This window comes from Prosopis cineraria, unplaced genomic scaffold, assembly GCF_029017545.1.
Source record: "Prosopis cineraria cultivar Desert tree isolate PC_DT_omini unplaced genomic scaffold, ASM2901754v1 PC13, whole genome shotgun sequence".
Taxonomy (NCBI): domain Eukaryota; kingdom Viridiplantae; phylum Streptophyta; class Magnoliopsida; order Fabales; family Fabaceae; genus Prosopis; species Prosopis cineraria.
In genome coordinates, this window is record NW_026555344.1 from 2,048,583 (window position 1) to 2,120,671 (window position 72,089).

The 72,089-nt window shown below is 32.4% G+C and overlaps 5 protein-coding genes and 1 long non-coding RNA gene across 14 annotated transcripts; 2 read left to right on the forward strand and 4 right to left on the reverse strand.

Annotated features, from left to right (window-relative positions):
- Positions 1–3,237: 3,237 nt before the first annotated feature.
- Positions 3,238–4,545, forward strand: LOC129290182 (protein ALP1-like). Its single transcript, XM_054926891.1, has 2 exons — positions 3,238–4,017; positions 4,091–4,545. The coding sequence occupies exons 1-2, from the start codon at positions 3,828–3,830 to the stop codon at positions 4,543–4,545; spliced, it is 645 nt and encodes a 214-aa protein (XP_054782866.1). The 5' UTR covers positions 3,238–3,827.
- Positions 4,546–4,760: 215 nt separating this feature from the next.
- Positions 4,761–5,808, forward strand: LOC129290904 (uncharacterized protein At2g29880-like). Its single transcript, XM_054927972.1, has 2 exons — positions 4,761–5,105; positions 5,227–5,808. Exons 1-2 carry the CDS (start codon positions 4,761–4,763, stop codon positions 5,806–5,808), a joined length of 927 nt encoding a protein of 308 aa, XP_054783947.1.
- A 9,554-nt stretch (positions 5,809–15,362) lies between these two features.
- On the reverse strand, positions 15,363–16,291 carry LOC129291615 (uncharacterized). The gene is made up of 2 exons (XR_008588723.1): positions 16,085–16,291; positions 15,363–15,933 (listed from the first exon to the last, which is right to left on the reverse strand). It is a non-coding gene; the product is annotated as an uncharacterized LOC129291615 (long non-coding RNA).
- A 1,646-nt stretch (positions 16,292–17,937) lies between these two features.
- On the reverse strand, positions 17,938–21,209 carry LOC129290905 (CMP-sialic acid transporter 1-like). The gene is made up of 4 exons (XM_054927973.1): positions 21,066–21,209; positions 20,653–20,736; positions 18,871–18,926; positions 17,938–18,322 (listed from the first exon to the last, which is right to left on the reverse strand). Exons 1-4 carry the CDS (start codon positions 21,207–21,209, stop codon positions 17,965–17,967), a joined length of 642 nt encoding a protein of 213 aa, XP_054783948.1. The 3' UTR covers positions 17,938–17,964.
- Positions 21,054–35,669, reverse strand: LOC129291614 (protein SUPPRESSOR OF PHYA-105 1). 9 transcript variants are annotated; one of them, XR_008588721.1, is made up of 11 exons: positions 35,532–35,669; positions 33,539–34,978; positions 32,069–32,226; positions 30,766–31,612; positions 29,744–29,890; positions 29,227–29,544; positions 29,084–29,143; positions 27,795–28,435; positions 27,407–27,517; positions 25,491–25,871; positions 21,054–21,190 (listed from the first exon to the last, which is right to left on the reverse strand). XR_008588721.1 is itself a non-coding variant. In XM_054929072.1 (8 exons), the coding sequence occupies exons 2-8, from the start codon at positions 34,934–34,936 to the stop codon at positions 28,238–28,240; spliced, it is 3,126 nt and encodes a 1,041-aa protein (XP_054785047.1). In that variant the 5' UTR covers positions 34,937–34,978; positions 35,532–35,669; the 3' UTR covers positions 27,524–28,237. The 9 variants fall into 9 exon arrangements, 1 of the variants encoding a protein (XP_054785047.1); XR_008588720.1 differs by lacking the exon at positions 21,054–21,190 and having other exon boundaries at positions 25,352–25,871; XR_008588717.1 differs by lacking the exons at positions 21,054–21,190; positions 25,491–25,871 and adding an exon at positions 26,638–26,943 and having other exon boundaries at positions 27,822–28,435.
- A 4,984-nt stretch (positions 35,670–40,653) lies between these two features.
- LOC129291015 (mitochondrial adenine nucleotide transporter ADNT1) lies at positions 40,654–47,835 on the reverse strand. Its single transcript, XM_054928103.1, has 8 exons — positions 47,399–47,835; positions 45,663–45,711; positions 45,356–45,519; positions 44,426–44,463; positions 43,625–43,737; positions 43,306–43,419; positions 41,911–42,255; positions 40,654–41,229 (listed from the first exon to the last, which is right to left on the reverse strand). Exons 1-8 carry the CDS (start codon positions 47,554–47,556, stop codon positions 41,146–41,148), a joined length of 1,065 nt encoding a protein of 354 aa, XP_054784078.1. The 5' UTR covers positions 47,557–47,835; the 3' UTR covers positions 40,654–41,145.
- Between the last annotated feature and the right edge of the window lie 24,254 nt (positions 47,836–72,089).

A 72,089-nucleotide genomic window follows, 5' to 3' on the forward strand; every position in this document is an offset into this window, starting at 1 on the left:
CAATTAGAACCATGAGGGACAGACAGGATCCTCATGGCATGATATTTAAATCAGGTCATGAATCAAGAGGGACAGATATAATCCTCTTGGTCATATAAATACTTTTAATAAAAAGGATTAGAGTTTACATGCTTCACAAAGAAGATATGTCCTAAGTTGGCACAAGATACATTATATAATCCAAAATAAGAGGCAACGTAAAAGATGGTGTCTCATACACCATAGTTACACCTCTGGTGCTTTCTCGGCCGGACTCGCTCCTGTAAAAATGTTAACCACGGGGAATGAGACTTAAAAGTCCCAGTAACCAAAAATTAATATGTAATGATGCATGCGGATGTAACTAATCATGCGATTGCTAAGTGGGCACACAAAACATTTAACCGAACAATACTTTCAAACAAACCGAACAAGTATTTAATTTGCATAACTGCACCTTATATCCTCCTTTCGCCATGCTCGGACGCCAAATCACCAGGCCAAAGGTGAGTTGGACCAAGCGACACGCCACTCATTGGGTCTAATGAGGGCTTACCACGTGGTAATAATTAACCGAACAAAAATTCCCATTAACACCATACATTAAAATACCCTGACAAGTCATGCATCATTCAAATATCCAAACAGAAATATATCCGAACAATAATATCTCATCATGATAAACAAAAATAAATTTTTAACCCACTTGGCAATGATTTCACGGAAGTATATAACAGTATTTATTTTCAATAATTCATAATTTTTCCAAACAATAAAACAACACATAACAATTCACAAACACACCCATCACAACACATTAAATGTTGCATGATCCCATTGCCCTTGGCCACCTAAAAAGTTTGGTAGTCATTAGGCCACCGAGCCATTTAATTATATACAACAATAAAAATATAAGTAATAAACCAAGCTTATAACCATTTCTATATTATAACATAACGGTGTGTTGTTAACTTTTGAATAGAACTTATTATTTTATAAATGTTACTTGTTAATCTGACAAGGACAATTACAAATTAGGAGCTTTAAAACTTTACACATTTGACTTGTTAAAAGTTTGAATGGATTGTTGTGAATCATGAATAGGTTGCTGTCAAAAACTAAACGGATACTTATTGATGAATGACTAAGCCCTTCTTATTAGTTTTTTCTAACTTATTAAAATCAGAATAAATTGTTGTTAATTTAAAATGAATTGTTGCCAAAACCTAAGGCCATGTTTGGTAGGTTGGAATTGTGAAGATGGAAATGGAATTGGGATAGGAATCTGAATAAAGTGATGTTTGGTAGATATGAATTACAATTCCTGGGAATCCTAATTCTATGGAAAAAAGCTAATTTTGATTCCTTATGTAAATCTATGGAATTGGGAGCAATTCTATGGAATTGTAATATTTAAGACACTTTTGCCCTCATACAAATTTCAAAAAGACAAATTTGCCCTCAAAAAAAATAAAACCCTCACCTCACTCACACTCACGCTTGGTCACGGCAGAGCGAGAGAAAGCAAGATTTGTTGCAGACCGAGAGAAGGCGAGAGCTGTGGTGAGATCGAAGACGAGCCGGACGACGAACGACGCGGTCTGGACAAATATTTTGGATTTCGCGACCAAGGTATGGGTATCAATCGACTTCCCTCCTCCATTCTTTTTCATCTGTGATTTTATATCCTTCGGCCGCCTCCCCTGTTTAAGCTAGGTTCTTTTCTGGGTATCAATCGAAGCTATGAAGCTAGGTTTGAAACTTGAAAGTTGTTTTTCCACCCTGATATACATATAGTGACAAATAAATAGAATATTTTAAATATTAGTGGGACTTCAGGTTGTCATAGGCTTCGGTTTGATGCAGAGACATCGTCTTGATTATATTTAACATTAACTAGACTGCATTATTTGCCCTAAAAAGAAACACGTTGTAGATTGCATTATTGAGGGAACCCGTTATTGTACATAGATGTTTCAAGTGTGTATATTTTGGAGATCTCGCAAGCTTTTCACAAGCTGTACATTCTGAAGTCTGCCCAGACCTTTCTCTTCTCCTCTTTTGGGGGCTCTAGTCACGGATCCTTATCCTTTCATCCCTTCTTTCCCTTATTTTTTTGCTGAATTTTTGAATTTTGTTTCTTCTCTTGTGCCTTGCATCCTATAACTCATGTGTGAGTTGTCTTATCCTTTCATCCTTTGTAGATATTCCCGTTACAAATAAAAAAACAAATAGACTTGTCAATAGTTTGACCATAGATGCAACTATACTCTTCCCAAATAACCTGCTCTACACTGTACATCTGTTCTGCTCCTATTGGTACATTATCCTCAATGGTTATAGTTAATTAGAATTAAACAAATCAAATGCCACGAAATTACTTCCCAGTGGGTGAATTGTCTAGTTATTTATTCTTATTAGGCTACACATAATATAAATCAAACAGACTTGATCAATGAAGTCCAGAAGTACGTAAATGCTTTAATGATTCACTAGTATGGGTTTAACTCGAAGGAATATTGAGGGTAAGACCATAATGACAGCATGAAGGCTGAAAGAGCATTCATTAATTCCTTGTCTCATCGTGTCATCAAATTTCTGTAGATTCACAAAGTATGCATGCAGTATAGGCAAAAAGAATATTAAACTCTGAAATAAAGGACACTGGGGTCCATGTGCCCTGGTATGATACTCTTGAGCTGGGAACTTTGGGAGTCGATTAGCCATATACATTGCTGCTTCTAAGTATGACTCATTCCTTCTCGTTGTCCCTTCCTTTTCCAAAAACTGAATGGCCATAGTCTGCTATGCTTCCCAAGTTCCTCTGTTTTCGGTCTCCAGCTTCCATTTCTCAGATTGAAGCTGTACAAGGGCAGGAATCTCTGGCCATAGTCTGCTATAAACTCCATGGCTCTTAGTATGAACTCAAAATCCTCTTTGCTCATGTAATAAGGAAAACTGACTCTGGTCCATCCAGGTTTGACGCTAACATAACCCTATTCGTGGTATTCAACATTTTTCTTTACCAACAATGTGTGTTTAATTTAAAATGATTTACTAGAGTTTCATGATTTTCTAGTCTATTAAATATGGGCTTTATGCTAGAATTTTATACTGTTTTTGTTGCCTATAGAATTTTATACTGTTTCTAGTCTATTGAAGTGATATTTATTGGATGTTTTAGAATTTTTTATCCTGATATTTTAAAATTTATAACCTACAGTTATGGATCCAGAAATGAGAGATGTGATAGTTCATTTGATGATTTGGTGGATGCATGTTCTTCACTCTATGTATCAATGTTTCTTTGCCATTTGTACCACTATAGCCTTGCGTAGGAATCGCATTAGTCGAAGGCCATATACGGTAGACTTCTATGCTAATAGAGTCCACTTACGAAACTTGGTGTATAACAGTGACATTACTTGTTATAACCAGCTTAGAATGAATAGAGCCACATTCGACAAGCTATGTCTTATGCTTGATGTCATAGGAGGTTTGAAACCAACCAAAAACATGCTAGTTGATGAGCAAGTGGCAATGTTCTTACATATCCTTGCACATCATTTAAAAAATAGAGTTATACGATTTTATTTTGGGAGGTCTGGTGAAACTATTAGTAGGTATTTTAATTTGGTCTTAACTTCTATGATGAAACTGAATCGAGAGCTCCTAAAGAAACCTGAGCCAATTGCTGAGGATTCAATAGACGAAAAATGGAGGTGGTTTAAGGTAATCTCATATCTTAATTCATAACTTTTATTAATGATATAATTTATCTATTCTTTTAATTAATTATTTGTTATTTTCAGCATTGTTTAGGTGCTCTTGATGGAACCCATATTAAAATGAAGGTGCCTATGGCTGACAAAGCGAGATATAGAAATCGAAAGGGGGAAATAACTACTAATGTGTTGGGAGTTTGCTCTCCGGATGGACAATTCATATATGTCTTAACGGGTTGGGAAGGCTCAGCAGCTGATGGTAGAGTTTTGCGAGATGCTATTAGTCGTAGGAATGGTTTGAAAGTGCCTCAAGGTAATGTTAATTTATTTTTAAGTAATGATCAATGTAGTAATGAGCTTAAAGTTAATTTCTTTTATTCTTGTAGGCCAATATTACTTGGTTGATGCGGGGTATGCAAATTGTGAAGGATTTCTTGCCCCATTTCGAGGTCAGCGATACCACTTAAGTGAGTGGAGGGATGGACGGCAGCCTTTAACTCCACGTGAGTGCTTCAACATGAGGCATTCATCTGCGCGTAATGTTATTGAACGATGTTTTGGAATGTTGAAACTACGATGGGCTATTCTTAGGAGTCCTTCATTCTACCCTGCTCAAGTCCATAATCGGGTCATCATAGCGTGTTGTCTCCTTCATAATTTGATCCGTCGACAAGGAGATGATCCACTAGATATTGAGATAGAGGCATTGGAGACAACTACCAATGATATGGAGATACCTTATATTCAAACAATTGAGACATCAAATGCATGGGCTAACTTTCGTGATACCTTGGCAAATGAAATGTTTGTTGAACTTATGAGTCATAGGGGTAGTATGTGAGCATTAGAAGAGACACCTAAATCTAGATGTGACTTGAATTCTAGTTGAATATTTGTGGATGTATGTTTTGTGTAATGACAACATTATAAATGGTTTTATTAGGTGATGTTTTCCTTCTTTGCAATATTGTGATGTATGAGATTTTATCTTCATAGCAATTGATTGTGTTATGGTATGTTAAAACTAATGATAATTTTTGCTGTTTAAGTAAGATCATGACAGGTGGCGATTCCACAAAGTCAACCCATCATGTCTGGACACCTGAGGAAGACTCTCTTCTTGTGCAATCCTTGCTTCAGCTTCGTGATGATGGGACCTTGGTTGCAGATAATGGGTTTAAGGCTGGAGGTTTAAAGAAGTTGCAAAGAATGATAGAGGAGAAGTCACCTGGATGTGGGATACTAGCTGTACCTCACATTCAATCTCGTTTGAAGACCTTGAAGACTAGTTGGCAGGTCATATATGATATGTTATATGGCTCAAACACATCTGGATTTGGTTGGGACCCTGACAAACAATGTGTTACAGCAGACAAGGAAGTGTGGGATGAGTATGTTAAGGTAAAACTTTACTAGAAAAATATTTTTTACTTCAGCTTTATACTTATAATAAATATTGATGCAGATTTGAATTTGTAAGCTTACTAGCTATTGATATTTTTATGTGATTTTATGTTTGTAGAGCCATAAAAAAGCTGCTCATTTCAAGAACAAACCCTTTCCTCTCTTTGATGCACTATGCTCTATATTTGGAAAAGATAGAGCTGTAGGAAAAGGGTCACTTTCAAGCAATGATGTGCATGAGGTTGAAGCTTATACAGAGTTTGATACAATAGCTGCTAATGTTGATGAAGATACTGTGGATATTGGACTAGAGATGGATCCATCAATTACATTCTCTGACCATCCATCAGAAAACACAAATGTTGGCACTTCTAAGTCTAAGAAAAGGAAAAGAACTAGTCAAGATCGTGATGAGTTTTTGACTGAGGCACTTAAAGAGATGTTAGCAGCTACTTCCCAAGACATCAAGGATTCCTCTGCCCAATTAGGAGCTCGTTTAGACAAGTTGGCTCGAGAAGCAATGTTAGATGCACGAAGAGAGGCTCTATATGATGAGTTGTTGAAGGTTGAAGATCTTACTGACAATGAGCGCACTGATGCATATCTTAAAATGATAGGTGATGATAAAATTCTTGTTGGATTTCCTAACCTACCAGATAAGGCTAAGGCAGCTGTGGTTCGCAAAATACTTTATGCATAAATGTGTTATGTATGCTGCTTCTTTTTGGGTATTATAGTGTAGCTAAGTCTACATTGTAAACCATGATGGATATATTTTTTTGGCTCTGTCATGGTTGGTAGCCTTTTTGATTACATAGTTGTGGCTGCCTTATATATAGGAAGTCTGATTGTAAAGTGCTCAAGTCTACTTCTTTAGTTCATTTTTTGGTTTTGCCATGGTAGGTAAATTGTGCATTGGAAGATATGGCAAAAAAATTGAGTCAGACATTTTGTACAAATGCTACTTATGTGATAAATAGTTAACTTTATCCTTAGTGACATGAAAACGTTATAATATGGATATAAGATAGTATTATATATAATATTTGTATATAATTTATATATTTATAATATTTTTTGTAAAATATTTTACTAGATATAATATGTTGGTATAAGAAGTAGAATTGATTTGTTTGACATTTTTCTTCTAAATCTATGTGTTAGTGTATTTATTTTAAAGTAGAAGGGATGGGAACCATTGTCAATTTTATTTTCAAGAAAATGTTCCCTCTGATGATAAAACTTTTTGTTTGGCCCAAGCTAGTGAATAATAGTTATCGATATAATCTATGATTTATATAATATTTCATTAATATATAAAATACATAAGAAAATTGGTACACAATTAAGTTTTTATTATGTTTTATTTTAATTTTTATATAGGGGTATTTTTGTCTTTTAAGTATAATTCCATTTCCATGTCTTGCATACCAAACAAAAGTAATGTAAGGATTCCATCTAATTTTTCTGACATACCAAACATACTTTTATAATTCAATTCTATTCCAATTCTGATTCCAATTCTGATTCCGATTCCAATTCCAATTCCATCAAAAACTATTCAATCATACCAAACGGGGCCTAAATGTATATTTGTTAATGAAGGATTAACACAATTAACAATAAGTTATAACAACTTTTATGTCATAACATAATGATGTGTTATTAATTTTTGAATGGAACTTGTTATTTTATAAATGTTACTTGTTAATCTAACATGGACAATTAAATTGAAAGCTTTAAAACTTCACATATTTGCCTTGTTAAAAGTTTGAATATATTGTTGTTAATAACAAATAGGTTATTGTCAAAACCTAAACAGATACTTGTTGATGAATAACTAACACGTACAACTAAGCTCTTCCTATCATATTTTCTACATTGTTAAAACTAGAATAGATTATTGTTAATTTTGAATGAATTGTTGTCAAAACCTAAATGAATACTTGTTTATGAAGGACTAACACATACAATTAAAAAATTTTAACCACTTTTATGTCATAACATAACATAGGGTTATGACATAGAAGTTCCTCTGAAGTGGGATATGACAGCTCCCCCCGTCGATCTGTGAGGCCTTCGTCACTGGTGACCCATCAAAGAGGCCTACCGATTGGGCAAACTTAGGGCTGGCTTCGATATCACTTTATTATGTAGTCATTACTCTCTCCTCAAAAAGCTAGTTTATTGAATATGTAGCACACCCACTTATGTAGTTAGGACTTTCTCTAAATCTTTTTGATGTGGGAAATGATAGTTTCCTTGACCAATCTGTGAAGCCCCCGTCACAGGTGGCCCACCAATTGGTCAAACTTGGATCTGGCTCTGATATCATTTTATCACAGGACTATTATTCTCCCCCTCAAAAGGCTAGCTCATTAGAGTGTGCAGCACACTCACTCTGATATCACTTTATCTGTCTCTGATATCACTTTATCATGCGGCCATTACTTTCTCATTCAAGCAAATTAAGGTGGCAATGGATGATAATAAGGCTAATAGTTGAGTTTGGGATTCTTTTTATAACAGTGTCGTAATTCATTTTGTTTAGCCTATGGTACTAAAACGTCAGAATTTGTTAACTAGGCAAGCTGTGCATATCAACTGTACATGTTCTTACAATTGGTTATGCATAGATGGTATGACTTATCTAAAGATTTCATGGGACAGAAAACAAAACACACGAAGTATAAACATGATACATACTAAGAGATTAATAATGGTAGGGCACTTCCTCGTGTATCGGCATTGGTGTTGTCCATATTGTCAATTGTTGTCCACCTGACATTGATAAAGAGGAGTTAAGTAATTTCAAATCATATAATCAAATTCGATCTTGATTTTCTTCCTGCTTATAAAATGCATTAATTTGGAGTTCTTTTTTAATACAATATCAATTAAAAGCTTGAAATAAGAAGTGGATATCATATTGATAGAGGCTAGTAACCTGAGTGAGATGTATCAACACAGCAATCAAACCCACTGAAAAACACACATGATAAAGACGATAATAGTCAGAATGCATGACTCAATAAGAGATATAGCCGTGGGACCTATAAGTTTTCTTAAAAAATATATACATTTTTTTATTAATTTGGGTTAAAACATACAACTTATTATATAAAAAAAATCATTCTCATTTTGCCTCTTATATTTATTAAATTAGATCTTTAAGTAAATTTATCTCTTACTTATGTATTGACATTTGAAATTAAATGTAAAAAGAAAAAATAATATATATTTTTATGAGAATGAGTATTCTATCAATATATAATTTTATAAATAAATTACTTATATTTTGAATTGGAAGGAGCATGTAATTTACTCCAACAAAATTACCATTAGTACATTTTTGTGTCATCCCAAAATATTATGAAAACTACTTTCAAGATCATTTTTTTTTACAACACAAGATTAAATTTTTTAGAAATTACCACATTTATCCCTTTACCAAAGATATTTTGACTAAGCACTAAAGATGAGTATATCTCTTAAATTCTAATAGAAATTTAAGCTTAGTTTATTATGGTATAAAAACTAATCCTTTCATCCTACTATACTTAGCCTTGGATAGTAACTTGTATAATCTATATTATTAAGCAAGAAATAGCTTTAAAGCAAAATGTATTTTATATCGTCCTGCAAGGGCCACTTAAATGTATTTATACCCTCTTTGCACACAATCCTTAATTTATAACTCATTCCTCACTTGATTGCTATCTTATTAAGGTGCGTAGTGTACTCGCTTATATTGCTAAAACCTTTCCTAAGTCCCTTTAATGTGGGACATGATAGCTCTCCATGCCGATCTGTGAGGCCTCATCAACTGTGGCCTATTAAAGGGGCTTATCGACTGGGCAAACTTAGGTTTAACTTTGATATTATTTTATCACGGAGCTGTTACTCTCTATCTAAAAGTTAGTTTATTGAAATGTATAGTGCATCTATTTATTTAATTAAGACCATCCTTAAATCACCCTAATGTAAAAAATGATAATTCCCTCGATCAATCCGTGAAGCCCCCATTATGAGTGGCCCACCAATTTAACAAACTTGAATTTAACTTTGATATCACTTTATTACGAGATTATTACTTTTCCCTAAAAGATTAGCTCATTAAGGTGTGCAGCACACTTACTCTGATACCACTTTGTTTGTTTCTGATACCACTTTATCATGCAACCATTACTTTCTCATTAAAGCAAATTAAGGTGGCAATAAATGATAATAAGACTAATATTTGAGCTCAAGATTCATTTTATAACAGTGTCGTAATTCATCTTGTTTGGTCTATGGTACTAAAATGTCAAAATTTGTTAACCAGACAAGCTGTGTGTATCAATTGTACATGTTTTTACAATTATTTATGCTTAAATGATATAATTTATCTTCAAATTTTATGAGACAAAAAATAAAATACACAAAGCATAAACATAATACATACTAAGAGATTGATAATCCTATGTATCACCATTGGTGTTGTCTATATTGTCAATTGTTGTCCACCTGACATTAATGAAGAGGAGTTAAATAATTTTAAATCATATAATCTAATTCTATCTTGATTTTCTTCCTGCTTATAAAATGCACTGATTGGGAGTTCTTTTTTAATACAATATCAATTAAAAGCTTGAAATAAGGAGTGGACATCATGTCGGCAGAGACTACTAACCTGAGTGATATGTAACAATGCAGCAATCAAACTAACTAAAAAACACATACAGTAAAGATGATAATAGTTAGAATGCAAGACTCAACAGGAGATGTAGCCGTGGGACCTATAAGTTTTCTTAAAAAATATATGTATTTTTTTATTAATTTAGGTTAAAACATAAGCAACTTATTATATAGAAAAAATCATTCTCATTTTGCCTCTTATATTTATTAACTTAGATCTTTAAGTAAATTTATTTATTACTTATGTATTGATATTTGAAATTAAATGTAAAAAGAGAAAATAATATATATTTTTATGAGAATGAGTATCCTATTGGTATGTAATTTTATAAAAAAATTATTTATATTTTGAATTAGAAGGAGCGTGTAATTTACTCCAATAAAATTACCACTGGCATACTTTTATGTCATCCCAAAATATCATGAAAATCACCTTCAAGATCAATTTTTTTTACAACACAAGATCACATTTTTTAAAATTTAGCACATTTGTCCCTTTACTAAAGATATTTTGACCAGGTACTAAAGATGAGCATATCTCTTAAATTCTAATGGAAATTTAAGCTTAGTTTATCAAGGTATAAGAACTAATCCTTTCATTCTACTATGCGTAGCCCTGGTTAGTAACTGCATAATATATATTATTAAGTAGAAAACACTTTAAAGCAAAATATATTTTAGATTGTCCTGTAGGGGCAAGTTAAATGCATTTCTACACTCTCTGCACACGATCCTTGGTTTATAACTCATTTCCCACTTGGATGCTAAAAATAAAATAAAATTCTACTTAATAAGAATCTTTTAGGAGAGATGCAATGAAACTATATTTCTTACCTCTTTTATGGATGAAGATTGAGACTAGAAAGTACTAACCCATGATATGAAACTTGTTACAATTTGTGTACATTTTAATATCGTCCAATCAAATACATAATCAAATAGATAATGTATAATTGCAACATTTTTAAAGTCATATCCTAGTTGTGGAAGAACTTTCAAAAAACAAACTATAAAGCTTAAATATAAGTTTACCTTTTCTAATAAATAGGTCGTGGAAGAGACTCTTTGGGTACTGAAATACATACAAATAGTATAAATCAACAATAATACTACAATAAACATATAAAAGATGTCACCCACCCTTTTTTTAGGGGCTTTGTTCAAGGACACATTTACAAACTAAAGAAAAAAATCATTGACTATTCTAATATAAATATTAATAAATCATTTTGATATTAGATGAAAAAGCTGCTTGTGACTAAAAATAATAAAACCTCTATTGGACTAAGCATATGCTTTTCATTGATCTTGTTGTATTTTTTTTTTTAGTTTTAGCTTTCAAGCCTTGCCATGGGAGGCTAGAAAATAATGATAATATGTGTTGAAAATACTTGGAGAATTATTATAACATAGGTAAGAATATTTCAACTAACATTAATTTCAAGAAGTACACAACACTTATCCAAATAATTGATCACCTATTCTACTTTGTTTTGCAAGAATAATCAAAATAAGATAACATGTTTTTACTAAGGAAATCCATTTAGGAAAATTACCTATGGGTTTTGTAAAATAGATTTATTTACAAATCATACCTTGGAACCTAAGTGTAATTTAAAATTAAACTGTAAAGATAATAATATTCCTATTAAACATACATTACATCAATCAAATAATTAATTTATAATTACTTTATTAATAATTTATAATTATAATTTTAAATTTTTACACCTGTAACTTAACATATTTAATAGCTCAACAATCTTGTGTAATTATTTCATCATTAATTTATAACTATAATTTTTAATTTTTATAATTTTAAATTCACATATTTAATAGTTAAATTGATCAATTTAATTATTGGATATATAAAGTTACAATTGTAAAAAGTTAAAATTATAATTGTAAATTACTAATGAAGTAGTTGTAAATTATTTGACTGATATAATGTATATATGTTTAATAGAGGCATTATTGTCATTTTATCTCAATTTCAAATTACATTTAGATCCCATAGGATGTAGTTATAGTTTTTAAATTTTATAGGACTTATTTATAAATAAATTTGCTCCACAAGACTCATAAGTAATTTTTCCAATTCATTTTCAATTAAAAAATGGTAAGTTTGAAATGTTACTCCACTTTCAACATGTCAGATAGAGTGAAATTTAATTACTAAAATGACAACATATAATAATAATAACAATCACATCAGTTATAAATAATTTCACCACCACCAACAACAATTCTTATCCCACTAGGTAGGGTTGCCAACATGAATTGTATAATGTCATTGTACTTTATTATTTACTAAGCTTTTAGAAATGTTATTAACTAAGAAGTCTAGCTATAAATAATTCCACCATTGCTACAAAATGGTTACTTACCTATTAGTAAACATAGAAAAGTCTTTGACAGTGGTCACGTCCTAAATAAATGAACCTAAATCAATTAGCGACACCAAATTACCGACCTTATGTCAATATAATTGACATTGAGGATCCCAAAAATCATAGTGGTCAAAAGAAAGCAAAGTAAGTTACACAAATATAAACAAAGGATAATAAGTTAGAAGTATGTTTGCATTGAATAGAATAGAATAAATGAAGAATGAAAATTTAAATTCTAACATTTAAATATCATTTTGGCCCTCTAACTTTATATAAGCTTTTAATTTGATTCTTTAATTTTGTAAAGTATTTTTTTAGTCCTTTAATCTTAACATCATTTATTTCAATTGATTATTTTTTGTGCCAATTATTATTGTTTTGAAAAAAAAATTAAACTTAATATATTAATATTTGAGAATGTTTTATCAGTATTTAAAAGTTCATTGTAAAAATTTGCTCGGATGAAATTAACAATGTTAATGTTAAAAGATTAAAAAAATACTTTATAAAGTTAAAGGACTAAATATATATTCTAGCCTTTAAAATAAATATTTTTTCTTCCCAGCTTACTCATTCTCCTCAATTCAAACGAATTATATGGAACAAATTATTTGATTTAAAACCAACGCAAAGAAAAATATCAAAAATAAAATTTAATTCCACTATCTTTCCCCAGTTCTATTCAATTGCCACATTGTACATCAAATTACTATGTTAAAATGAAAGAAAAAGGCTTAGGATTATTGAACTTCCACCCTCACCTTTGTCATCCCAAGCAATAAAAAATTGAAGTGAATGAATAATAATTTAGTTAAAAAAGGAAAATGGCTCCTCAAATTATTATCACTGCAAAAACCTTTCATGTCTCAACTAAACTGAATATTGTATAATTAAAACTGAACACTTACCTTTGACGCAACAATAGATTAATTTTGGGAAGACAATTTTTCTTTAAATTTTCTAAAAGTTCCTGAAAAAGCATCATGAAAATACATATCACAAACCAACAATAACATTTTGTGGAGTAATTTCTTTATCAAAGCTTATTGATAGGCAGTATTTTTTTTAACCTCATATTCAACTATGTCCATAATAACAAAGACTAACATAAATACACATGCAGAGTATATTCTTTTGGATGAAAGCTGAACTTTTATAGAAAGAAAATGGTTATGAAGAACACATATCTAAAGAACATATAAATATCACATAGAATATGATCCAAATATTAAACAATGGCCAGTACTTTCTTAATAGTGTTATAAATACAAATATTATGTATGGATGTTCATCTCCACGTGTCATAATTATAAGAATGTTCACCTTCTAATATCACTTTACATTACTCAAAGGTTGTGATTCATGAGATTTTTAAACTTCATCTTCCCATATAGAATTCATGTCTTTTTCATGGTACATTATTCATACTCAATTGTTTAGACTTTTGAGTTATAAGTGTTTGCCTATATATATATATATATATATATATGAGATCTCATTTGTATGATTGGAAGTATGAAAGAGAATAAAAGAATCTATCCTTATTTATATTGCCTCTATTATACTTCCTCCTCTTTCTTCTCATTTATATTGTTTTTATATTTTGTTCATAACACATCATTAGCATGAGTCTCTAATGAATTTGGCTAAGGCATAGACTTGAAAGGTTTGTTACTAATTACTTGAAGGTTCTTATTTATCATACAAAGGTATGATATTTTGATTATCTTATTAATTTCTATTATTGTTATAATTTCAGGTCTTATCATTTAAATGTTCAAGATCTCTTCATCGATAGTATGATTGTGATTATCAACTTGATAATGATTTATCACTTAGACGAAAAAGTATTAGATGTGTGTTAATAGAGGATAGGCGGAGCCATGATATGTTTATTTTATGATTAAATAGACATAAGCTATATAGCTTTTGATGAGATTTATTGGCGATTTAGCTATTTGATGGCTATAAATAATAAGGTTAATGAGTATATTGAATCATAAACTATTACTTGAATAGCATCCTAAATCCTAGACTTGTAAAATGAGCAAAAAACTCCCTTCAACTTAAAAATTTCAAGCAAATTATCCTTGTTGTTTGTTCATACAATGTTGACCATTATGTAGCCCAACTGACATGTCACGTGTTAAGAGGAGATTTGTGCCATATCAGTCTTTGATTGGGGCCCACAAAATTAAAAGTAACGGTAGTTATATATAACTTAATGAGGGGGTAATTGGCTCAAAATTTATAAATTTAAAATTTTTTTTACTCATTGTAAGAGTTCAAGATCTAAGAAGCCATTTGAATAATAGTTTAAAATCTAAGATACTCATTAATTTTTTTTGAAAAATAAATTGACATATATTGGAAAAACAGATGGATGTGAAAGTGGAAAGGAGGGATAGAAAGAAAGAGGAAAAGGACAATTCGTGTGGGTATTGACTAGTGATTGTGTAGGATCGATATTTTTCTGTACAAACTAGAATGGAGTAACCTAGGCAAAGATCTTTTGATATTATTTCGATCACTCTTTCTGAACTGTTTAATTCATTTCTCAATTAGAATGATCTCCGTTAAACAAGCAAAAATTCCAATCGGCTTTTAAATTGAGCCTTTGTGGCTGGATTTCGTACGCAAGATAATCACAAATGTTTTTTGAGGACCTACTTAAAAGAAAATGTTAAGAATTTCATCAAAAAATGTTGAGAAGAATAAGCTAAGATCCTTCATAATTGTCTAATTAAAATCAAAGAATAGTAATCTTTTAAAGACTAATCTGGAAGCAGAAATATTTTCTTAAAAAAATCATCAACTAAATCTATTTACCCTTTTCAATCGATCTAAGTTGATGTTTATTATCGTACAGAATCCAAAAATACATATGCGCCTCAGGAAAAAAAATAGTAGGTGAATATATGACAATATAACCAATCCAAACTTCATGTAACGGATAAGAATCCCATTGAAAACATCAATAGCAGTTGCGCGGCATCATTATCTGGTTATAATCTCAATCCTCAGCAAGAGCTACTATGAGCATCATAGATACTTGAGTCATATGAGCACTTTATAATGAGAAATTGATGACAGCATATATATATATATATATATATTATTATTATTATTATTATTCATTAACCTTTACAAAGACTGCAACTTGCGTCACCATCAAAGAGATCACAAATTTCTCAAATATCTATAATCTTATAGATAGAAAAATTATATACGCGTATTTTTCTGAAACTGATAATTTCGGGATACGCAGAGAATCTGAGACATTGGCTCATGAAGCATCTAGTCTATGGAGACAACCCCAATTGACGCAACCATAAATCCAGGACTTAATTAATACAGCATAATACATTTAACAACCATCAACTAACTTTCCATGTTGTACTCACCTAACAGCAAGTGCTTTCAGAACCCATAAATTTGTTTTCTGCCCGAACAGTAAAACCTCTTCAATATAATCTCATATGGTTTCCAGACCGCCACCACTCTTGGTATTTTACTCGGACAAGGTAATTCTCTACATTAAATTGAGGTAAAGAATTCCTAACTTGCATCCGCTGATTCAGCCCCACTAGCTTCTGTCTATTTAATGCAACCACAAACATGGTCACGCTGACACAGTTAATTCACTACTTCATCACCACAAAGTCACTGCTTCGAAGTGGAGCATGGCTTGCAATTTCTAACTTAATCAGAATGCATTCAATATGTGCATCAAGCTGTACAAAAAGGTTCTCATCCCACTGTGAATAACTCCATCAATAAAATTAATTAGTGATAAAGAATTGTGCAGTGTGTATAACGACTGATCACAAAGAAATACAGACCACATATGGTGGCATGACTTTCTTGTGCCACAGGGGTCAATATCAGCAAGAGATGTTGAAGACTCACCAAATCCAATGGCAAGATTCTATTTCCATCAAAACTACATTCTATACACTTTGTTGAATCCAACTTTTTCTTCAATATCTCCCTTCGCTTTTAAAATATCTCCCTTCGCACTTGCAAAATCGGTAGGGACTGTAGGACTGGTAAAGAAAATTCTGCCATAGAACAGTTGACTCTGTATAGGCCTTAAGGGCCCACCTGGGGTTAAAAATCCCTGCAGAGCGATGAAGAAATATTGAAAACCATAACTTCCAATTGTATACTAACAAGCAAATCAACTGGAATGGAGGGAAATGCAAGGATGAGAAAATAGAATCAATTCTTATTTGATGTTGATGCTACCACATAGTCCGGGGCAAATCTTAAAAAACAAAGCACAAGTGACTTTTCAAGAAGTACTTCATTTTCTAAAATTATGAAATTATAGAATTTTAAACTATCTTGACCATTTCTTAATTTGTTTGAGTACATGCCTATTGCATTGTGTAAACTTGCAATCAACATTAAGTTATGAAATGATAGAATTTTAAACTATCTTAACCATTTCTTAATTTGTTTGAGTACATGCCTATTGCATTGTGTAAAACTTGCAATCAAGAAGATTAAGCCCTCAGATTTTACAAAAAGAAGCAAACTGCATAATGTACAGACTTGATAGCAAAATTTACAAACACCAGTTACCAACACATACTTCTCAAAGTATATAGAGTAAAAGGACTAGATAGCAGAATCAGCACCACAGGAGCGTAAAAGGGCTTGCCTTATGAAGCTAATTAGAGGTTCAAAGCCAACCGAAAGTGCAACATCTAAAATTGGGGGAAAAAGTTTAACAGCCGCATCTTTGTCCTATATTTAGGACCAAGTAGGACTTCAAAACTTTGCCCTAGCCTGCACATATATAATTAGAATTTTTAGACAAATTTAATAAGCTATTACAAAGCAATGTTCATGCAGTTACCCATAAATGTCTACTACTTTATTCGAAACTTCAAATAAATACTAGCTTTGTTCTGCACATTTTGTGTAGATAACAATGTCATACGTCATGTGGTAATATCGTGTATTGATGTATTGGGTGGAAAAGGAAAAAAAGGCAAAAATTAAAATTAATTATACGTATGTTGGCTTACCAAAGCATCGCATCTAAAGAGTATATAACATCATGGACGTGCTCTACCATCAGCAGATACTCCCATGAGCTTCTTTTCATCTTATCTTACTGTTAATGGCATATCTACAAGCATATGTGGTGGGGCAAAATACATGTGTAGAGACATCATACAAATAATAAAGCCCGGGAAAAGCTAAAATGGGAAAGAAACAGAAAATCAGTATCCAATAATAGCCTGACAACAAGGGTGTAAAGTTCTCGAGGGATCATATGAACCTTCAATTTGATCCAGGATCTACAGCCAAAAATAAAAACAAGGCTATTTATTTACACAGAATAGCCAGCAATAATGAACCAAAAAATCAAATACAGCATATACAAAAAATTGTACAACATTTTTTGTACAACATTTGAATAAAGAATTTAAATTTAAAATAATAACAAAAATAACTAAACCAAGCATTCTACAAAATGGAAGGCCATCTAACTCAACCATAGAAAAAGGAAACAGTTTTGCCCATTCTGTAAAAGAATAACCATGAGATTTTCCAAGGTCAAAATGGCCTGCAAGGTAATAAAGGGAGAGCATGGAAGGGTTACCTACACTAAGATAAAATGCATAGACTTGAAATTTACCTGCAATGTAGGTTTGAAGTTGAAGAAATATATTGATACAATCATGGTCAGTAGCATAGCCATTGATGTGGAATAAACCTAAAGAGAGTGGACATAACTAACAGTTACGACATAGAAAAGGCACTACACACTGTATTTATGCTTTCACATTACAATTACTTATTTTGCTCTCGAGGAAAACATTATTTTTGGGGAAAAATATGCAAGATATACATTGAGTACATGGATTATTGTTGGCCAAAAACAAAGTACATGGGTCATTCACAGAGATATAAGAAAGGGACTCAAAGGAGAGCAATGGACATGCCTTTACAATATTATCAGCATATTTCATTAACCATGAAACTAAAAGACCAGTGGACCCAAGATTTAACACAACCATCCAAGTAGTGATAGTGTACCCATTTAAAATACGTTGCCAGCAGGGTCCCTTTTCAAATCCACTCTTAAAATCATCCAGAAGAAGTTGTGTCATATTGAAAATTGCACCAACCCTGGAGAAAGAAACTCAGTTTAGTATCTATTCCCCTACAGCTACTGGTAAGTAAATTATTTGGTTATAGCAAACATATCATTTTCTCGAGTGCTTTTACACTACTCCTGCTTTAATTGTCACATTTTCAAATTTCATATATACAATCATTTTGTTTACAGAAGAAAACACACTTGCTAAATACTTTCTAAGAAAGTACAGCGCAGATATCAATTCCTCACAATTTCATGAAAGGAACTATGAAAGATTATCTAAGTCTAAACACAGAAGGCATGGAACTCGTGTAAGCAGATATTCAAAACAAATGGAACACTTTGGCTCGGACTTGCTAATAGATTCTGAGATAAGTAGTTTGAATGACTAGCATACAGCCACACACACACACGCATGCGCACACACAAATTTCACATGATATGCACATGAAAGAAAACCTATGTGTACAATTGTATATTCTGTCAGTATAAGCTGTCATTGTTTTTCTTCAGCAAATACTCAGTATAAATACCAGCTAATGCTGAAAGACATGCAGACAGGGCTCCTAACATGTACCTTTGAATTGGTGCAGAGAAAAGGGAATCGCATGAAGGCCATCCACAACTCTTAACCTAAATCAACATAGAATGTTACAGATTCCATATCAGCAATGTTTATGGAGCTCCATTTCCTGATATACTTTCTTTTTTTCCCTCTAAAGAAAAATGGCATGTTCTGTGATTAAGGCAATTAGATCTGATTAAGAAATATCAAGCAGCTAAATTGAGTTGGTTCATGTAATCAGATATATCAATCAAAAAGGTACTATTTGACATTGCATCACATAAATCACATTCCTTTTTCACTTAGTAAATCATTAGGAACTTTTGTTCTTTGGTAATTTCATATAAAGAAGCCAGAAAGGAAAGCCCAGGTTCGTCCGGGCTTAAGTCTCATGCAATTTGGTATGCAAGCTGCATTTTATGTTTCTTTAAATTCTTAAAATAGTCCTCCAGTTTAATGTCCAAAGCCAGGTTCAATTTGCATCTTCTTTCTTAATCCATGCAAGCTCCATGCATTCATCAATATAAATAAATCTATCAAGCAATAATACTTCAAGAGTCACATTATGTCCAATTTGCGTTTGATAATTGCCTTAGACATGACAAGACACTAAAATACACTTACTATATATTGTCATGCTATGGCATGTGTTTCATATCATGTCCTATAGGGTGACATTAGGTCTACACATATTAGGAATTTGATGGAATCCATATGAAAAAATTAGTTAATATCAATTAGACAGAGGATAGGAAATAAATAGTAAATAATGATGTCCAAACAATTAATGGGCAGAGAAGATATTTGATACCTAATACTCGATATCCATAAACTTTACATGTAATAATCAGACTATCTATATACAGTTATACACAGCCATATAAAACAAACTTTATTTGCTAAAAATTTATTTGTTATATTAATGTTTTCTTATACATTGTTCAAAGTAATTAAATTAATATACACAATATTTTGAAAGATAACTATAAATATCAGATACTTCAGAGGTGTCAGCAATGGTAGCCATGCCCCAGGCCCCAACAATATTTTTTTTTTTTCAGCTTGCTGCAATACACCATTGGCAAGACTTCTTGTGCTTCATAGATGATAGAGTTGAGTGGATTTTTTCAATGCTTATATGAACAAGTTTTATAACAAGTTGTTCATCTAAATTCTAGTTACTAATCATTAATGAGGAAATTTTAGTTTACAATATCATTTTACAGCACATTATGAAGAAATTCCAGGCATTTTGCATACGTGATAAATTGAAACCCAGAGAATTAAAAATGAATGTCTATGTTATTTGGCAACTGGCTTGCGGTTGTCCCAACAGCCAATAACACAATCGCCATCCACTGTAGGTTGGAAAGCTTCCTGCCTAAGAACAGCCTAGAGATAGTTGTTTGGCATCAGCTTTATTGGGAATCAAACTATAAACATCAACAAATAAAGAATGACCTCAAAATTGATCTTAACTTTAGCATCTGCAAAGTATTCCGGTTGTAACAATCTTCAGATTTCCCATTATCTGATATGTTGATGTGTCCACGTAGTTAAGGGTAGCAAATTGAACGTTATTGTGAATTAAATATATAACAGTAGGAATGGGGTGCATTCCACTCCGTAGTAATCTTTGGCAGAGATGACTTTTGAAATTCCTTCCATAACAAAACATTCGATATTGCGAGCTACATATTGGCAAACAAAGATGTCCATGCTACAATCATCAATCAATTTCATCGCACCTCAGAAACAAAGTTGATAATTTGTCACTCTAGCTTACTAACTTACCTTAAAAACCTCAGCAAGAAATGGGTCAGTAGCATAATCATACTCATACCCTCCATTACTTTGTGAAAGTGTTGTTAATATTCCCTGCATGAGAAATATCAAAATTAAACAACCTCTTGATGATTCTTAACACTTATTGGGCGCCAATGACCCATGGAAACTTTTTTTTTTTTTTTTTTTGCCAGGGACTCATAAATACATCTTCATTTTCCCCATCTGTTACTCCTCAACTGATAAATACCTCTATTGGCGTCATTTTAAACTCAAAAAAAAAACAAAAGGCAACAATGAAAAGAAATTTAAACCTACAATGAAGAAACTTAAGAGTTTAGGTGCGCATTTGACGAAAATGCATACAAAGAGCTCATGAAAGAAAATCGAATAACTTTCTCATTGAGGTTACAGCGAATGACCTGAGAACTGGTGAGAATGGTGAGGAGCGTAGCGGCCAAGTACCACTCATCGTCTTCTCCGTCTGCAGATCTATGCACTAGAAACTCGCCCAGCAGAGTGAAACTGTGAATCAACCAATTGTAGCCTGGAAAGTGGAAACGCATCGTTTCCTCGTCATGGTGTGTCGAGTTGGGAATAAAATCATAAAATATTGAGACATGGAATCTATCAAATTCAAAATATTATAAATATAAATCAAATTTTTTATACATAAATATATATTTTCAAATTTTTTTGTTACGATCAAGAAAATCTTATTTTGTATATAGTTAGACATTAAATGTAAACATTTTTTATTGTGATGGAAATTCAATAAACACCATTTGCAAATGACGATTAGTATAATATACTATTTCTCTTAAGACGGTACATCCTGTAATATCTTAATTTAAATTTTAATAGTTAATTTAGGTTAATAGAAATTTTAAAAAATATTTAGAGGTAAGCAAATTAGTAAGAGATGATTATTAAATCTAACTTAGGATATAATTATAAATTAAAATTAAAAAAATAAAAAAAAATATTATTAAATTATTATCATTATTATAAAAAAAAGAAAAAGGTAAAAAAATACAAACAAACAAAACGAGAAGAACAAGAAAACTTTCGGCCGTGCGCGTGTAATCATTATATTTATATAATAATAATAATAATAATAATAATAATAATAAAAGAAAGAAGAGAGAGGAAAAAGGAAAATAATAAAAAAAATTTGTGGGACCCACATTCATTTTTTTAAAAACCACCGTTCTCTTCTCATTTTTCCTTCATTTCTCTTCTCTTTCGTGTGCGATCAGAGAGAGCGTCTGTGAGTCAGGTCGCCGGTGTGAAAGATCTAAATTTTTAAGGTAAGAGTTTTTGATAGGATATTTAGGGTGCGATTTCAAGCTTTTCAAGACTAAGTATGTGTTCTAAAATTTTTTCTTAGTCATCCTTTCTCTTTAGTTTCTGATTTTGTGGTGGTAGAAAATTTAGGATCTGAAAAAGGGATGAATTTATGTTGAATAAATATGGTTTATGAGGTTGTTAGTAGTATAATAAATGTTCTAGAGTATAAATTTGTTAATGATCTTTGAATTTGTGGCTTATAGATCAAATTCTAGACTAGATCTGAAAATATATATTGATTTATTGAGGTTTAGATGATTATTTGGGATAAGAAATGAATTATTATGGCTATAGGATTATGATTCTAAGCTAGAGACTTAATTTTAATTTTTGAGTATTTTAGGTGCGAATTTATAAAATAAAAAAAATTTTGATAATAGAAATTAGTTTAAAATTTGATTTTTAGATTATTAATGTTTATTGATGAGTAAAAGAGGAGTTAAAAATTTACTTAATAGTATTAACTTAGATTTGTATTAAGATTGAGATTAGGAATTATGTTATATTTTTAATTCTATTATTAGAATTATTTTATTAGTTTCAAAAATTGAAACTAATATTTATAAATAATATGTTATTTATAGATTGTATTATTGGTGAAGATTGTAATGTGAGAGAAATTGTAAGGAATAATTTATTGAAAAAGCCACAAAGTAACCATGCTTTTAATTTGTGATTAGTGTTATTTCATGTTAATTGGGTGATTATTGAGAAAATCATGAATTTTGTAATATTGTATAATTGTGCAATATTATTATGAATTTGTTTGATTATTGTGGGGAGGTGTTGGGAGACTTGTTATTGTTGTTGTATTTATGTGCCACGTGGTACGCCCCTATTGGAGCTCAATAGGTGGTTTGTAAGGGCTCGGGCTAATTTATCTTTGGCCGGGTAATTTAGCACCGAGTGAGAGTTACGGCTCGAGGTTAATGGAGGGATATAAGGATAGTTATTTGTATGTATTGTAATATTTTTTATAATTGTTGGAATTATATTATTTTTAATTTTTACTTAATAAGCACACACTTAATTGTTTGTATATAATATCATAAATTGGCTTTGGTTATTGGGACTTTTGAGTCTCATTATGTGGTTAAAAATTTTCAGGAGAAGAGCCGCGAGTGACACGTGGAGGAGTCCCAGAGGCTTAGCGGCATAGATCCACTGTCTCTTTTGGGTATTTGATTTATAATTTAAAATGTGTTATATTGCCAATATTAGGGCTTTTTATTTATTGTCAATTATATGAATATATAAATGTAATCATGCCTTTCAGACTATTTCTATTTTTGGTACAATTTGGATGACTGTAATTTTAATATTTGGTTTACTTTGAATTGGTTAAAATGGCATGATTATAAAGACAAATAACTGGCTTGTGTTGAAAATTGACTAAATTGCTTATTTTACTTGTTGGGAGTATAAGGATGGACAAATGTGATTTAGCCTAATGGCATGTGGGAGGTAAAAATTTATCTGAAATGTTATATTGTGTGAGTTGAAGCCAATTATAAAATATTTTATATTGAAATTATTGATATAAAAATGTGTTGAGTGGCTGTAACCCAACTATGGTTAAGTTAAATTATTTTTTTAAAAAATTTTGGTATGTTACACATCCTTTACACATTGCACATGAAAAAGATTTGCTTGCAGGTATGTTTAAAATAATTTTATGTAGTCAATAAAAATTAGTTTAATTAAAAAAATGTGCTTCATGAAGTTGTGAGATAAAAACTTTCACATGAAAAATAATTTTTACATATATTAATTTTTTATGAAAAGATGTAACTTATATAAATTAAATAATGGCTTCATTTATTGTCTTCTTCTCTTTGACCCACTTCTCTGTTTTTGAATGAGTTTTGTTGCCGTAGAAAAGAGTTCAAGTTCTTTATCATTAATATGAATAATATACAAATACAATTTATAGGATTTACACCAACAATATTTATAAGTTATTGATAATATCAATCATGTTAAAACACAATCTGCTTTAACTTTTTTATTTTTTGCCTTCTGTAATCAGTGAAGTTGTAAATTCAAATTGTATAATCGAAACTCGCGGCATAACCCACAACAAAGAGTCATCCATCACTAATCACTGCCAGCTTCTTCCCAATTGTTTGGACATTCTAAATAACTTTTGATTCTTAAACAAAAATTTGAGAAAAGTCTGGTAACATATTTCTTCATGTTGGTCTTATAGTATTCATTCTTGTAGTTAAACATTATCAAAGACCCTTTCCATAGTTGTTCCTGTACTTTTCTTAGCACCAACTTGCAGGGTTTGATTAATCTCTCTCAGCAAGTCGAAGGGATCTATCTTACATCAATGACCCAAAATTGATGTGCCAATGCATAAACAAGTATTCTTATCTAGTTAGTTTCTACAATCATTGCCTTGCATTGTTCATGTAAATTGTCATTAATAAAATCTAAAATACTATGTTATGTTTGATGCAATATGATCATTGTTGTCGAATTTTTAAGTTAACTCTATAAGTTTAACGTTTTTACGTTTCTAGTTTACAAAATTATGTTAACTCATTTATAAATTTAGACTAGATAAAACTTGATTAAACTTGTAAATTAACTCTTCGAATTTACCTTTTTTTATATTTTTAGTTTATAAAATCGTGTCAATCTGCTCATAAATTTATTAAGCAAGATAAATATATATTATGGAAAACTTAATTCATGGAGGCAATGGGATTTGGTTCAATGAAAAATAAAACTAAAAAAACCAAAAATTAATATTAATAAAAAAGAAAACAAAAAATATCAAAAATAAGTTGTTATATTTTGAAACTTCTATATTGAGCATAATAATCTATAAATGCAAATAAATCTAATTTCAATAATTTATACTTAAAATATATTTAAATTAAATTATGATCATATTTTATATTTTAATTATTTAATCATATACTTTTAAAGAATATTTATTAATAAAGGTAAATCTTTATGGGTTTATTATCTGAGTTTACATTTTAAGCTTATATCCTTATTATGAATTTACTTAAATTCGTGAATTTAACAATCTTGAATATGATAATGATATACAATTTGTGGAAATCTTGATAATAATAGCATTTAATAAAATTGATTAGGATTGTATTTTATTTATTATAAATTACATATTACCCTCCTCTGATTGTTGGAAACATAATTAATATTCCTTTCCAAATTTATAAGCTTGAATCAGGGATTTGATTGATTGCATAAGCTACAAATATTGTCAACAATATTCGACTTTCACTCACATGGAATTAAAGCCCAGTTTCAATCCTGGGACTATGGGCCCATCATACATCCATTGCGACAATATTCTTTATTGTAATTTGAATGTTTACCATGGATCTTGGAACAACGAGTGGCATGGAAATTTGCATGACAATGTTCATCTTTAGTTCATTTGTGCACAGATAATAAACTACAATTTAATTGTGGAACATGGCATTAGAGCGTAAGGGAGAGATCAATAACTTAGTTACCTCATATGATGAAATGGAGAAGCCACCGTCTTGGAAGAAAAATACCGAGCATGTGAATGATGCCTCCAATGGTGAGAATCGACACCCTCTAGCTGTTGCCCTTAAATAGTTTTGCGATCCTCATCATGTAAAAGAAGCGTAGACGATAAAGCTTCTCATTGAAGGATGAGGTGGACTCATATTTCTGAACAGAGAGACTGTCATTCCAGATGGTTTGAATCCCCTTCTCTAATTCTCATCTTCATGCGCTTCCATGTGCTAAGATGGAAGTCGAGCTCTAGCTACAGCTCCTAGGAAGCTCCTTTCTAGTATTAGTTTGTCCTTATGGGTAGAGCTCATCCAATCTATTGCTCTATGTTCCAAGTTCTCCTGTAGTCGGATCTTCCAAAACCACAAGAATCCTTAATTAAAATGGGATTACAACTTTGCACTTTTTGAGATTTTGAAAAGAGTTATTCTTTAGAGAGCACAATATGATAAAAGTTATGCGAAACTAGAGGATGAAAACTCCATGGTTGCTTCAGAGTTCATCTTGGGTGCTCATCATCCTAAACACTGCAGTGCTCATTAGGGTGATGTGATCTAAACCATCCAGATGATCCAAATTTGATAGACTTATTTATATTTATATTTTTATTTATTAAAATTAAACATTTATAAAAACAGTAAAAAATTTAGACCATCAATTGAGTCTATATTTAATTTAGAGGGTTTAATTTAATTTTAAAATTTTTATTTATTGATTACCCAGATATACTTTACATAGTTCAAATTTAATAAAACTATAAAATAATATTTAAAAAAATTACAAGTTAAAAATTTTAAATATGAATTGTACCAAGTACACCTAAGTAGTCAATATATAAATATTTTAAAATTAAATTGCACCTTTCAAATTAATCGTAAATCCAATTGATGATAAAAAAATTTATTCCAATTTTTTAATGATTTTTATAATTTTTTTATTTTAATAAATAAAAAATAAAAATATAAAACAGTTCATTAAATCTGGATCATTCAGATTAAAATCTAGATGGTCCAAATCACATCACTTTGATGAGCACCTAAGATGGACCTGGTTGCTTCATGGCTCATCAACGCAATGGCACCCGCAATCAAGAGGAGTTTCTTGTACCTACCCACCATGTGAGAAATTTGAGAAGCTATCTGAGTGGCCTATTCTGATGGGGAAAATGTCTTTCATATTTCTTAAATTAAAACAAAACTATTGCAAATGAAATGGGGTTCCCGCAATCTTAACGAGCATTATCTTGATACGCCTGCCCTCTAACAAGAGTGGGATCTAACTAATGAAGAGACAAAGTAGTGTCCTGAGGATGTTGCCCAGCATAAAAAATGTTGACAAAGAATGTCTGTTCGAATTCCTTGCTGGACTCAATCCAAATCTTGATGCTGTGAGGGGGGAGGATCCATAGCTGTGGATCAATACCATCTGTGGGTGTGGCATTCTTCGAAGTAAGATGGGAGAATTCGTGTCAACGGGTTATGCTAAAACATGATACCAATGATACTGCTAATGCACTTAAACCATTTATACCTAATTTTTATGACCGAACCAATCAAATAGATGCAATGCATGATTGTTGAAAAGCCAGCCTCATTCAATGCATGATTGTCGCTAATCTTTATGACTGAACCAATCAAATAGATGCAATGCAGGAAAGATAAAAAAATAATACACTCTAGATATGATAAAAGTCTTTAATTTGTTTATAGTTTTGACTACTGGCAAAATAAAAGCAGCTCGGACTGTTATTGGACATATAGCAGAGGGGACCAAGGGTTGAATGAGAAAAATGTGCCAGCTGTTCAGAAGTGGGATTGCTAACACACAATGGGCAAAAATGAAACCCTAAAAATTCAATACAATGATGCAAAAGGGCAGAAAAACTAACATGTACAAGAGAAAATGTGTCAAGACAACTTGAGATCTTATTCCTGATCCATCTTTAGCAAGATATTCTTCTCAGATGATGCTGAAGAATGGGAGCTAGAATTTTTATCGTCTGATAAGAAAAGAATCACAACCAATAAGAATCAAATTGCAACGTTGCAGAGTTTCAACTGATAGAATACAAGTAATAATTTAACCATTCTGTAAATTAAAATCAGCTTTTCATGTAAAAGCAAGACACAGATGATATGCATTTGCACTACTTCGATAAATTACAACAGAACGCAAAAGTAATTACTTTCATGCACTGTCAATATTTTTGTCACTTCCTAAACGGAATGCAATATCAGGGTGTAGAGCTGTGTTGTGAAGCAATATGCATTACTTACAATATGAAGTAAGCATTTAAGGTCAACCTGGTATCCCAACTTGTTGATGGGTGATTTAAGCCATAGATGAGAATTTGTTGAATGAAAAGCTTCTGTATTTTGCTTTGGCCAGTGTGCTGTCGTGATCAAATAGTTAGATGCACCAGTGGTAGTGTCACGATGTTTAAAAAGACCCAGGCTTCAGTTTCAGCATTGGTACAGTTCAAGCCTGTTATGCACATGTTTCATATATTTCTTGATCAGCTTATATGATTTAGATGAGTGAATGCTCCTCCTGGCATATAGTGAACCGGCCACCATACAGGATGAACTATACCGAAACTAACTCCACATACATGCTTCTTTGAACAAATGCCATTTGAACCTATTTCAGCCTTCTCCCAGTCTGCTGATAAGCACACAGTAATATTTAGTGACAATCATTTGTCATGTTTCCTGACTTCCTACCAGACCATCTTCAATAGTTTTACAGCTCCAATTGAGTTTGCAGCAACAAGCACACTGGACTTCTTTCTCCAGCAGACACTAGAAACAAACTGTCCATTACCATCATCATTATTTTCTTGTCCAGAAATGGGATCAATGGATCCAAATTTGTAAGAAGTGATAGGCACTGGCAGAGATCTGTGATAACAGTATACCTGGAAGGTAGACAGTAAAACGGACTAGAATCAGAATTTGTTTATCCCAAATTTGATTATCAGCGCAATTAAAAAAGGGTGGGCTTCTATTTATATTATCAGAAGGATTTAAATAAGGGGACCTTTATACATGTCTTAATGATTGAGAATAGATGAAATCTATCTACACCTTAATTTCATGAACTGTGAACTCCAATGATATTCTATGTATTATTAACATGCAACAGTTTTTAAGCCAAAAGGGAATGGTTCAGGAATTATCGGGGGAAGAGCTGTTTCACATATAGATATGACTCGGGATATACATACATACATATATATATATATATATATATATATGCATTGTGCATATTCTTTAATTAAATATTAAGCTACATTGTGAAGAATTTTTCCTTACATATGCAATAAAAAAGCAGAGTACGGATATCTTATCTAGCATCAAAGGCGAACTAAAAGGCCATTTTCCATCACTGAAATTAGTGGGTGTGTAACTTCCTTTCATGGCAAGAAATTTTAGAATATTTTAGGGCCACAATAATTGTGGGATGAGAAATAATTTCCTGGCCTCATGACAATAATCAACATTTCGTGGCTAGAACTAACTGCAAGATAACAAAATAAAGCTCAAGCCAAAATTCAAAATTGCACCTCATTAGTTTCTGAACCACATGCAATGTATCCATCAAAGGCAGACAAACCCACAAAATTCTGCACATGGAGAAGATGAGCAATTAGAACAAACAAATAAAAGTAAATAAATAAAAGGGTAAAAACAATATAGAGTAACCAACCTTTTCATTAGTATGGCCTTTAAAGGTTAAGCTACATGCACCAGATGACAACCCCGAAGAGCTGGTTTTCTTCAGGTCCCAAAGCTTCAAAGAGTTGTCTGTGGAAGCTGAGGCAAGTGTTTCAGAATCCAAAAACTTTACATAGCTAACAGCTTTCCCGTGACCAGATAATGTGCACCAAGGAATTCTAGTGTGTCGAAGATCATAACCATAGATTTTGTAATCAGCCGATCCAAAAACCAAAAGATTTGTCGAGTAAGAAGAGAACTGAAGACAGCATACATTGGCGGGGTTCCATATGGTGCCAATGGAGTTTCTCTGCGAAAATAATTACATTTTAGTAATTTCTCATATGCTGTGGAGTGAAAAATGTTCAACTTCATGTCTATCCTGTTAAAGGGATTTCTGTTTTTTTTTTTCCTTTTTTCCCCCTCCTTTTCCGGGGATATCTAATTACATCATGACAGACATGAAGTTGAACGTCTTTTGCAGGTATTATACATGAAAGAAAGCATGCCTCGCTGATGTTCCATAGTTTCACAGAGCAGTCATCACTTCCACTAGCAAACATTTTAGGGTCAGACTGAGAGAAGTGAATGGACCATGCCCTCCTTTGGTGTTCCGTGTATCGAGAAAAGGGCTGACCAGTGTCTGCATCCCACATCTGGATTCACCCATGTATGTCAATCATTAATGATGACAGATTTTAAGTAAAAGTCAACAAAATGAATTACAGTTTTATGTACATGACAAATTATAAGGTGTAGAAAGAAGTAAACTTGGTGAACACTTAACCATAAGCAAACAATCGGAAATAGCAATATTAAAGGGGGGAAAGAGGAAATTCACTTTGCTTTGGGAATAAGTTTCAGGTAGACACCATCAAAATATGGCAAAATGCATCATTTCGTTGAACTAAAACTTGTCATTGATATACCAAGCAAACTCCAAGAGTTTATCACCATGCACAGGAAATCAAGAACTTCGTAGCATTCATTTAACTCTCCATCAACATTTTCCATTGTGTCTCTAGAGAGTTAGTCCACCAAGTCTTGGAGGCAGAATCATCGTAACTAAGGAATTTCATCTTCATCTTTTCTTTTTTAAAGAAAGTTTTAAGGAGCGACTTCCAACAATATCAAAAGATATATCGGCCTTTAAAAATTCAATCAAAATACTAACTTGTTATTTTGTGTGAATATCATTTAGAACAACTCCCTAAATTGCTTGGTATAATAATTATATATGGCCAAAGGGTCAGGAATCAGATTTGTTCATTAAGGGATCCATAAACATTCCCCCTAGTGGTGCACAGAGAAGACCACGGTAATTTAGATAAAAAGCCTTAATTACATGAAGCTTGCAGTAAAGCAATCATGAGACTGAGAAGAAGAGTCGTCCTCAGGTTCCTAAAAGCAGCACTTATTTCCTTCCTTGCTATGCTAAGATGTGTAATTTCACAAGAGCCCAAAAAAAAAATTAAGGAGGGGTCCAAAAAGGTGTTTTATCAATCAGTGTCAATGTGCAAGTAATACAAACCTGAACTACACCATCATAATCAGTAGATGCCAAATGGCTTTTGATATAGCTGTTCCAGCACACACAGCTAAGCTTTGATTTATTAGACATCTCAACTATGGGGTACTGGATGTCAATAGAATTGCTCAAAATTGCACTGACATCAAAAATTTTTATTTTTTTGGAAACTCCAGCAGCTGCAATGTAGTCCTCATCACGGTCAAAACTTAATGCACATATTACATTGGAAGAACTAAGAAGATCCTGACTTCTTAATATGCCACACTCTTCAAACTTGCTGTAACGAGCAAACTTGCATAAACCTTCAAAGAAGGATCCAAGACGATCATCGGATTTCCATTTTGTTCTTTGTTCCTCATTGTCATTATGTCCTTGAGATGATCTCCATCTACTTTTTAGCACATCTTTATCATAGGGTGCAACAGCTGCATCTTCTGTAAGCAGGATCCAGGATCTCACGGAGAAGTATGCAGTCTCTAGCTGATTGATATTTCTCATAAATCTTGCTTCATTAACACATGATGCTGGAATTGATCTGCTAATATCCGAACTGAAAGGATCTTGAAGATGAGAACTGTTTCTACTGAATTTAGAAACGCCATTTTTTGCCATAGGAAATAAAGAATCTGTCCCAAGTGAATACCTTCTTTCAACCTCTTTAATATCTTCTTCTAAGCAACTTAGCTCTTCAGCTAATTTGGCAGTCTGCTTTTGCTTTTCTTCTCTAAGTGAAGTTAAAAAATATACCAGTTGCTCTGTTTCAGCTTCTTCATCATCACGTACCAAGATATCATCTTGAGAATTCAGTTCCACTAAATCACGGAATATTTCAGATTCTGAAATCATCCTGGAATATACAAAAAAGGATAACCATATAAAAATTTGATTAAAAAAGGATGCATCCTCAACATCAGCATCCAAATTCTTTCCACCAAATATTTGTTAGAACATAATAAGAAAAGCACATACATGATATTCATTTCCTTTAAGAGCAAGCACAAAATTCTGTGTAGTATGAAAATGCTTAAGCACCCACCTATTAATGAAATATCTGAAAGGATGATGAAGCAGAATCAATGCTAGTTTAATCTTTCTTTTTACATTTATTACTCTTTAATATAATGAGATACATGTAACAAAAATAAACAAGGAAAAGGGGTGGCCAGTAGAGACAATGGCAGATAGTTTTATTTTATCACTTGGTATATTGAATTTTCAAAAACATCATTTTAACATCTAGCCATAAAAGGATGATTGTATTGAAAATGATACCGAAAGTAAAATCTGCAGTGCATTACATTACCTTGTATTGGGACGAGAAGAAGGTTCAGGATGCAAAAGCCAAAGACAAAATCCAGCTTCCTTTGGATTCTCAGATAGAAATTTTGGTGGCAGGATTCGCTGATGCAGATCCGACATCATTTCTGAATGTGTCTCCCATGACTCAATATTGCACAGCAACTGAGAGGAGCATAAGTTTAGGTGTTAAGATCGTGAAGAGCTTCTAGGGTAAAGATCTTCACAGTTGAAAAGAATGACAAACATGGGTAACAAAATCCAATGATTGAGAAGCAATGATATTGAGTAAGGGACTGTATCCTTGTAAATAGAGGGATCATAGTCTGCTAATTGTTAGTTTTAATAAAGTAGGAATAACAACTTCTGTTGAAATAGCAGGAGTATAATACTCAGGGGAACAGTGTATAAATACCCTGCTTGTACTATCATGTGACTCATCTAGTGAACACATATTCTCTCTCCTTCATACTAAGCAACTAAACTAAAAGATTTAAAAACAATGACTCATTCGATCATTGTTAACAGGAACATTCAGAAACAAGGAAGAGGCAAGTAAAGCAAAGTTTGATGATTTCCAGCTTTGGAGTTATATATTATCAGATACTATGATCTGCATTCAAACTGAAACAATTAAGAGAAAAGGTTGTTAAATTTAAGTAGAGCTCTGTACTACTTTAAAAACTATTTACATTTAAATAGAGCTCTGCATTGCATTTAAGAAGTTCTGCTAAGTAGAACTCTGCACTGTAGCATGTATTTGCAAGAAACTTAATAGGTGATCTTTCACTTTGAGGTGACTCTTTCCATGGAAGTTCTAAATCCTTTTTTTTTTTTTTTGGTGAAATTCCAAGATCCTGACCTTTGATAATTCAGTACCTCCTTTCATTCCTTTCTATGTTAAGTGATTTGTTAGAATAGTATTAGTTTACCTCCCTTTCTCTCCTATAAATATTTGCAATAGATTCCTACACATATCAAGGCTTCCCAATGCGTTCTCTATCCTTTATTCATTACAAGATTATTGTTTAATCATTACCACAAGAAGGGATGAAACCTGTTATCTTGTAAAGTTTCCATTTTATATTCACGTAATCCAAAAAATCTTCTTACTTAGTTGATAATATGCATCACAAAACAACTTGGATTAGGTTTCAGATTGTGCATGGCTTTCAAACTATGCCAAATCAGTAGCATAAAAGAATCATTTCTCGATCCAGAATAGTTCAAATTAAACTCCATAACCAGAAAGTACATGTTAATCTGCATCATACCAACAAGCTTGGGAATGTAATGGTACATCAAATAGACATGTCATGTTTAGAAGCACTCTGAACATAAGCTATAAAGACAGCAAATATATAAACGAAATTCAAGAAAATAATTTGGCTACCAAGAAGCTGCACCACAATATTCAGGCTTATGATTGGAGATGAGGGTTTAAAAAAAAAAAAAACCCAAAAGAAAATTTCCGTACCTCAAAGAGCAGAACCCCAAGGCCATAAATATTGGATGAAAATGTGCAGCCTCCATCATTGAGCAATTCCGAACTAGAATACCACTCCTCTTCCAACTGGGTAGTCACATCAATTATTTGCTTTTCATCTGTAAATTGTTGGCATTTAAAACTGTTTTGGTGCACACTTTCTGTAATTCTTGGACTCATTGATCCAATTGTGTAGGAATCAATAAGATTCACTGGTTTAGTGCTGCAGACACACATAGATCTAAAGCAATGCTGCTGCCTAATAGATCTTATCTCCTTGTGGAGCTTTTGCTGCTTTGCACCCAAACTAAGGCATGAACAGAAACCTTCTTCCATAGGTCTTTTCCTAGTCATGTTACACGCTGGGACATTATATAACTCTCCTTGGACTAATGAACTAGTGTACATAACTTTACTTGAAGGCAATAAAGTGAAACAAGAGGGTCTTAAGTCTTGCAATACAATTCCCTGGGAGTGTGCAAAATCAACAAATTCCAGGATTTGTTTGAAAATATGAAGTCTTCCTTGTTTATTAATTTTATGACCAGAAGAAATCAACCACTCTCTTAGGTTGATCCCATCATCAGAAGAGTCTGCACAGGACATGACAAATTTTTGCAAAGGCTTATCATCGGCAGCAGCATTAGTTCTGAGCAATGTATCAGGATAAGATTTAGCCATAAAGGCAGGTGTTTTGTCCTCCTGGCCAATAAATGCTCCATGGGGCTTGACACTGTTATCTGCAGCATCTTTGCAGATAACACCCTTTCCTTTCAGTTTTTGTTTCAGTACCAAGGGAGAAAAATTGTACGTAGACGAAGTTTCCTGCATTGCAGAGCTAACAAGAAGTGCATTGCTTAAGGTGCTTGTCTTGTCCCCTTTTCCTATATTTTCAGCAATATTTTCCGGGTCATAATTCATTTTCTTACTGGACAAAGACTTCAAGCTCCAAAAATTAGAATCGTTTCCTTTAATTTCCTTGCTTAGCCTATTGGATATATTTTCTTCATCGTTTGTTACAATTTCTCTACTAGAGTTCATATATCCAGATTCATTACCCAATTGGTTTATCTGAGGTAGTCTGGAACTAAGTGTGTGGCCAACAAAAACTGAATTTGGGTTCCTATAATTTCTAAAAGTTAACTCATCAGCAACATGCCCATTGCTTGCTGTAGAACAAAAACTAGCACCACGAGGTCCAGATCCAGCCAAGGAACCAAGGCACCTATCCAAATGCTTATCCTCATTACCAATATTATTGCCATTCAAAAAGCTATCCTTCCTTGTAGATTTTCGCATTCTTGGTGAACTTGACATGTTTGGGTCCCCAAAACAGTCACTAGCTTTCCTCTTCTGTTCTTCAGTCCCTTTCCCACCATTTGCAGCCATTTCTCCTAGCAATCGTTAACGCATGCAATCCAAACATGGTTCCTTCACAGTTTGAATGATTTTCAGCATAAATAGCCAAAGAAACTAAATCTTCAAGGGAAAAGAAACAGATTAATAAGTTTGAAGTAGCTACGAAGATCAGTAAACAAGATTTAATCAATAAGCTCAAATATACCAGATCCATGAATAGAATTATAGTTTGAGGTGCAAAAGGTCCCTATTCCTAAGGTCGAAAATAATCTATGAAAACATAAAATCTAATATTTGAATAATAAGAAACAAACTGGTCATGATGCATGTCCAAAAGATGAACTCAACCATTTTGCCCTCATCAGAAGGAAATCATGCACATGGAACAACAGTTCACACAAACATAATTTTCTACCAGCCTAGACCCAGTAATTACCAAGAGTAAAAGCCAGTAACATAAAAAAAGAAACCGCCATTAAAGGATCAAAGAGATGCATTGAGACACCAAGAATTGCATTAGAGCGAAAGCACTATAAGTGGATAAGGCCGTAGAGAGCGAGAGAGAGTAACAATGACACTTCAGATCATAAACCGGAGAGCAGAAGACAACAAAGAAGAGGATCACCAGATAACCAGACTTGCAAGGGAAAATATCTTCTTCCCTAGGACGCTAGTGAGAATTGAGACGCAAGACTGTGGAACCAAATAGAGACATAAATTCAGAGTAATGACCTTGAAAAGCAAAACTTGGGGACTGTCAGATATAGATATTTAGATACAGAATTTTTAAGAGGACGTAAAAAAAAAAAAATTGTTTATTAATGTGAACCTTTGTTTTTTTGGGCAAAATTTATTAATGTGAACCTTGTTCATGTGTGAGGCGAAAAGTGTATCCACGATATTGTCTTCTTTCGTGGCCGTCAGACAGAAGGACGCTCTTGGCTTTCAATAATTTGGATTAGGAATTTGTATGCACGAACATCCTTCTGTGGTTTATATAAACGGCAACGATTTCTATTTATTCACAGGTCATGCCATTCTCCATACTTTTGTAATATTTTATCCTTTCTTAATTTAACTTTGACAATTTTACAGTTTTTTGGTTAAATTATTTATAAAAAATATTTTACAAATAAAATATTAAATAAAAATAAAAATTATTTGCATAATTTTAAATTTTGAAATTATTTACTATTAAAATTTGAGGTGTATAAATCATTCTCTAATAGGAGTATAAGCTTGAGGCAAAAGTAAAAATACAATAGTTAATTATCAGCGTTATAATAGCCAAAACCTGAGTCATAAATCAAGATATTTATGAGATTCGAGACGAGAAACTCTAGTATAATTGCATAGTTCGTATCCATCTCATGCGTCGTTTAAGCAAATTTATTAGTAACGTAGTTATTTGTTGAAAGATAATATATCTATCCTCCTCATATATAAGTTTTTTTAAAAATTTATATTATTTTTAAATATAAAAGATGTTATAATAATTTTAAGTAATTGAATAATTTTATCCTTATTTTAAAAATGAGAAGATAAATTAATTGTATACTTTATCTACTATTATGATATTAATTATGACATTTAATAAAGGCAAAATTAGAGTTTTCAATTAAATAATAACTTTTGATTGGTATATGAAATTTAATTAAAAATATTTTATATATAAAGAGGAATGGAGTACGAGTATATACGGTTGACCAAATCACCCAGTTAATCAAAAGGGGGATTGTTTATAATTAGAGCTTAATTTCGGTTATATCAAGATTTTCTGTAAGCTTGCGAGTTGTGACCAACAAAGCTTTGGCCAGAAAACTTGAGCTCAGCCTCAATCCTTGGTATAAAACCAAACTTTTTCACAAATATGCTTTTTAAATTTATCTCCCATTGTTATCATGAGTTAATCATCGAAGATAGATAACTTTTTTTTTTTATCAAAAGTCAAAATTTTATTCATTACTATTGCTTAATACAAGATATATTTAAAAAGATAGATAACTCAAAGCCACGAAAGTTAAGTTGTATTCAGACAATTTTTTATACATAAAATCATACAATTTATGAAGTCCGAAAAATGAGTTATATACATACATACATACATATATATATATATATATATTCGATGTTAATATTACTTGGAATGTATAGTAATGTATTTAAAAACATTAGAAAGATATTTGTATAAAGCCGGTGGTGTTGGGGTGAAAGGAGACAAGGATAAGAATGTAATTGGAGTCGTAGAAAGGGAGGTGGTCACGTGCAACATGATATTATGAGCGGTGATATGGCGTGGCCACTCTCATGGCCACACTCTCTCATGGTCAGAGTCAGCGGCACGCCGAATTAACCAAACATGCATTCACGTTTACGTCACAAGTTCATATTCATGTTCTGACCAATCGACGTCTTAATTCACATTAAAATTATCAAACCATGGTTAAATTGATTATAACCAAAACATACAACGAATAGTCCTCCATTTATAAGCCGCAATTTGGGTGGAGCAGATTTACATTAACTAAAAACTCAGACTCTTTCTTTGACTTGATATAATAACTCAATACTTATATTTTTAATACTAGTCACCACGTTTTAAAAATAAAATTATAAGAGCTAATGATATGTTTAGGTTAATGAGAATTTGAATTTAAACCAAATCTCTCATCTAAATTCATTTCAAATTATAATTCCTTTATAATTTTAAATTTTCTCTACACTTTAATTATTTAAAATTTTAATTACTTTACATTTCATTCTTTTTATGTTTTCATTATTGATATTTTTATAAGTCTTGTATATTTTCATCCCTTATCAATTTTTTGACCAAAAGGGGAATATCATTAACAACTAAAACATCAGTCAAGCCAAATGTCAAAATGACAGAGGCATACCAGAGAAACAAAAACAAAGATTAATATTAGCCAATTCCCTGCCAGTTAAAATCAGCAGGAGTATGCAAAATTGAGTGATGCAGAACAAGAAAGTCTTTAGTGATAATGGCATTGAGAGAGGGTGAAGGTGCAGAGACCCAGCCACGAGGTTCCACCCCTGTTGAAGCAGAAGCTGCTAAAAAATCAGCAACATTGTTCCCTAATCGTCTGACTAAAGAAAAGGACAAAAAGCTAAAAGACTCAATAGTTTGCAGAATACCAGCAATCATTCCATAATATAGCCAGCTACACTTATACACAGATTTGGAATTTAAAGCCTGGAATAAATCTTGACAGTCCATTTCTAAAGTTAAGACTTGGCTAGACTGTTCAGTTAAGAGTGACAAAGCTTTCTTGCAAGCAAATAACTCAACCATAAATCTTGAGGAGGCAGAAATAGTTTCACACCACCCTTTTAGGAAATTACCTCTATCATCTCTCCAAATAATTCCAATACCAGCTCTACCAGATGAATTTAAAAAAGAACCATCAAAATTAACCTTTATGGCCGCAACAGGTGGAGGCAACCAAGAAAATGGAATTCTAGAAAACCCACTGATGATTTGGATTATAGAGCATTCGCCAAGCTGATTTTCCAAGTTGGGCATCATTGAATGCCATAAAGTCACAAAATCCCAAACCACCCTCTCTCTTTGAATTGCATAGTCTATGCCAAGCTGTCCAATGAATTTTGTCATGATCTTCAGATTGACCCTAGAAGAAGTTGGCCACCATACTATCTAATTCCTTATAGGTTCTTTCAAGGTGAAGCATAGCATCGGGAAGATAGGGATCGCATTAATGATAGATTTTATCATCACCTCCCTTCCAGCAAAGGAGAGATGTTTGCTTCGCCAACCATGAATCTTCTTCCCAACCTTATCTCACACATGAGCTAGAGCAGTAAATTTGGATCTGCCCCAAAGTATAGGAAGGCCAAGGTATGAGCCAGGATCATCGACCATAAGGATTTGTAAGAATTGGTACACATCATCCTCAATATTCATAGGGGTGTTGGCAGAGAAGAAAAGAGAAAACTTATCAAAGTTTGTTCTCTGTCCTGAGACATTGCAGTATGTGTTTAGAATTTCCTTCATGATGCTTCAATTCTGTCTAGAGGCATTCAAAAACTGGATTGTATCGTCTGCAAAGAGGCAATGTGTGAGCATTAGGCAATTTTCAGTAACTTTTATGCCCTGCAAGTGTCCCCTTTCTGCAAGTGTCCCCTTGCCTAACACCTCTTCTAACGGTAACTTTAGCAATGGTCTTACCAACAATTTGAATATTAAAGTGAGGGCTTTTAAAACATTTCATCACCAAGATATCCAAAGATCATATAATCCAAGTTTGCAGAGAACACCTTCAATAAACCTCCACTCTAATTTATCAAAAGCTTTATTCATGTCTATTTTGAAGGCAAAATTAAACTCTTTTTCAGATTTTAGTCTTTTCAAAAAATGAAAACTTCTTGAACAAGAAAGATGTTAACTGGATGAGACGATTAGGAACAAAAGCTTTTTGTTGAGAAGAGATGCAAACATCTAGAATAAATTTGAGTCTAGTGGCTAAAAGCTTGGAAATTACTTTATAAGTAAAGTCACATAAACTTATATGTCCAAATTGGCTAATGGTTTCAGGTCTATCAATCTTTAGAATCAAAATAAAATTAGTTTTATTCAGTTGGTCCAGAAAGGAGTCACCTCTCTTATCAATTAAAAAATAAAAATAGACTTGTTATTTGTAATTTTTCATTTTTGTTTCAAGATTCATCTATCTTTTTATTTGATTTTTTTTTAACTATACAAACAAAGAATTTTAAATAAAATTTCAAATGTGAAATCTGAAATACAAGATTTCAAATCTAAAATCCAAATTTATCAATCAAACAACACCAAAATTATCTCTAAAAACTTAAAAACTAATATTTTAAATGGTTAAAACTATAGAAATTGGGATATATTTAATCAAATCAAAACTATAAAAATTAAATTATACTGAATTAAAGTTTGGAGACTAAATTACAATATGATTAAAACCATGGTGGTCAAATGATTAATTCTCCTTATGTTTTTTACCCGAAAACCGTTCATATAAACTTTATATGTGCTTTTCAATTTTCACCTCTCCTTGCTAAGTTCTAGTTCCCCGCCTGTTCACCGTGATTAAATCATGCTATCGGGCTCCTTCATGAAGATGAAACCCAAGGAATTCACTTGGCTTTCTATGTAACGCATTTTTTGTGACGCTGTTGCCATCATTCATTCAATTAACATAGCACCTTTGAACCTTTGGGTAAATTTTAATTTTTCATTTCTCAATTTTGTAAATCAGACATGTTTTCTTGTACATTATGTCGACCTATAAGTACAAGGGAAATGGAAGCCTACTATGAGTTACGTACGCATTTCAGTTATAATACAAATTTTGCTAGTCCATGACCTGCCAAATTGCCCATAGAATTTACGGACACTTTGATCTTTAACGGACAAGATGGAGGGGGTAAAAGAAGGGGAAAATTTTTGTTTTCACGGCATTAGCGTCTTTTAACATTGATTTATATTTAATTAAATAAATTTCAAAACTCTTGAGATAATACCAAACACATTTATAGTGGTGACTGGTAATCAAATTCCATTCCATTTTAGTAAAACAACTTTCGCTTCATCTAAAGTATTGTTCTTTGGATAATCTAAATAGAAGGGGGGAATTGAAGGAATGCTCACTAAAACATAAAATTGCCAGCCCAATGGATGTCCATCCTTGGTATTTTTCCCCTTCCTCTCTGAAAATTTCTTGCAGATTCATCCACCGTAAGAATTGAAACACGATCTCACCAATCACATTACAGTATAAATACCAGTGTTTCTCCATGTTTCAATGGTTGTAAAAGTATAGCATCACATTATTTGTGTGTTAAACTAAGCTATACCTAAAACAAGCAAACAACTCATTCTTTTGCGGGGGTAATTGAAAGGTACTGGGATTCAGTCACTGCAAATTCCAGAAAGAAAAATGCTTTCTTGATTCCTGTAGAAAGCCCTGCAGATATGTCCTTGCATTGAACCTCCACAACATTTATTGACATAGAAGATGAATGAGATCCTAAAAGCTACCAAAGGTTCACAAGGAAATACAAGAAAGAAACAAGGGAATAGATTTATAAACACTAGCTCGAGCTTCCCTGAACTCATCCTTGGAGAGATGACAACGAAGAAGAAAACAACCCTAATTTACCATCTCTGCATCCCCTTGCCTACAAAAGTTACCACACCAGGAGAACAGATATCATGAGGCAACAAACCTTCACTCAGATATTCGGATCTCCACTCCTAAAATGTCCTTCACCACCTCATACGTAACAAAGGCAATAGCTATAGATGGGACCACCTGAAAGACATCAAGTGAATATAAATAATGTTTGAACTGAAGGAAGATTAAATCCCCTAAAAGAAAACAGGAGAATATACAAACAAAATCATGTTCATTATCATACTACAATGACTTCTATCATTGGCGATTGAAGAATAATAGGGTGGTATGCAAAGTGGACAGTCTTCCGTGGATTCAGACCACAACAAATGGAAGTCTATAGCATCCAATCTTAAGTCTTGTCACCAGTACAGGAAAGAAGAGATTATTTATAAAACAATCCTGTGATCTCAATTGAAACAGCACCAGACAGGGCTAGAAATAAGCTAAAGCCTAGAACAGGTGTCTGCATAGTTGATCTTAGCACATCATAGATCTGGAATTACAGCATAAGTAATATATGGTTCAAGACACCAATATTTGACTCAAAACAATTGGATATTGTCATAACTACCGAACAAGTTGATTTTGGTCAATCAGGTATTGCTACATTCACAGTTCTAAACAGGACTGACATTGAAATGGATACAGATACTTGGTGGGAACAAAAAGTTTTCCAGTGACCCATTGCAGCATTTTTCAAGAAAACATGCCCTACACTGATAACAACTGTCTATGGAAAGTAAAATCATGTAGACAATCAGAAAGTCTTCCCCACACTTAGGCAGAATAAGTTATGAGAATTAGATGCATACTGACCTTTACAGAATTGGGCACCAAACCCTTGTATAATGCTCCAAATCCCTCATTACGAACAGTTTTCCGGAATGCATCAATCATTCCGTTGTATTCAAGAGGAGCCTTTCCTCTTCCATCACCAGCAACAACAGAAGAAGCATGATTCCAACCCACCATCTGCATTCTTCTACGAATGACATCAAGTGGATATGCAACTGTTTGTCCAATAGTTCCAGCAACAGCACCACATGCCAGCCGTGTTGTCACCCCCAAATCATTATCTTGACTTATGCCAAATGGTTTGGTTTTAACTAACCAGTCTTTCAAAGACTCGTACACAGCAAAGTTGAGACCCACATAAGGAATCTGCAAAAGGAAACAGTATGAAATGAATTCCATCCGTAGCACCCAAACGAGAGATTCTATGTGAAGTTAAAAAAGAACTTCAATGTGCCGGTAATACTTATGAAGCATGTGATCAACATTCTATTGTAAGCCCCTACATTTAAATACAATTGATCCTGCTTCCTGCAGTTGGCACCACTACTGCCTAGTTTCCTTTCTAGATCATACTAGATAGGTTACTTGCAAATTCTAAAGGATTTAGGAAACTCTAGGATAGTAGGCCTCTATTTCTTGAATAAATTGATTCTGCAAACAATAAGCAAAGCCTTTCCAATCAAGTAGTCACAGAGCAATAATCAGGATACATTGCTGAAAGGTAAATGTCCATGTCACATTAACAGTAATCCTGCCAATTTTTGGTATGGCCTTCTCATGAATCCTCCCTCATATTGGCCACAAATATCTTCAGTCTAAACATAAATCATCGATAAATCATATTCATAGGTAGATAGATGGATGGATATCTACTAACAAATCCTAACCTATTCAGACATACTGTTCTCAATAAGACCCCAGTAGCACAAACGTAATCTCATTATCCCAGTCAAAAAGCAATGGGAAAATGATTTGGCAATAACTATTGGAGTGACAAGACAAAGAATTTGAGGTCTGAAAGCAAGTCAAAATAAAGGAATATTTATATATAAATATAACAAACAAAGATGTAAAGAGCCTACAAATTTGCGCCTCAACAAGAAGTAGAATCTATATGGCTATAATTTGATCCCTTATTCAGCTGCACCCATTAGGATATTCAAGAATAATAAAATCAAAACAAAAGGCGTATAGCTGCAACAAACCAACTAATCCCTCTTTTCCGAACTTCATAACAGACATTCCCTATGATATGAAGCTTGCGGTCCAAAGGGGGGGGGAGAATAAAGTGAAGCAAGGCCTCCTATGAAGTCAATGTTTACATAAAGTATATTAATTGGATTTGTTATGAATTTAGGATCCTGACCATAAATCTTTGACTTCAGGAACAATTTAGATTATGGAACTATTACTCACAACTCCAATGACAGAAGGAAGCCAGCCCTTGTATAAAGCACGTGGACCTTCTTCCCTGAGCACAGTTGAAAGAGCATGGAACATTCCTCTGTACTGGTAAGGGGAATTCTGTGTCTGCAAATTAAAAAGGAAAAAAAAGATTGCTGAAGAACAATGAGAACAAAAGGAAGATGGGCATATTTTATCAAGGTTTCTTATCTAATTCAATTTGCAGCACTTCGAGAAAATATTAACTTTATACATTAGAAGCTGCCATTCTGAAAAATACAAAGCAGCATTTTATATAATGAACAGGTAAAAAGTTAAAAATAAAATGCACCTGTACAGTAATCCTGCCTCGAACCATATCCATTGGATAAGTTGCAGACATGGCAATTATTCCAGCACAAGCTCCAGCTCCAAGACGTAGAACTGGAGTCAGTTCAGCATCCTCTGCAAGAAGTGCAATGAAAATACTTAGACCATACTGCCAAATATTGTCAATGCTCAAAGACATAAAAAGGTTCATTTCAGTTGATGCATTTATGAGATTCTAGGATACTACTGATAAAGCCTCCAACGTGCCCAGAAGCATTAGGACTCGTGACAGAGATGCTGAATTGATTTTTCATGAGACCAAATATTAGAATTCATGTAAGTTACCCAAAAAAATATTATGGTTCATGTACTCGACCAGTCAATAAATGGCATGAAATTGAAACTCAGAATCCTAGATTCCTAGACAGTATTCACTGGTCTACATCACAAACTGCCCCATCATCTAAACAATTGACAATAAAGTTTAGCATGGTTAAGTGGAAAGAAACAAAGTAACAAGTTTAGATCAAACTGGAGGAAACACAAAGACAGGCTCAAGGAAGAAGAAATTCCATCAGTCAGAACTGAGAAACCCAATTTACATGGATTAATCCTATTATTGTGGTGGATGACAAAATTTAGTCTTGAGTAGATGGGGAACAAAATGGAGATGCATCTTAATGTATAGAGACTACATAATTACACCACAGAAGCAGGACGACATAAAAAATGGCAATACAAAGGTCACGGGATAGATTACTACTGTAATAAAATTATCATCTTGATACACAATGCACAAAATAAGATGACAACATGTACACACCTTTTCCAGTTTGCTGCCGATACATATACAGTATTCCTCTGTCAAAATAACAAGGAACAGTTAGGGATAAAAACTGAGACATTGGAAATATGAGTCAGTTGCATGAAAAGAAAATCTGAGATGTCATTGCAGGTGCAGCTGCAGACTGCCATCAAGCAAAACAGTAAAGGAGGATTGCTGGAGCCAATCTTCCATCATGGTGATGACAACACACAATTGAGCATAACATAGCAAGTTTACATTGGTACAAGAAGGAGACAGGGTAAAATCATTTTTGAAAGTGGCAGGGTACAAGTATGGCAAATAAATTGACATATCACATGTTTCCAATAAATAAAATTAAATAAAAAAATTATAATGGGTCATTAACAAACAATAACCAAAATTTAATATTTACAATTCCAAAAAAAAAAACCATGTTTTCAACTTTTGCATAGAAGGGAAAAAAAAGGATTGATAATAATTTTGGAAGGCATTTGCAGCGGCTGCAAAATAACCATGTTTCCTGCTTAATTACAACAACCGCCACCACACCAAAAGTTATCTTCCCTGTAATTTATGATGCCTTCCCATTAGAACCACCATTCCCGAAATCCCAAATGCAAGTCTCTAGAGTTGCGGATATCTCTAAGAGAAAGGAGGGGAGAAGTTACACCTGTTGATTTAAGTGAAAAGCTTGCCCCTCAAATCAGGAGTGCAAGACTTGTCTCCTGTTTAGGTTTTTAATTCATTATTTTGAAAAGATGAATACATATCCCATACCTATTTAGGCACACCCAAGACATACTACCTGGTACCTACACATCTAACTTGCAGTTATAACAGTGCTTCAATGAATATAGCACACAGATGCATATCAAATGGTACAAAATGCTACACAATTAAGCAATCAATGCAACAGCAACACTGTATTTCTTGAAGAAAACTTACTTGGAAGCTTGCTCATAGCTAAAGAACTTCACTGCAGAATTAGGGACAATTCGAGCACAATTAGTACCATTCCCTTTGAACAGGCCACGAAAACCTTCTGTTCTCCATATATATTTTAGTCCTTGAACTGTTCCGCTATATTTTATATTGTGGGGATTCTGGACCTGTAATGGCAAGGCCCAGAGACATATCAGATGAATGCACATGCACAAGCACACACAACAGTAGCTCGAAGGATGAACTTGTACACAGTTAATAAGAAATGATATATTTACACAATCAACTGTAAACAACTTAGACAACTAACCTGTAGCAAAATTTTCATTCGTTCCAGTGGTGCAACTGCTGTTCTTGACCTACACAGATACAAAAAAGTTTTGAGTGAATTAAAGTTCAAGAAGATAATTCTTCCGTTTTTATATATAAGAGAAAAAAACTATACCATACGATTTAAGAAAATCAGTTAACGATGAAAATTGTGTCTAGAAATAAAAATATTGGACTAAAATACACTTGTATTTAATCAAAATAAAGCTGCATTAATTATTTCTCATGAATGAAAATTATGAGTTTATGAGGGGTCATCTAAGAAAATTGAAATAAATGCTTATTGAGATACATGATTTTGCTAATAAATTAAAAAAAAAAAGTGGTAGTTCCTCTTACATATAGAAAATGAGGAAGTAGTTGATTGGACAGGATACTAGGTTTAACAGTCAAATAACTTTCATGGTATTTAACTTAGTTTGTTATTACTGTCCTCAATTTATTGAAATCAACACCAACTTCAATGCAACCAAATTCTTGGTTAGAAAGCAAAGTAACGCTAGTATGGAAATTCACATTCAAAACATAAAAGGATGAAATTTTTCTACCACTTTTCATTACCAAGAAATCAATTGAAACAGGATAAAGAGCTGGCATTACATACAAATGTGCTGAAGCACTTACGATTCAGAATATATAACAATAATAAATAGTAAGAGCATCAGAAGCATAGAGTTTATTGAAATGACTTATGATATAATGTCTAACGTTTAGCAAATGCAGGTATATAGATTCATATCCAACTAAATCCTAAAATGTTCTCACGAATATTTAAGCAGTCATCCAAACTTTTCTAGAAAGTACAAGAACCCTTTGGTTTGGGAGACTGGGAGAGCAGTTTGAAACTGAAATTTCATGAACAGGTAGAACTTTGAAAAATGAGCAAGTTACACAATAAAACCAGATAGGTAAAATTGAGCCTTATCACAGGACCACGTTCTGTACTAACAGTAAACTACCATAGAAAGATAAATGAAATAAAATTAAAATTATCAAATCAAGAATTGAATATTTGTAGTTTGAGAGGCCAAATGAAGCCCAAACTATCAAAATAGAAAACTGCTGAAGATTTACAAATATGCAGATCAAATCATGAAACTTCCAAAACTTAAAGGAATTCGATCCCATGACACCACATTCCCATCTCAATAAATGGAGATTTCAATACAATCGAGAGCCCCAGTGAATCCTAATAATAATTTAATTCATAAAAGAACTATATAAGCAGCCAAAAATAAAGCCCTCCTGCGTATGAAAGCCGGAAACTAAAACCAGGAGAAGCATTTGTTCCCAGGTCTAGAAATGGGAGTGCTTCTTCACATGTGATCCAAGGAGAGGGAGCGAACACGCACATCACTGGCAATTTCCCACCTTATCGTATAATCAGGTTATTCATCAAGCAGAAAGGAATGGCCACGTGAAATAATGTTAATCATACTCTGTCCACAAATTAAATGGCTCATTATTTTAGCAATTAATGCGTCATTGTTCCTAAACAATAGAACATTAAACCTTCACGATCCCCAAAAAAAATTGTTCTTGTTTATAATGGAGCATGGAAATTGAAGCAGTGATATTTCTAACCATTTAGTTTACTATGGGGGAAAAAGAAAAAACTTGGATCGAAAATAAAACATGAAACACGAATACGCTTTCGTCCTGAGTCACTCTTTAACCCTCAAAATTAAAAATTGCATTGACGAGAGTATAACTCACACTCCTCCCGCGACACCACCGGCGACCAGGGATTTGCAAATGCTCATAAGAGCATAGCTGGGAGCTTTGACGCCTTCTCTAGCGAGTTTCGCCTCCTCTGCGAGATTGACGATCTTGGTGACAGCAGATTCGCCAGTCTTGACATCCTCAGAAGCCATGAAAACCCTAACCTCAAGAGCAGAAAGAAAGAGATCTCTCGCCTAGACCCTAGTTCGTCGGAGGACTAAGATCTCGGCCTTACGGAAAAACAAAAAACGGTGAGATTGCTGACGGACAATCACCGAAGCGAAGCGACCATGTCTCCCTGTTCAATCAGTCACTCTCTTTCTCTCTGTCCGTTTAGTGGCAGAGGCCAGAGAGGCTGCGACGGCTCAGAGAAACTCTGAGAGTGAGGACGCAACAACGACCTGGAAATGACGGCGTTTGGTTATGACTTACAGATGCGTGCGTGTGTACATATAAGGTTGCGTTTGGAAAACGAGCGTTTTACGTTCAAAAAGTTAATTTCTACTTTTAGAAAGTTAAATGGTACTTGGGGATTATTTAAGGTTTAAAATTAACTTTTTAAAAGTACTTTTAAACTTGGCTAAAACAAAAAAAATTAGAAGCTGATATTTGGAGTTTTTAAAAAGTCAGTTGAGGAGAGATAAAATACTAATTATTTAAAATGATCATGATACCCCTGACTTTATATTTGTCTTTTTTGCCTCCCGAGCTGGTCTTCTTCGTGCTTCAAATCTCGCCTGCTCTTCATCTCAATTCTGTTGTCTCTGTGCTTTGCTCTCGTCCGCCTCTTCCGTGTCGTCTGCCATCAATCCGCCTCTGTCATATTCCGGTGAGTCTAGTCATTCTCTCCTCCGTCTTCCCCCACCATCTCTAGTCATAGATCTGACTTCTTCATTCTCTCTTCTCTGTGTTGTGCTCTGGTCTGCCTTGCCCCCTGTCAGATCTCTGGTGACTATCGTCCTTCTCTCCTTCATCTCTCCCCCACCATCTCTAGTCACAGATCTGACTTTTCTTCCTTCACCGAGCTCGTGGTCTCGTTCTGTCATCCTTCCTTACCATTTCAGTCACCATTTTCCTTTTGTAGCTCACGAATCGAGCTTCTTTTGGGTCTTGGATGGCATTGTGAAGCTGACAGAAGTAAAAACACCTGAGGCCTGAACTGAACTCGGACAGTTAGAGCTTCTTTTGTGTCTTGGATGCTCGTTGATCCTCTGATTTTTTCTCCAGATTGCTTATGCTTTGTTTTTTTTCGGTTGAAGGTTCTTCTAATCTGTTTAACCGTTTCTTCCACTTGCATTGGTAATCCAAAACTTAAGAGCTTCTGGACGTTGGGAATCTGAACGTTGAAGAAGAAGGACTGGTTCGAACTTTTCTCATACTTATTGAATAGGAATGTTGTGAATCTGAACGTAGTTGTGCTCTGTGTGTATGGTTCAAACTTTTATTATGCTGAATGAATAGGAACCAGAATGGTGGAAATGCTTGGTTCTGTTTTTAGATCTTGAATTATTTAAGTTCAAAATTAACTCTGCTCTTTGTATATGTTTGTAAATTTTCTTATAATCAATGACTGATTCTTAGGTTTTGATTTCTTTTCCTGAGAATGTGTGTGTTTTAAATTTTTTTTATGCTCAATTACTGGTGAATTATTCTAAATTTATGCATGTTTTTATGTGTGTATTTTCAAGTTATTTTTTTGTTCAAACTAATGTTGAATTATGGGTTTTGGTATGGTTTCATAAATGAATATTGGATGATTTTACTTAATTAATTATTAGTTACTTTGTTTCCTGTTAAATGTGGATTGACAAATAGGTCTAATTTATGTTAATTAATTATTAACAATGTAATATTTTGATAGTAAATATGAGTAAGGAGAAGGTGTAACAGTACGGAGCCACCCCTTGGGCCTCGACTCGGTACTGGACTCTGGCCCATCACTGGACCAAAGCCGACTTTCCCACAGGTGGTACTGTGGTTATTCCTCACCACTGCCTCTCCAGGGTCTTTTGGAACCTCCCCAGACTCGAACCTCCAACCTCTACCACCTTAACGAAGTTGAGGCGAAGTCTGGTACCATTGGGTCAAGTTGAAGGAAGAAAAGTCAGATCTGTGACTAGAGATGGTAGAGGTTCCGTACTATTACATAAAAGGACTTGACCCAATGGTACCAAACTTCGCCTCAACTTCGTTAAGGTGGTAGAGGTTGGAGGTTCGAGTCTGGGGAGGTTCCAAAAGACCCTGGAGAGGCAGTGGTGAGGAATAACCACAGTACCACCTGTGGGAAAGTCGGCTTTGGTCCAGTGATGGGCCAGAGTCCAGTACCGAGTCGAGGCCCAAGGGGTGGCTCCGTACTGTTACAGAAGGCATTGTGGACTACCAAAAAGACTGAACTGTTCATCAAATTAGCTCTCCAATAAGTTAGAAAAAATGAGCGCAAGGGCTCTACTTTATTAAAGGAAGGTTGGGAAGCGTTAATGCAATAATTCAATGCTTTGAACTCTAGAAGCTATGATAAGAAGCAGTTAAAGAACAAATGGAACAATTTGAGGAAAGATTAGAATATATAGGATAAATTGCTAAACAAAGAGACCGGCTTGGGATGGGATGGCGAAAAGAATACTGTATTAGCACCGGATGAGTGGTGGAGTCAAAAGATTAAGGTATATAATTATATACGACATGCTATATATTCGATGCTTTATTTTGTAAATATATTGAACTCAATTCTTGTAATGTGTAGGAGAATCTTGAGTATAGAAAATTTAGACATAGACCACTTCCATATGTACAAGAATTGACACAGTTGTTCCAGCCAATTGTAGCCCGAGGTACTTACCTGTGGACATTAGCAGCTGATGACCCACAATATGTGTATAGGCCTCAACTTAGGAGACAGTGATGATGTGAGAAATATTAGTGGAGGAGCTCTCCTAGAAATTGGGCAGGTCAACTTGAACAATGCATACAGTGGTGGTACTAATTCGGGGAGCAAGAGAAAGAGAGGTGAAAGTGGTCAAAACAAGAAGGGAAAATGTCTTTGTTAACATCTAGAAGTTCATGTTATTTCATCACATTTTCCTTAGATTCTAATCATTTTGGTTCAATTGTATATATTTTTATTTTCTAAATTAAGAAAATGTGCATTTTGTTTTGGGCTTGTGTTATTGGCTTTAATTTGATATTTTTAGCTTAATTTCATGTTATTTTGATTGAAGTTTTGATTAGAAGCATTTTTGGAGCTTTGTGGATGTTTTTTGAAGGCTTTTAGATGAAGAAATCAAGAGAAAAATGAATGATTTTCGTTAGCTTTAAAAACAGTGCAAAACTGCCAAAGTCGTCTCAAAGTTGTGACTTTCGTTCGCGACTTTCGTCGCTGTCAAAAAAATACTGCGTTTCATTTATCAGAAATTAGTTGGCTATGACACATATAAGCTGAGAGCTCAACCAGAACACATTCTTCAGACTTTTAGACACTTTTGGAGCTTGATTGTGCTAAGGTTTGGGTATTGGAAGAGTTGGGATCAAGAGATTGAAGCTTTGAAGACATTTGGAGCTCATTTTCTTTGGTTTTTCTATTCCTCTTCCCTTTCCTCTCTTGTAATATGAAATGGGTCCACTTATTTTATATATTTGTAGCTTGTGGATGATTATGAGTAGCTAAATCCTTTGTTCTAAGATTATTTGAAACCCTTATATGGATTAACACTATATTTCTCCTCTCTTTTTGTGATTAATGATATATATGTGTTTATTTTACTTTTTCCTTAATGCTTCTACTTGATTGGCCACCATTTAGATGTTGGGTTCACTTAATTGATGCTTGAGAGGGCTAGGTTGAGTGTAGAACTTGGGTAAAATTGTGTAAGAACTTGATATTTGCATGTTAAATGGATGGTTTTGCTAGTAAGATAAAGATTACTTGCTAGCCTTGCATAGCCATATTAGAGTTGGTGTTTAAAATTGAGTTTTATTAATTGTAACAAGAAATTGGGCAATTAATTTAACTAAACACTTGTTCATGACTTGAGAGAGCTTGTTCAAGTATTTTTAGAACCCTAGGTTAGCACTTATTTTCATTAAAAGCATTTATGAGAGGAGGTAATTTTGGTGTTATGAAATGCAAGGGGGACAATTAATCCTAGGTCTTAATTTGTGTTGGAAGTTTGTGAATCACTCACTTTCTTAATTTTCTAGTGTTAGTTTCATTTACAAAATCATTTTCACCTAACGTTGCATAGCTCAACTTGATTGAATTTACTTAGTCTTTTACTTGATCATTGTTTTTGAACAAATCCTCGAGGGAACGATACTTTGCTTTTATTATATTACTTGCTACGATCCGTACACTTGCGGTGAGCAACAGTCTTGCAACTGTGATGGTTGATTCAGTGAGTTGCTTGGTGTCCACACAAAAGGATAAGGTTTCAATACTAAAATCAATTCTTAATTTCATAAAGGGTGGGACAAAACCAGTTGATCAAAATGTGGTGGATGTTGCAAAGGAACTTTATGGAATCGAGGAGATTGCTTATGATGAGGCGCTTCTTGAACAGTATGTTGTGGCTTTGTTAGATAAGACTGCAAGGGACATGTATATTGGGCTTAGGGACAACAGAAGAGCATTAGTGGCCTATTTGAGGTGCTTGGGCAAAAAAGCAGATTAGATCAATCCTAGCTTACCTTCTCAATGTCTTAAATTTAGCTAGTGCCGTTTATGTTGTTAACTTTATTTTGAAACTGACTGTGTTATTTGACTCTTGTGTTATGTGTTTTTGATGTTAAGTCATGGACAATGGTGTAATGGTTGTTTAATTATGTTATGCAGTTTTTATAGATGACAATACACAATCTTGCTTATTATAATTACTTGTACATACGAAAGACGATGAGATTGAGGCTATTACTGCAATAATATCTAATTACTCAACAATTTTATTGAAAGAGCCTTGTAGAACCAGTTCACAATTAGGTCATGCATGGGTGCAAGAAATTTTGCAAGGGCATCATCAGCGTTGTTATGACATGTTTCCATGGAAAAAGATATTTTTTCCAACTTTGTGATGAACTGGTGCAACATGGTTTGTGTCCAACTAGAAGAACAAGGATTCATGAAATGGTCAGTATGTTCTTAAATATTGTTGGACATGGGGTAGGGAATAGGATGGCACAAGAACGATTTCAACATTCAGCAAAGACTATTCATAGACATTTTAAAAATGTATTGCGTGCTTGTGAGAAGCTAGCAAAGGAATATATCCAACCAAAAGATCGCATTTTTCAAGATAATCATCCAAAAATTTTAAGTGATCTGCGATATTGGCCATTCTTTAAAGATGCCACAGGAGCAATCAATGGAACACATATCCCATACGTGGTTAGTGTTGAAGAGCAAGGGAAATATATTGGAAGAAAAGGTATTCCAACACAAAATATAATGGTCGCATGTGATTGGAATATATGCTTCACTTATATCATGGCTGGATGGGAAGAGACTGCCTATGATGCTCGTTTGTTTGACTATGCACTCACAAGGTCGGACATGAAATTTTTACATCCACCCCAAGGTATATTTTATATTTATTTAATTTAAAATAATTTACTCAATATTTTTTGAGATCTTATAATTTTTATTTTTTGATTGGTAGGTAAATATTATTTATTAAATGCCTGCTATCCAACGCCACATGGATATTTAGGTCCTTATAGATCTCATAGGTATCACCTCCCAGATTTCAAGCGTTCATCTAGATTTATAAATAATGATGAGGTTTTTAATTATTATCATTCAAGTTTAAGGACCACGATTGAAAGGACTTTCGGGGTTTGGAAGAACAGATTCGCAATCTTACGACACATGCCTAGCTATCCATTTGTGACGCAAGTTCGTATCGTTGGTGCAACAATGGCTATACATAATTTTATTAGAAGAAAATCTGCAACTGATTTAGACTTTAGGTGTTTTGAGGATGAAAATATGATTAATACTAACGATGATAATGATGAGTATGTATTTTCATCAACGATTTCAAGTGCAATTTCAAGTGTAGCTTCTGATAGAAAGATGAATATGGTTCAAAATTCTATTAGAGATCAGATTGTATATTATAGATCAAACCATTAATCATATAACTATTCAATATTAATGAATGTTTAACTATTTATTGCATAAATTTGTCCAAAATTAAATTTTATATTTTTTCTTATTATTTAACATTTTAAATTTTATGTTATTTTAAAATTTGTTTCACATTTTTCAAACATTACTAATATATTATATTTGTATAATAAAAATTATAAACAATCATTTCTTAATGTCCTTTTTGGTCATTACACGTTAAAAAGTACATTTCAAAAGAACAAATTTTTATTAATTCAAATAACTTTCTGTTTGTCAAACTGACTTTTGAAAAAATATATCCAAACACAAATTTCATTACAATAACTGACTTTCACCAAACTGACTTTTGCCAAACTAAAAACCAAACACATACTAAATATATGGCCCTGTCTCGCGACGTTCCTTCATTACTCACTCGGAGACTAGGAAAGAAGGAACTTGCTATTATCAGATGGACACGTGGACTAAGGGAAAGTTTCCTGTTGTGCGAGAACCATACTCCTAACACCTTTTAAAAAATATTTTTAATTAAAATATAAAATGTTTTATAATAATTAAATTATTTTCTCTTCTTAAGTAGCACGAAAATATTTAATGTAGTTATATTATTATTTAAAATAAAAGGACAAAAACACTCACAAAGTGATCAGTTACGAGCATCCAATATCCTAAAGTGAGAAAAAGGATAAAAATATCCATAACGTTACATGGATGAGCACGAAAGTAAATAAATCATTAATTTTCACCTAACGTCATTAATTTTGATCGCTAAATGCTGACTGTGCATGTCATGTGTGAATCTTTACTGATATAGACTAATAAAGGGGCAAAAATACCCACGGAATTGTCAGTTAGGAGTAAAAATACCAACGAAGTCATAGGCTGGGAGCAAAAATACCCATAACATTATCAGAATTGATGTAAAAGTAATAAATCTATCCAATCCTTTAAATGTTAACTGTTTAGCTAACACCTAAGTAGAAGCTGACTGTTTTTTCATTAATGTAAATAAAAAAATATTCCCAGATAAATTTTATAAATGTTGATCGATCATCGTGTAAGTACCTATGATGTTTCTTTAGTAGGTGTAATAGTGATTAATCCATCAAACTCAATGTTACATGGTTTCTTTCTATCACCGCTAAGGGTGTTCAAAACCGATAGGACCGATCCAAACCAATCCAAACCGATAAAAACCGATCAAAATTAAACAACAATCAGGTCTGCTTCAGTTTTTATGATATAAAAACTGATTGGTTCGGTTCAAGTTCGGTTTTGAGTACTAGAAACTGAACCAAACTTAATTAAAAAAATTTTATTTATTTATTTGTAAAATATATAACCATTTATCTACAAGAAGCATTTTATTTTGAATTTTTTATAGTAATAAATAAACATTTTTAAAATATTTGAATGAAAATGCATAATATTAAGTAATTATAATAATCATGCTATGATCATCATTTAATTATTTACAACCTAAAAGCCTTAGCATTTAATTTATCTACAAGAAACATTTTGTTTTGAATTTTGTATAATAAATTTTTCATTATTTATTAAAATATAGATACATAGATAAACATTTTCAAAGGATTTTAATAAAAATACATAATATTAAATAATTTTAATCTTAAAAACTTATATCAATTTTTATGATTAATTATTGTTATCACATTAAAATTTTATTACATTTTTATACCTCTATTTATAAAAAAAAGGAGTTAAAAAAATTAAATTTAATTTTAGTACATAGCACCATTATGAAGATGGAGAAAAGGAAAAAAAATTAAATAAGTGCATTAAAACTTGATCAAGACCTTAACCAAACCAAACCAAATCAAAAATAAAACCGAACCAAACCGAACTTAATAAAAACCGATTATGTCTCAATTATCAGTAAACCGAATGATTCGGTTCGGTTTAGTTTTTGCCCAAAACTAAACCAAACCGAACCTATGAACACCCCTAATCACTGCGTATTTCGCCCATTTCCTTTCTCCCTCTCCACTCATTTTTGTTGTATGCAAAATCTAAGATTTAACATAATAAGATGAGTTGTACAAAATCAAAGATCAAGATTAAGCACATTTAGTTTAAGAACATTACCACAACTTTAAGCAATTACATTTATGATAAGTTCAAAATTTTTAAATGATTTTCACCACTGTTGTAGAGAAACAAGCCATTTAATTTGATATTTAGTCAAAATGATATTTTCTCACATTACATTCATACAATGACCGATTAACTTTTAAAGAATTTCATCTAGGAATATTTTTTATTTACATTAGCAAAAAAAATGATCAACTTTTATTCAGGTGTCAACTAAATGTCAACATTTAAGGAATTAGATGAATTGATCACTTTTACACTAATTCTGATAATGTTATGGGTATTTTTGCTCCTGGCTGATAATTTTATAAGTATTTGTACACCTTTATTAGTCCATATCAACAAAGACTGACACGTGGCATGCACAGTTAACATTTAACGGTCAAAATTAATAATGTTAGGTCAAAATTAACGGTTTGATTACTTTTACACCAATCTATAAAATGTTATATGCATTTTTACCTTTTTTTTCACTTTAAAATATTGGGTGGTCGTGACTGACCATTTTGTGAATATTTTTACCCCTTTACCTTATTATTTAAAGTCAAAAGTGAAAATAAAAGTATATATCACTTGTTTATAATGTGAAGAAAAAAATTAATTTATTGTAAGATGTATAAAACGATTAAAAGTGTTCTACAATAAGGATCGAAGGGAGTATTATTTAAGTTTGATTTCTAAAGTTGTGGATTTACACATTATTATTACAAGAATCTAATTTCATATATTAATTAAATTGAACGATAATTGATAAAAAAACCGAATCTAAGTTTTAAAATAGATCATATAAAGTGTGATTTCTAAAAAGTTGAATTACTCAAATGCATGTTTAACCTATAGTGTGGCATAATAATATTTTTCTAATTGAGTTCTTTAAAGGTATAAGTCTGAACGGTATATGGTTTAAAAATGAAATAATTTTTTGGCATATGAACAATGAAATATTGTTTATATAAAAATTTTAACAAATCATGTTATGATGAGTTGTTTATTTTATTTTTGTTTATTTTACACCTTATTTCTCGCTTTTTATAAAAACGTATTATGTAACATAAAAAAGGCATAAAATCCACTTTAATTATTTCATAAAAAAGGATTATCTAATCAAGACGTGCATACAACATATAAATCTTTTTTATGCACTTGCGCTGGTATTTATAAGGGAACTCTGATAGTGACGGCAAAATCACGAGTGGAGAAGAGCGTTTAGAACTTTAGTGTTTTGTTTGATTGAAGAGAAAATATAAAAGAAGAAAAAAACATGAGAGGAAAGCCGGTGGTAAAATAATTTTTTTTTCTATTTGAATGAGAAAGAAAAAGTGAGAATAAAGAAAAATTGGAGAAAAAATAGATTAAGGGACCACACATTTTTCTTCCCAACTTTTCGTTCGAAAAAGTGGAGCGATTTTAGGGGTAAAATCTTATTCAACCGTCTCCCATTTTCTCTCCCAATTGCCCAGGCAATAGCATCATTTTATGTGTCTTTGTCTTCTTCTTTTCCGGCATGTTCCCGACTGAATAGCTCAAGATTTTTTCAACAATCTTCTTCTTTGAGTTGATTCACGGATGCTAGTTGGACTATCATCGCTCTCTCTATATATATGGGTTTGTAGTTTTTATGTGAATTGTTGATGCTTCTCAATCTACCCAAACCTATCGCAGTAGTTATTTGCGCCATTGATTAGGTAGATTGTCCCACAACGGAAGTTAATTAACGTGATAGAGTAATAAGAGTATTGCAATCGTTGATAATGCATAATAATAATTTTTTATTACTATATTTAATTTTTAATTTTGCCTACTACTTTTACATTTTAAAATGTAAAAATAACATATTTTTACTATATTATTTGATTTTAAAATCTAATAATATGAAAACTACATTTTTAACAACTCATTTAATTTTAAATTAATTTAATTAAATATATTTTCTGCTTTAATTTATTTTTACATAAATAATTACATAAAACATACTGTAATATTTTTTTATATAAATGTACCATGGTCATAATAATATCTATTTATTTTGATGCGCATGTAAAAGAGAGAAGAACATGCAAGGTGTCAGGAGATGATAGGTGCAGCATGGCAGGATACGTGGACAACAAACAGAGGAACAAAGGGAAGTGGAAGGTGCCAGCAACGCCCACACGTGGTACGGCTGGCAGAGATTGTTGCTCGGCCCTTCCCTCCACAACGGAAACCTAATCCGTCTTGACGGCGTCCTCATGCCCTTCATACCCAATACCAGACAGCATGCCCATCTTATGAGAATAAATTTTGGGGGAAATGTAATTTTCATGTGCAAATGAAATCAATCCCTCCTTGCCCTTTAACACACAAGCATTGCCAATTGCTTCTTCTTCTTCTTACATCTTCTTCTATTATACCATGCCATATGCAGCTTTCATATTAGTCTTAAATATTTCTTATATTTTTATTACCTTATTTATAACATCCACAAAAAATTTAGATCATTTGATCACACGATGCCAAGACAAATAATGGTTAATGTTAATATATTATAAAATTTAACATAACACTGTACTCTTCACAAATAACTAATACTCATTTTATTTATAAGACACATTTGAAAAAGTTTGTTTAGTTTTATTTGTAAATCATGATATGGCTTTTTAGATAATATTTAAAAGATATTTTTAAAATTATCCTTCATAAAAGAGAAAAAAATAACATGATGTCACTTGTTAGATTTATTATATATGGACATATTTAAAAATTTTACACATTTTTATTTTTTGTACTTTTTTGCATTGGTATTAATAAAATTGGTAAAAATAACTTATAGGACCAAAGTACTACTTATTATCAAGCTCTCTCTAATGCTTTTTTCATGTATACAAAAATTTTAAGTGAGTTTGAATCCTAAAAATTCACTAAGATTAAAGCAAGTTTTTAAACTCAAATAACCACCCATCAATAAGATATGAACGACATTATGTCTAGGAGGGGTTGTGCCTTTCCCCCTCCCTCAAGTTTCAACACTTTGTATAAGCTATTATGTGATACTTAATAAAATCTATCGTGTTATGCTTTCAACTCACTCTTAATTGATAAAAAATTTGGTTAAAATATTGAATCTAGTAAATAGAAATTTTTGTGAACTCATCAAATATCTAGTAAATATTGCATGCTCATCATGCTTTACAGACACACAAAAATCTTGTCACGTGATTTACTTGCATTTAAATTGCTTGATCTTTTCAACTAAAATGCTTGTTCTAGATCCAATTAATAGAAAAAAAATTGTATATAATTTTATTTGCATCTAGATTGTTTGATGTTATCAACTAGAATGATACTTAGATTTATTAGGGTAGGATTAAGTTAAAAACACCTTGCATTTTTTAAACATATAATTTCATTTTGTCAATTTTTTAATTTTCAAACATGTCATATAATTATATTCCCTTCAAATTATAATATAGGACATTGGTAATTAATTTATAGTTTTAAAATAATTAAGTGAAATCTTAATCTCTTAAGTTTTTTTAAAGTTATAAAACTATATAAAAATTAATTATAATAATTATTAATAAATATATAAATATATGTATTTATATTAATTTTTTTAAAATCTTGGCCCCCTCCTAAGCATGCAAGTAGGCTCCGCCCTAGACAAACATGTATGAAATTACGAGCGAAATCAAGCCTCGACCTTCTACAGAAAGCTTGTATGCCATAAAATTACAAGAGCATTAACTAACCCTCAAAAAAGTGAAGGGAAAATGTATCTAATCGAATTGTATTTTGTATTCAAAGAAAAACGTCAATTTACATGTTAATTCAGGCAAAACCAATTTTGGTTGTAAAATTAAATTCGAATTCAATGTTAACTTAATTAATCCAGTTAAATCAGGTAATCTCGACACGTCTAGGTTCTGGAGAGACCATCTAGATGCTTGACAAATTGAGCTAAATTCCAAACCTGATTCTCCTCATCGCTCACCTTCAAGCGCTCTCCACCAATTACAACAGTAAATTTCATGCACATACAGACGCATAAATTATTTTTTTAAAAAATTGTGACTCATTTTAATTATTAGAGGGTATGCGTATGCAAGAGTATAAACCGTACAGGAGCATTAATCATGATTTTTGGTGGTTCGAATATAATATTAATTGGCGTTAATGTTTGAGCCGTAACGAGAATGGCTTTTATTTTATTTGAAGCATTATCGAAAAGAGCGGGTTTGCATTTATATAAACGGCGATGAAGAGGAGGAGAAGGAAACGAATGAAAATGAATGGAGGTTCCTTAAAGACGAATTTGAGTTGACGTTCCGGCGACCCTCCACCGCATGCTTCATCATGAATAGTAGCCACGTTATATTATGATTTTTCTTCTTTTTTAAATTTAGTAAATTTCGTAAATTCTTCTGGCTTCCAAGTTTCATGGGCCAGGCGGAGTTTAGCTGCTGCCGATTGCAGAAAACGACTTTGTATTATAATTATATAGTACAGCTTCTGACAAAACACAGTATTTTATGTGTTTTGTGCAAATACATTTTCATGATTAAATAGTGTCAATATAATTGCTAAAAAGTTCTAATTTTTTTCAATTAATAGGTGTTTATTGATATAAATTATTCGAGTGGATGGCATAGAACAAATTAAAACACCCTCTTGACTTATCGTGTGTCTTTGCCTGTCACGTCAACGAGGTAATAGCACTCAATAAGTGAAATACAAGACACCGAGAATATGGATTTTTTTAGTACTTATCATTGGTTAGCTCACACAAAAAAACCCGTGAATATGATACTTTTTAGAGCCTGAGACAGCATAAATGATACAAATCAGGATTATAAATTCAAAATTACAACTGTCTTATATCAAACTAGATTTTTTTTTTAAGAAAATTCATGTGAGCCAAATCTACGAATATTAAATCAAGTCATGTCTCCAAACTCAATGATCACTTATAGAAGTACTTATAGATGACTTATTAATAAGGTTTCACATTTGTAGCAAGATTTAATCACATAATCTTGCAAAATATGAGTTAAATTTTTATTAATTGAACCAATCATTGTCAATAATTTGGCATATCAAATTATATTTGAGTTTTAGTAAAACTGAACATTAAACATGAGTTATGGATATGCATGTAGAAATTCATGGAACGGACCAGCCATTCTGCACGGGCCTAAGAAGGCCCAATACCTATGGGCCAAGGTCTTCAAGATTGAGTTTTCAATAGCGCCTAGAAATATTCCAGTACGCCTATTTCTGGTAAAATATTCTACTTAACTTTTATTTGTTATATCAAAACCTTATTTTTAACAGATAGTCTATGGGGTATAGCCCCCATGGATTGCAACATAAGCATAATTTAATGTGTGCTTGGTTTTTAATTTATTAAAAGTTAATAAAAATATATTTAGCAAAAATTAGTTTGGTGAAAATGAGTTGTTGTAATGAAATTTGTATTTGAATATATTTTTTTAAAAGTCAGTTTGGCAAACTGAAAATTTTCTGGATTAATAAAAATTTGTGCTTTTAAAATATAATTCTTAATATGTAATGACTAAAAGGACATTAGTTTATGATAATTTATAATTTTTATTATACAAATATAATGTATTAGAAATGTTTAAACAATGTGAAACAAATTTAAAATAACATAAAATTTAAAAAATTGATTACTTTAAATTTTAAATTTTAAAATAAATAAAATTTTCTTAATTGATATTTCATTTAAAATAGTTTTATAACAAATGGACAGTGATATTTTATTGCAACGTATACTAATATTTTAAAAGTTCAAAGTTTGAAACCTCCTCAGCAATAGGTTGATTTTATTTTGTTTTGATAATGAAGAAACTATCAAAGATGCCCTTATCTTTTATATTGTAAAAAGAAAAATTTTGAGAACTTTTTCATAATTTTTTCAATTGCTCTTTGTTCAAATCTTTTTTCCCTAATGCGAAGAGCAAGGCATTGTTTAGCGTCTTGTTTCTTTTCATTCTTTCCATCAACAGCAAGCTTTCTCCTTTTTCCTTCTCTTTTCATTAAGTTTCCTCCTTTACCAATTAGCTCGCCGTCGACAAGTACGTCATCTTCGTCTGCAACTGTTGTGAAGTTCTACTGTGAGCTTTTCTTCCCCTGGTCATCGTTGTTCATTGTTTGTGTGCCACTATTCGTTCTTCTTCTTCCTTGTTTCGTGTTGCCAGAAATTATCTTCCCTCCTGTTTGTGCTATTGTGGGTTAGCGTATTAGGTTCTTCTCCTTCTCCATTACATTGTCATCACTCTTCTCGTCTCTACTTTGTCTTCTTTATTGTGTTTGCACCATTGGTGCACTTGTTAGCTTCACGATGTCATCCACGACCCAAAGCAAGCTCGATTCGTGAGCTACAAATAAAAAAATAGCCACTGGAATGGTGAGGAAGGACAACAAAAATAGATCAAAAGCTCGGAGAAGGAAGAATGGACAGAGTTAGATCTATGACCAGATGGCAGGGGAGATGGAGGAGAGAAGGACGAAAGACATCTCGATGAAAGAGACAGCAAACTGAAAGAGGAGATACGAGCGCACCCTTGCAAGAGTTTTCACTGTATCAAGTTATTTGTTTTTAAAACTCTGGGAAAATTATATACTGCCATAGAGTTCGTTTTTATATTTGACACTAACGTGAATATTTCATAGTTCATAAGTAAACAGTAATTCACATTAATTATTCTCGAATTCGTTGAATCACACGAAGTTGGATTTTTTTTTTTTGGAAGTTCAGAGACATCATATTTGTACCTTTCAAGCTGTTCATTTTATTCCAAGGTGTAGAGAGATGCCAGAACAGTTGGGTTGTAACAGGCCTAGAAATCTCAACAAAAGAACAATCCAGTTGAGACTAATTAGCTATTTTAAAAGAGCAAGCGGTTAAGTGTAAGTACAGAAAGGGTCATGAGTAAGATCGACGGCAGAAAAAGTGATTAGACAAAAGTTGGGGTTGATTACTTGATTAGGAGCTTTTTCATAAAGTAATAAAAGCGATTGGCAATAATTAATTATTAACTGAGTCAATAGTCAAATGAGCTCAATATCTTCTGGACTTGAACAAGTTTTCCCTCAACTTCTTCTTACTTCCTGTTTACTTGCCAACCTTTCCATAGTCATTTTCACTACTAAAAAAAACAAAGAAAGAAAAAAGAAACCCAAAGTTAACCGGAAACATTGAACTCTATCAGGCAGATGTTTTTTTCTCCAACTGAATCAACGTTAAATTGTTATGCTTTTGTTTTTAAATAAACTATTTTCATTAAAAATGATTGAAGTTTTAGACTTTTTCCCCCTCAAGACAAGATCAATTTCAATGATCTGGCATCTGCTAATTAGGTATTGGCCCCAAAATCACAAATCACTGTCACCTTTAACATTAAACCATGGGAAAAATTCCGCCTAACATATATCAACAGAGAATACTTTCCTAGCTATATAGTTTTAAAACTTTTCATATTTAATTCTAATATTTTTTTCGAGCTGAAGGGAGAAAAACTAATTCGGTGAACAGTAAAAATGACTTGCAATGTAAGATAAGAACATTTATAGTTAAAATATTTATCTTTTAAATCTTTAAATGATTACTTGAAAATGAAAATAATTTGTGATGCGCATGCTTCATAGTCTTGAATTATAAATTTTCCTCAAGCACGAGTTAACAAATTTGTTATGAAACGTGTAAATATTTGATTCAATATTGGTTGTCATAACATAATTAAGAAACTTCCCTTGATTTTTAACCATATGGGTGCGAATAATCACATTGAATTTTAAAACTAAGGACCCTAACTTTCAAGATTGTGTGGATAATCCCATGATATCAATCATTCTGTTACTTCACTTGATGTGGCTTGCTCATCTAATGTTTTATTTTACTGAACCTTGAGTTATGCATGTATAACTAGATGGGCTCCCACGCGTTGCACAGATTTTACATGACTTAATTGTTTAAATAATTCAAGCCACTTAAAACCACAATATGAGGAACAACTCTGACAATGTAAATATATTTATATCTTTGACAAGATTTCATTAATTTTCTTAACTTTACGTTGAATGGTTTTTTCAATGTTTATCATGTTTTTTTAATAAATTACCAAATTGTCTTGAAATTATTCTTTGGTATCAATTTAATTTTATTAATTTAACGTATTCTTATATTTGAATCATGTTTTTTAAAGTAGCTCTACCTCTTAAGATATTAAAATATATTTGTTGAAATAATTGCAAGTCTCACGTTTACAATCCATTTTTGTTATATGATTTATACATTAATGTAATTATTAATGCTTTCCTTCAGACACTAGCGTGATTCCAGTGCACTATTCACCTCCCATAATACTCTTTTCTGTATAAAAAAAAAACAGTATCACACAGTTTAAAAAAATTAATTAACCATACTAATTATGTTTAAAATAAACTAAGTAGACTAAAATATTACTCCCTTCGCCCCAAATTGTAAGGCAAGATTAAGTATTTTAAAATATAAGATATATTGATAAAAATAAGATTTCATTAATTATATTTTTAATATTACCTTTTTCATATATTCTCTCTCTTTAATATTCTTTTATCAATGAAATATCAAATGAAGGACATTGTTGAAAGTTTATATTTTTTTTTGAAAAAGTAAGGTTGTAAAGTATCTTTAATGAGCTTTATTGGTATGTGAAATTTCATCTAAAGGTGTCTTATAATTTGGGACGGAGAGAGTACATGTTAATCAATATAACATACATTAATTATTTTTATTAATGTAAATTATAGAGGCGATTTAAAAAATGTGTAATAAATGCTTATTGAAATAGGTGATCTTACTTGTAAAAAAATATAAATCAAAAGTAATGGTCTTTCTAGCAATTAAAATGGAGGGAGTGTTTTAGTAAGGAAATGGACAAATTAACGACATGTGAGTCATTAGCATTAATTAAAAATTTAGAAGGTGCATTGTAAAGCTTGAAAAGTTTGAGGTTTTTACATGAAATACAAATGCTTCGGGGAAATTATATACTATAATAAATTTAGCTTTTGATGTATTAATGAGATGAACTAATTCTGATAGTAAGTCTTTGGGGCATTTTTTTTAGTAATATTGGACTTCAATCATAACTATAAAAACTAATACAACCTATAAAGAGGAGAAATATACCAACTATTATTTACATATCTTTAAATGAAAGGGTGGGGGATGATGAAAGATATAATATGCATTTTCACAAACATGCACGAGCTTTTCTAATAAGAGAATTAGCTTTACTTAAAATTTTTTGTTCATTTTCTTTACATCAGTGCAAATACGCATGTTTGTAGCAGAGCAACCCAACCTCCAACAACTAGTAGATTCAAATTACTCAACACAAATCCACATCGTGTTTATTATTTTGAGGACCCAGTAGATCCATAGCACCACTGCACCCGTGTATTGTAACATTAGTAATATATTGTCTACTCTGATATCAACTTGTGAATCTTGAATTAATTCTCTTCATCTATATCTCTTATCGTTATTCTTTTTTTCTTTTTTTTTGAACATCTGTATTCAGGAAAATTCTGACAAAGGGTCATGGGACTCATTTGCTCGATTAAGAAGTTAAATTCAATATTACACCAATTGATGATCAATTAATGTGGAACGCCCCAAGAAAAAAAAAAAAAAAAAAGACCACAAGCAGCACGTAATTTTTTTTTATATGATGTTAAATAGTAAATACCAAACTACTTCATTATAAAAATAAAAGGAGGTGGGGGTGGGGGGGGACCTCTCACCGGAAGGGTACACTAAATGATTTTAAAGGCTTCTTGACTTCTTGTAGTATGTCTGTGTATGTGCCGCAGAGAGAATTAATGCGTTTAACATGGACATCGGTTTTATCCCAAGGGCACCTAAATAATATTATTCCTATATTATATATATATATATATATATATTCATGCCGACACGTCGACATGCATTTTAAATCCTTCATTAATTCAATGTTTTTATTGGAACTATTTAATATTCATTGTACTAATTATCCAAATTTGACTTGCATAAATTAAAAACCCAACTACCGTGATTTTATAATTTCCAATGTACAATTAATTAGATTCAAATTCAAATCTTAGCCCTTGCATATATAGTAATTTAGTTGAGAAAGACATATTCATTGCTTTTACTACTCCTTATACTTACTAAAAAAATACTGATAAATTTTGTTAAGTTCATTAAATTAGGTACAAAACATTTTTTTTTTTTCAAAATTTACCCTCAGTTAATGGTAGGCTTCCTTTCTTGTAATTCTCAATTAAATTGTTCTCTCATAATATGATGATTAATGTAGGGCATTTCATTAAAAAAATATTATTTATATAATTATCTAACTGGGTTAGATAATTTTTTATTTAATGATAAAAAGAGTAACGTATATATTAGAGCACAAAAAATAGTGCAACAAAGATGGTAAGCTTGAAGCAGAAAGGGGGTTGGTTTTCCTTCTTGGTTGAGCTTATAGCAAAATGCATGCTTTCACTTGAAGAAAAGAAGGAAAGACAATTCAAAATGCGAGGCTCATAAGCTTTGGTATTTAGTGAAGGAGTGGGGCATCAAAAACAGGGTTCAAAGTTTAAAATGATGATGGGGGCACAATGCATGCACACAAGGCTGAGAAGGATGCATGCATTTATATAATTATCTAACTGGGTTAGATAATTTTTTATTTAATGATAAAGAGTAACGTATATATTAGAGCACAAAAAATAGTGCAACAAAGATGGTAAGCTTGAAGCAGAAGGGGGTTGGTTTTCCTTCTTGGTTGAGCTTATAGCAAAATGCATGCTTTCACTTGAAGAAAAAAGGAAAGACAATTCAAAATGCGAGGCTCATAAGCTTTGGTATTTAGTGGAGGAGTGGGGCATCAAAAACAGGGTTCAAAGTTTAAAATGATGATGGGGGCACAATGCATGCACACAAGGCTGATAAGGATGCATGCATGGATGAACCGGGAGGGTAACATCATCCAAATCAATTAAATCAAGATGTACTACTCGATTGGTGATTAAACGAATATAATATAGTTGCCAGTAACCAGTAAACACGAAATAAAGGGGGAGAGTGTCGGAACCCGCATTTAATTAGTGAGTGATTTGAGATGTAATTAATGATGGATAGATGAAGCGAACGGTAAAGTAACAGAAAGAGGAGAGTGTAAAGTAGGAGGGAGGAGGGATTATAAAATCGTTCTGGTGAAAAATTCAGGTGAATGCGGGCGACGGTGCATGGAGAAAGCTTTATGGTAAAGAAGGATTTGCCCCCAATATGAAATGTGCTTCACGTGGCCCAATATCATGATGGCCCCTCCAAAATGCCTCATGTTAGTCACTGACCCACTCATTCCTATAGTGTTCAGTGGGCCCCATTTGTGGGCCTTTGGGCTTCCGACCATTCCCAACTGCGGCTGTTTTGGCTTCCCACTCTCTCATTGTTATACCTTTTTACATTATAAAATATTTTTAAATAAAAATCTTATATATTAATAAATTTTATTGAATACACTTAAATAATTTTATTTTTTAAAAAATAAAATATATTTTTAAAAATATCATTCATTGAATATATTAAGAGAGAGAAAGGATAAAAAATATTGAAATGAGCCTGTTTAATGAAATTTACATTCTCAGAGTGTTTATATTTTAAAACTTTAAATTTTTTCAAAAAGTGGTTTTAATTTTGGATGGAGGAAATAATATATTCTCTTCTAGTATATTTATAGACCACAATATATGATATCTTTATAGAAATCCTACTTGGTCTAAATTGTTGGCTCTTGTGTAGCTTTTATATATTTTTAAATTATACCATTACTTTATTATATTTCATTCAAGTAATTAATTAGCATACTTTGAATAAGTCAGATGTCATAGATTGATTCCCCTCAATGAGATTTTAACTAATATTTTCAAGAGCATAAATCAATTAACAATGACTTACGTTATAGTTTAGGGAGAATAATAATGAAGGACCATCACAATTGACAGGTAGTTAAATTTTTTAAACTGTATGGGCCTCAATACAATTCCTAGCTAACCAAAGTTTATTAATTACAACCAACTTTGTAATTCTTAAGAAATGATGGGTAATATCTTTAAAGTTGTAAAAAATGTTTAGCTTTTTTATCTAAATACCCTTCACTCGAATTAATGATTAGAATAAAATTTGTCTATAACATATAACTGATTATAGCTAAGAAGGGGTAACCTTGGAAAAAAAATAATCAGTGTATCTTTGTTTTATATTTGAGAAAAACAAGAACTTCAAGACTTTATCATATAATTAATTAGGACAATGATGTTTGGGGGGGGGGGGGGAACATTGTTGCATGGATAAGGCAAAACCTCCGTATGTGATCTGATCTCCATGCTTTGAAGCGATTAGCGCTTGGCTATTGGCCGGATAACGGGAAGGAAATAATTACATAAAAAACAAATGCTTTTACTATAGAAAATGAAATTAGTGCCGGGACATTTCTCTAATTTTTCCTCAATATTAATAATGTATTACCTTTCAACTTCCACCATACACCGAATGATGTTGGGTTCAATCACAAAAGGACGAAATCAATGATTGTGCTTCAATTTTCAGACCACACACATATATAATGATCAGTGTATCAATAAAGAAAAACCTACGGTCAACACTCTAAGTAAAATATCACTCCTGATCAAGTCAAATTAAAACCCCATCATGCCTAACTCTGGGGATCAATGTTTAAAAAGGTCAAGAAAACGTTGGACGGTGCATGTGACCCATTTATATAATGCCAAGGGGGGAAAAAGATATGTATCTGTTGTTCCTTTATTCAATCCCACTCTTTCTATCTTTTTCCTCTTTGGTGATTTTGATTTCATGTGTTTAGCACACATACATATAATAATATATAATATCACATGCATTTTGTATGCCTGAGATGACAATATTTCTGGTTCAATTTGAACAAAGTTGACCCTTTATTTGGATACGATCATGTTCTTTTTCAACAAGGCACGCCTGTACAAATTATCAATCATAATACAGTTCAATTTTTATTTCATGCATATATATCATATATGCATATAAAATTTACAGCTAAAATAAAACAAATAAAAGAATCAAATCAGGACTATTCATGGGCGGCCACCTCCTCTTGAATTTGGAAAAAATTACAAGAAGGGATTATATGTTTCATTATTTTGCACCTCTTAATTTAATTTTAAAGATGTTTTGTTTCAAAAAATTTTAAAGTATGTTCAGTGAAGCTAAAAAATGTTGCACCCCCTAGGATCCTGACATCACCACTGGGGCTATTGATGGTTGAAGATCAACGATGCGTGTTAATGTACATCGAGGACAAAAGAATTTTTGAAACTTCCTCGATCGAACCTACACATTTAGATATGGCAATGTTTGCCTTTTATTTGTGTGACATATGAGAATGAGATATATATGGCAAATGTAAATTAATTTAAGTGGAATGTGTGTATAATGCCATTGAGCAGAAGTCGATATTTTAGCTTACCAGTCGCATAAGCAAAAGAAAACACTTTTTCATTCCGCTTTTGCCTTTTTGTGATCACTATCTTCCAGCTGGAATTCACCACTGATGATAAGAAGTCGATATTTTAGCTTACCAGTCGCATAAGCAAAAGAAAACACTTTTTCATTCCCCAGCTGGAATTCACCACTGATGATAATTATTAGTGGCAGAGTAGAGTCAAGATCTAAGTTGGGGGACAGTTTTCTTTTAAAAAATTAATAATTTTAAAAATAATTTAATAATTAAAAAAATAATTTTATAGATTTATTATATTATTGGATTCTGAGTTAAAAAGTTGGAAAATTTGGATTTTAAGCTTAGAGAAGGAAACAAATGAATTAGATTTTCAAAATACTAAAAAGATAAGCTGCAAAATATGAGGGGAATGGGGTGCAAAAATCCATACCACCTATTATATATTAATTTTTTCAAGTGAGGGAGACATGTGCCTACCATCACTTGTATATGGTTTCGCATATTTATTTAATAATTAATTCAAACAGCAGCAAGTTAAGCGGTTCGGGTTGTCAAAAATAAGTTAATGTGACATTTAATTGCTTTATATATATTCTGTCCCTTCAGCCTACCTTCTGCTTTCTCATCTTTCAATATTTTGAATAAGAATATTAAAGTTATCTATTAGAGATATTTAAATGAATATATTATCCATTATAATCAGTTTTGATTATTTATTTTATTATTATTTTAGATATTAGTATTTTTAATATTAGATTTAGATTTAAATTTAAGATTTAAAATTTGAATTTAAATTGTTATTATTATTTTAGGACTTTATCAATAGCGTTAGGAGTTTTATTTGCATTCAGTTTGAATATAAAATAATAAGAGTTCACATTTTACTTGCCTTCTCCATCTCTTGCTCCTCCCCCTTACCGTCTGTGATCAATTGTATTAAAGTAGGTTCCTATAACACTTTTCGTTGCCAATCTCAATTGGACAGTACAACTTTTTTAATTAAGAATCAAAGATCCAAACAAGGCATACCAAACTCACCATTCAACACTAGGCAAGATTGCCATTATCATCTTTTACAAGTTTGCACTATATTTTCTCCCACCCCTCTCACCGTTTTGATCTAATTTTTAGAACAAGCAGTGTGACCTATCATGGCTTGTGTATTTCACAACCATGGGCAGTTGAAGCCACTTAAACTAGTCCACCCTCTCTATTTATGATTGTGGATGGTTTGCCATGTATCAAGTTCAATTGTGGACAATCTTGGGTAGATAGCATTGTCTTAAATCGTGAGGCTTGACCATGAGAGGTGATAAGCAAAATCACCACGTACTCCCTAATTCATCACCAACCATCAACTTAACCACTCTAAGTCCCAAACAATCAATATATTTATATTCCAAGTTATTATTAACCTTGATAAACTTCAAATTAACATAATCCCCTCAATCAAAATCTTATATTAAAAATTAGGGTGTTACAACAAGCTTATAAAGGACTGTGGTAAAGTTAAGAAGGCATCCTATGAGGTTAAGAGGATAATCGATGATTGAGGAAACAAATGGAAGAACAAGCATCAAACGAGCCAACAATGATAGAAGCTCCTTCCTGTGCAAGTAGAAGATTTTCCAAACAATGATTAAGTTTTCCATTATACACCAGTAGAAGTGGCTCCTTTTCAAATCCTTCCTACTAAGGATCAATCTCCTCATGCATATAACTATTCCTCGTCTACAAGCTGGATTATCCGAGGTCACTTCGTTGCTTAATAGTCAAACCTAGCTATACCTTATTTGTTGGAAAGGTTTTCTAGAGATTTCACACGGCCAAGCTACTCACTCCCGTCAAAATTTGTTCTTTTGCTGCCTAACCTATAGGAAAGATTCCTAAATACCCGTTTATATCAAGTTGCTTTTTGATTAGCATCTCACCTTTTGAAAAGGGTTTTCATATTAGAGCACTTGACTAAAATTTATCTTGCCTTTTCCTTCCTAGATTTGTGTTTTCAAATTTAACTTGTTCGGAGTCAAGTTTTTCAAGCAAGGGATAAATTGCATAATATAGGATAAATATAACTAGGATTTAATTAAAATATTAGGGTAATCCAGTAGGATGTTTAAATAAGAATATTTATCTATTAGAATCAATTTTGATTATTTATTTTATTATTATCTTAATATATCATCTTTAATGTTAGATTTAGATTGGATTAACTTGAATTTAAATTATTATTATTTTAGCTATAGAGCAGGAGTTTTCATTTACATCTAGTTTGAGTATTAAATAATAAAAGTTTCTATTTTTTTAGTCCTCTCTCTTTTTCTCGATCTTTTCTTTCTCTTCCTCTTCCCGTCTTACGTTACTCTCGGTACTAAATGAAAGTAGAAGTGAAAAAAACAATCTTAAAAAATTACGTTTCTATGAGAATAAGTAAATAAGCACAGAAAAAATTCATATAGTACATAAGTGATTGCCTAGTTCTAGAGTCTTAATTTTTTTTTGGCCAAACAAAGTCAATTTTATTAATCATAAAAAACAATACACATATTAATAGCCAAAGCCAAGAAAAACACTAAAAAAAAAACCTAAAATACAACCTAACACTCCAATCTCACAAAACAAAACAAACGAACGAAACAGTGGCCAATACTAGTTTTAGCAAAACCACAAAACATTAGAAGAACAATCACTATTCAGCATCCTCAAGTCTGAAGCCAACAAAAAAGCCAAAGAAGATGGTGGAACCATCATCCAATCAACATGGTACATCCCCTTTTTTGCCAACCCTGCAAAAAAAAAAAAAAAAAAAAATCTGCAGGTCTATTACCTTGGCGAGCAGCCAGTGAGAAACGGACATTGCCAAGTGAGTTGTTCCAAGTAAGCAGCTCCTGTATAGCTTCCAAAC

Bases quoted from the DNA above. Each gene is read 5' to 3' on its own strand.
- LOC129290182 (XM_054926891.1), top strand. From the start codon at position 3,828: ATGAAGGTGCCTATGGCTGACAAAGCGAGATATAGAAATCGAAAGGGG. The intron at 4,018-4,090 runs GTAATGTTAATT...TTATTCTTGTAG, and splicing joins TGGTTTGAAAGTGCCTCAAG to GCCAATATTACTTGGTTGAT.
- LOC129291614 (XM_054929072.1), bottom strand. From the start codon at position 34,936: ATGGCTGCAAATGGTGGGAAAGGGACTGAAGAACAGAAGAGGAAAGCT. The intron at 29,891-30,765 runs GTTTGTATTACT...GGGTGAATCCAG, and splicing joins ATTATGATGGTGTAGTTCAG to ATGTGGGATGCAGACACTGG. The intron at 28,436-29,083 runs GTGCAATTTTGA...TCTACCTTCCAG, and splicing joins GTGGTTCAGAAACTAATGAG to GTATACTGTTATCACAGATC.
- LOC129290905 (XM_054927973.1), bottom strand. From the start codon at position 21,209: ATGCGTTTCCACTTTCCAGGCTACAATTGGTTGATTCACAGTTTCACT. The intron at 20,737-21,065 runs GTCATTCGCTGT...TTTCTCATGCAG, and splicing joins CCATTCTCACCAGTTCTCAG to GGAATATTAACAACACTTTC. The intron at 18,927-20,652 runs GTAAGTTAGTAA...ATGTTGATTTAG, and splicing joins TTCTTGCTGAGGTTTTTAAG to GTTAAGAGTTGTGGATGGCC.
- LOC129290904 (XM_054927972.1), top strand. From the start codon at position 4,761: ATGACAGGTGGCGATTCCACAAAGTCAACCCATCATGTCTGGACACCT. The intron at 5,106-5,226 runs GTAAAACTTTAC...TTATGTTTGTAG, and splicing joins TGTGGGATGAGTATGTTAAG to AGCCATAAAAAAGCTGCTCA.
- LOC129291015 (XM_054928103.1), bottom strand. From the start codon at position 47,556: ATGGCTTCTGAGGATGTCAAGACTGGCGAATCTGCTGTCACCAAGATC. The intron at 45,520-45,662 runs GTTAGTTGTCTA...TTGCCATTACAG, and splicing joins GAATGAAAATTTTGCTACAG to GTCCAGAATCCCCACAATAT. The intron at 44,464-45,355 runs GTAAGTTTTCTT...TTATTTTGACAG, and splicing joins AGCTATGAGCAAGCTTCCAA to AGGAATACTGTATATGTATC.